The sequence below is a fragment of the Camellia sinensis genome, chromosome 6 (assembly GCF_055761805.1).
Source record: "Camellia sinensis isolate YWXY chromosome 6, ASM5576180v1, whole genome shotgun sequence".
NCBI lineage: Eukaryota > Viridiplantae > Streptophyta > Magnoliopsida > Ericales > Theaceae > Camellia > Camellia sinensis.
The window spans coordinates 157,506,197-157,578,285 of NC_138966.1; the positions used below are offsets into that span (position 1 = coordinate 157,506,197).

General features: G+C 34.6%; 3 protein-coding genes across 8 annotated transcripts; 2 read left to right on the forward strand and 1 right to left on the reverse strand.

Annotated features, from left to right (window-relative positions):
- Nucleotides 1–28,918: 28,918 nt before the first annotated feature.
- On the reverse strand, nt 28,919–36,157 carry LOC145792982 (uncharacterized). 6 transcript variants are annotated; one of them, XM_082875133.1, is made up of 9 exons: nt 35,632–36,157; nt 35,062–35,076; nt 34,869–34,951; nt 34,650–34,777; nt 34,476–34,566; nt 33,658–33,715; nt 32,551–32,633; nt 32,296–32,430; nt 28,919–29,303 (listed from the first exon to the last, which is right to left on the reverse strand). In XM_082875133.1, the coding sequence occupies exons 1-4, from the start codon at nt 35,853–35,855 to the stop codon at nt 34,695–34,697; spliced, it is 405 nt and encodes a 134-aa protein (XP_082731259.1). In that variant the 5' UTR covers nt 35,856–36,157; the 3' UTR covers nt 28,919–29,303; nt 32,296–32,430; nt 32,551–32,633; nt 33,658–33,715; nt 34,476–34,566; nt 34,650–34,694. The 6 variants fall into 6 exon arrangements, 4 of the variants coding, with proteins under 4 accessions (XP_082731259.1, XP_082731261.1, XP_082731258.1 ...); XM_082875135.1 differs by having other exon boundaries at nt 28,919–31,404; nt 34,713–34,777; nt 35,632–36,154; XR_014333376.1 differs by having other exon boundaries at nt 28,919–32,430; nt 32,989–33,715; nt 34,713–34,777; nt 34,869–35,076.
- On the forward strand, nt 29,515–31,222 carry LOC114303325 (protein CLAVATA3 INSENSITIVE RECEPTOR KINASE 3). Its single transcript, XM_028248467.2, has 6 exons — nt 29,515–29,655; nt 29,807–29,866; nt 29,989–30,089; nt 30,617–30,755; nt 30,806–31,095; nt 31,149–31,222. The coding sequence occupies exons 1-6, from the start codon at nt 29,576–29,578 to the stop codon at nt 31,220–31,222; spliced, it is 744 nt and encodes a 247-aa protein (XP_028104268.1). The 5' UTR covers nt 29,515–29,575.
- A 16,822-nt stretch (nt 36,158–52,979) lies between the features above and the next one.
- On the forward strand, nt 52,980–59,531 carry LOC145792438 (UPF0481 protein At3g47200-like). The gene is made up of 2 exons (XM_082873139.1): nt 52,980–53,085; nt 58,069–59,531. Exon 2 carries the CDS (start codon nt 58,134–58,136, stop codon nt 59,385–59,387), a length of 1,254 nt encoding a protein of 417 aa, XP_082729265.1. The 5' UTR covers nt 52,980–53,085; nt 58,069–58,133; the 3' UTR covers nt 59,388–59,531.
- Nucleotides 59,532–72,089: the final 12,558 nt, after the last annotated feature.

The window sequence follows — 72,089 nt, forward strand, 5'->3', positions numbered from 1 at the left end:
GATAGAAATTTAACAAGTAAAAACACGATATGTACATGTGTTGATGGCATGTATAAGGCTGTTACCATCCAAACCTATTAGAATTTGTTTTACATGTGAATGATTGAGGGTCTGAGTATATTCATCTAATTATCATTTTAGATGTCAGTGTTCTTTCTCTATATTTAGTTTTGGATGTCATGTTTATAATTCCATTTACAGATTTATTTATATTCCTCATGAGGAGAATGAAAATTATAGGATTGCAATTGAATTCCTTTAGATTGTGTTTAGATTTTGCCGTTGTTGTTAATTTTTTTATTCACTTGAGTGTTTCTATTTGTCTTGATTATTGCCTTACAATTGAATTTGGTTGTTGTTTAGGGATGATTTGCAAATCCCTTCTTCTCCATACTTCCCAGCCTATGACTATGCCTATGCGCAAGGACATGGACAAGGACCGCCCCCAATGGTGCAAGAGCGTTTTCAGTGTGTTATCAGTCAGCTTTTTCAGCACGTAAGGGACTATTTTTTTGGTTTTCTGTTCAACTCTGCTGTTGGTTTGTTTGTTTTCTCTTCTAGTATATAACACTGCCTTGCCTTGGCGTTTTAATTGGACTCCCAAGAGGATAATACATTGCGGTGGAGCTGTGAATCATGAATTGTAAATGGCTATTTGGGATCTCATGTCAGTTCAGCTGATCCTCTCATTTTTTGCATTTTTTGGATGGGAATTAATTTTTGTTTTTCTACATTTGTAGGTAATCATCAATTTATCAGCCATTTGTATTGTTCTACATATGAAAGTAGCTTAAAATTAATAAATAGCTGTGTATGAAGTGCTAAATGTTTCTTTATGCTCAACTCCGACATTAGTGTTAAACATTATGTTGTCATTTTGCTGAAAAAAGGTCTGGGTTTGGGGACAGATTAAATTTTATTTTGTGACTTTTACTCTAGTAAAGAAAAACTGCAAGCATCAGTCTTGCAGATGTCATCCAAAACATTGTTGTCATGTGGCACTGATTCTGGCTTAGTTTGATTTGCAGATATGACGGGTTCGGATACATCCATTTGGTTGATCATATCTTTCCACAGGGTTACCTTATACGATTTATATTCTGACCAATCATTTTTCAAAATCTAATACTAATATATTGACACGGTTTTTGAGCTACGTGTTTCACTTTTAGTAGATTCTCATGTACCTGTTTTGAGTCATATTAGTGATTCTGTGAGCATCGCCAACTAGTGAAGCCTTTTGCAGGAGCTGTCTACAGAACTTTTTCAGATTTGCAGGGCAAGGGCTCTGCCTCCTACGCAATATGATGTTGTAACTTTCGAAATCATTTAGTTATTATGCTCTTGTTTGTCTAATGGTCCCATTTTTTTTCTTTCATATTAACAGATCCATCTAACAGTAAAGTTATTAGAATGTTGGATTTATAATCCCCAAATGTTCTACTATGTAATCTGTTAGCGATTGGTACTTTAGACATTCGCACAAGCAAATATTTGAAATGTGAAGGTTGTATTGTACATGATCATCTACAATGTATTTGCAGATCATTAATGGAGTCTAAGTTGAGAAGTGGAATCACCCTCATTGTGGACCGCTATTCATTTTCTGGGGTAGCTTTTTCATCTACCAAAGGTCTTGACTTTGAATGGTGTAAGGTGTGAAGACATGCTTCAATTTAAAATTCCAATCTACATATCAGGTTATTTTTCATTTCTGGTAATAAAAGAATACTAAAGATGTGAGGTATAGAATTTCTCTATTCTGATAACCTTTTGTATCACTTGCCCATTATTGATGTATAGGAAATGAGATAATTTTATAATAATCTAACCAATAATTACATGCGCCACAACTAATTACTATTATTAATTTTTTATAATAATCTTTTGTTTAGAATTTGTTAGTGTATGTATGTCCTATAGTGGGTAATTTTAATATATACAGGGACCTCTTTGTAGAAAACCTGAGAAAAGAGGGTTGTGTGTGCCTGTAAGCTAGCAAACTAAAAAAAATAGAGATGGTAGTTCTTCTGTGCACTCCTGTGCTGGCAACCCTACTTGGATACATAGATGCATCCAAGGTACTTTTAAATGTTTATTGATATCAATTTCCATCTGAATTATTACCTTTTCGGACTGCTTTATATAATTTGCCAAGATTTATATAATTTTATATAATCTTTAGTGTTTTGACAACTTTGAAATGGTTGCATCAGATTTGCCTTTCTCTTGCCTCTTTTAGATTCAAATCTATCTTTCTATTGGAGCTCTCATGATCTCAAAGGTGCCTTCTTTTCTCTTCTTTTTTCAGTTCTCTTTAATGGGTATTTGATAGTTTTTGTGCTTGTGTTTTGAGTACTTCGAATGTGTTGTTCCCTATATTTTCCAGTTCTTTAGTATTCAAACCCTACATTCTTTTGGCTCTCTCATTTCAAATCTGAGTCTCTCTTTATTGGAACTTCCATGATCTCAAAGGTGCGCTCTTTTCTCTTCTTTCTTCACTTCTCTTTAATGGGTATTTGATAGTTTTTGTGCTGTTGTTTTGGATACTGTGAGTTTTTGTGCTGTTGTTGTTGTATAAAAAAACCCTAGATGTCCAATTGGAACTGAGATTGAAGAATCTACTGTAATTTATAGGTTTTTGACGAGGGGTTGTGGAAATTTTGAATTTTTTATTTGGGTATCATATTGTCTCTGTTCTAGTTTTCTACTGGATTTACTCCTGGAGACTAGCATCTTATAGGTTGTGGATCACCTTGCAAAAATTATACTTTTAAATACAAAATGAAGGAATTTAAAAAATATATATTTAATTATGTTATTACATTTTTTTGACGAGTCTATTTGGTTTCAAAAGATTTAGTAACTTTTTATTTTCAGTTGCCCCCAATAAAATTAACTCATATATTATTTTATTTTCAGAATTTCAATAGTTGGGATTTCACACTTTGAAGAATGGCTTTGTCTCTCTGAATTTATATTGTGTTTAACTACATAGCATTTTATAGTATGAAGGCACCTGGTTGAGTTTGATAAATGTTTTTGCAGATTTTGTTGAGGGAATAGTTGATATGATCGAGCGGGTGATGTTGGGAGCCAAAGATTATGTTGCTCTTTTTTTTTTTTTTAAGACTTGAATTTTTTAGTATAGTGTATTTAAGGATGGTTAATGGATAATGTCTATTATAAATTTAATTAATTTGTTAATTTTTTTATTTTTCATTAACAAAAAATTGTTTGGTGCTTGTAATTAATTTTTTTGTTGTAGCAAACCCGTATATGATTTTTTTTTAAGAAATAATTATTTGCGACAGTAAAACAATGGTCGCTAAAAGTGTTTTTTATTTTTTAATTTTTTTTTTTTTTGCGACGACAAAATAGCTATCACAAAAAGTAGTTTAGGTGGTCGCAAATAATTTGCGACCGTCGCTTTGCCACCGCAAAAAGTATTTGTCACCCCCACATTTGCGTCCCCCATTTGCAGTCACATAGGCCGTCGCAAAAAGTCTTTTTGCGACTGTATTTTTATTATTTGCGACGGCATGTGACGGTCGCAAAAAGTGTTTTTTTTAGTAGTGGTATGAGAGAAAATTAATTGATTAACGTGTAGAATATGAGAGAATAAAATGAGAGAGAGGATAGAGAACAAGTGATTGATTGATTTCTTAATAAATAAATAAATAAAAGGAAAAGGAGAGAGGAGGAAGAAAAAATAATTTTGAAAAAAGTTTTGAAAATTGATAAATCAAACATTTTTTTTTTTTTTGGATCTAAATGTTAATTTAAAAACTAGAGTAAACAATACCATCATTTTCTCCCTCCCACCACCTCCGTGACACATCCAGCCCCTCCCTAATGCACCCCATCCCTTCCCACCTGTTAGCAAAAAATTAGGTTTAGGCCCAATTGATAGTGAATGATCAATAGACTTAAACAGATCTTAAATAGACACAAAAATATCAGACTTTGTGATTAAGTCCTATCCCTTAAACAGATTAAGAACTTCCCTAGAGGTGATTAAATAAAGAAGAAATTGAACAAAACAGAATATGTATTAATTCGAATAAATTGTCACTTGTCACTAGTTGCAAGAACTTAAACAAGGACAAAAAATTAAATAAATATAGCAATTGACAGAAAGAAGAGAATTCGGGAGTTGGAAAGACTACTATTTTAATCTACTCCTAAAAATGGCTACCTTAAACTACTCATAAATACTTCTTCACAAATTGTGAGTAGATTAGATTGATTTATTTCTCTTTATATCTCTCTTGGCCTATTTATAGACTCAGCTATATGAGAGAAAGAGATAACCTAAGCCCATGATTTTTTCTCAGCAAGCCCATGATTTGCTTAACATTATCCATATCTCATGTTTGATAGGAACTACTTTACAGATTTGGTACTTGATTTGATCTTGACTCCTTAATCTCAATAACTAACTTTCAAATTGCTGCAATGGCTAACTTTTTGGTCTTCCATTTAACACGCCATTATGCCACGTCCTTAACACATATATCATACCTTGTTAGCATACCTATAGACAGAAATAATAATAAAAACAAATGTGGTCAAGGTTATTCCTTAAAAATAGTTATGATTTCAATCAATAGACCATAATAGAACTTGACCATAATTAATAGGTCACAATCGACAGAAAAATAAAATGTGATGCAAACAATGCCCCCCTCATTTAAATGGATTGAATAATGAAATCCAGTTAAATGATGTATAAGGTGGTTTATCATAATCTGCAGAAAATATTTTATGGTGCAACAATTCAAATTCTTGAACAGTTCTGTTATATCCATAGTAATTTTTAATCTATTGCAGTCAATTTGTGAACATTCCATTTTTGGCTCTGTCTCTGTCGACTGACATAATAAAGAGTCACATCCCTTATTTTTAAAATAAAACAATTCTATGTTAGCCACATTTTAGCTAATTAAAGAGACGTCACTACATATAGCATTTTTTCAACCATTGTTGTTTTTTAAACCATGTTATGAAAATTATTTTTTAGTGTGATCCACAAATCCAAAGCGGATGTTGGATCCCAAAACTCACATAATTGAATGTTATGAAAAATTTATAAATTTTGACACTTTGAACAATGTCCAAAAATTCACATTTAACAAACGTGGGTTCATAATTTTCTACCATTTTTGGCTTGAAATCATGCCTCCCACGTTCAGAATTTTCAATCATCTTTGACTTAAAATCATGCCCCCCAAATGAATTTTCACCATCATTTTATGATGATTTTTTAATATTTTTTAAGGGATTGTTCTTCTTTTTTAGCCATTAAAGCTTTGTCACTTTTTGCCATGTTTGGCAAAACATTATGTCCCCCAAATGAATCTTTATCGTTAGAATTCTCAATATTTCTTGAGAGAAGGGGTTGTTTTTTTCATTTTAGCCATTAATGGCCAATGAAAATTCTCCAAAGTCATATTATCTTCATGACTTGGTGTGCTAACCCTTTGAGCAACATACTTTGACTCTTCATAAATGATTGGCTCTTCAAAAATATGTATATTAACCATATGAGCCACATTATTTTCATATCTTAATTTTTCATTGGCCGTTATGCCTTCTAATTTTTGCTTCCTACATAAAATTTCTTCATCAATTAGAAAATTTTAGCCTTTAAGTCGATGAATTTTTTCATCATAGTAATTTAAATCTCTTTGCAACAGATAATACGTAGATGATGAAATTATTTGAAATCTTTGCCTATAAAGAGAAATTAATTCTTCTCTTAGGGCTAAAATTTCACTCTCGCACTAATAAATTTCATCCTCACAACGTCAAATCATTCTTTTCACATCGTTTGTCATGCCATTATGTTGGCAATAAATGATAGCACTACTACCATAACATTGACAATTTTCAGAATATGAAGCATTCCATTGATAATCTGTATCCATAGGAACACTGCTACTCCATTAACGGTTTGCATCCATGGGTTCACAAGATGTAAACATGTCGAGGGCATGATTTCATACAAGTTAGTCTGTTTCTTCATTATCGTTACTCCAAGTTAGAATGGTCCTACCAGGAGTGCCAATTTATGTTAGCAAAAATTTAGTGTAGGCCCAATCGATAGTGATTGATCGACGAACTTAAACAGATTTTAAATAAACACAAAAAGATAGGACTTTGAGTCCTATGTCTTAAATAGATTAAGGACTTCCTTTGATGCAATTAAGTAAAGAAGAAATGAAACAAAATAGAATAAGTATGTCATGACCCAAACTCGCCCCTATAGGTTTAGCATCATAATCGGCCAGTAATCCATTATTACCAAAGGCTTTCCTATACAAATCAAATGATCGGGGCTAACGGAAGCTGATATATAAGAAAATAAAACGTCCAACGAGCTGCGAAAGTTTACATGAGACAAAATGAATTGCTATATCTATATATATGCACATGTACATCAAGACATAACAAGTTTGCCAAAAATACAAGCAAAAGAGAGAGTACATTCCCACCATCAACATTTACATAAGCAAAGTGAAACTGTGCATAACATAACAGTAACTGCCAAAAGGGTGATCACCAGGCCACCCAAAAGCCTCGGCAGATGGGAACCTCGCAGTGAGGCACGAAAGTTAGCTTGACAAAACTGAGGCAAGGTCGACACCACTTTGTCCTGGATAACCTACATATATATATATAATATAAAATCATGAGTTAGAGCCTAGTGAATAACAACAGTGTAAAGAGGTTATGAATGTTGTCCTTGACAGTAATAGAAAATCGGAATCACATACTGAACAAATACATATGTCATATTGAAAACATAGCAATTTACGTGGTACATCAAATAGCAGAACAGTACAGACGGTCATGGTGACCAAACAGATGGTCATAAGGATCGAACAGTCATATATAATGGCCATCATTACAGTAAACAGAAGCTCCAAGAATTGGAACTAACAGAGATCTTTGCAACAGTAAACGAATACTAAGGATTCCACGAATATAGTTCATAAAATAAGACATTCATTCATTTAAACAAAAAGCCTCATTTCAGAAAAAGAGTATAGCATAAGTCATAAAATACTCCACCATTCGTTCTAACCGACACATTCTCGCATCAGAAGACTCGGATGTATCTGTAGGTCTTGTGTCCTCCATTGGTCTATATGCAAATAGAACAATAATAAACATAGGACATATAGGCTTCACAGTTACATGTTCATCCCACAAGCACATAAGGAATCCACACACACTCACACATGCAAGTAACATGCCCTAACTTTTTTCTAGGAGATCCTATAGCTCGTTTGGATGCGTGTGTGTGGTATAACCCGTGCTCTGATACCATTCTGATACCACTTTGTCATGACCCAAACCCGCCCCTATAGGTTTAGCATTGTAACCGGCCAGTAATCCGTGATTACCAAAGGCCTTCATGTACAAATCAAATAATTGGGGCTAGTGGAAGCTAATATATAAGAAAATAAAATGTTCAACGAGTTGCGAAAGCTTGCATGAGACAAAATGTAAATGTTGATGGTGGGAATGTACTCCATATTTTACTTGTATTTTTGGCAAACTTGTTATGCCTTGATGTAGATGTGCATATATATAAATATAGCAATTCATTTTGTCTCATGTGATTAACTACAAAATCAAGCATGTAATCACACAATTAAACACACAACCATGCAATTAAATTTATTAAAATAATATAGTATAATAGTTCGGAGGTCGGGGTTGTCACGTCTACGGTCTCGAACATTGCACATGAAGCTTGGATATCTCAGTCTTCTTCACTCTCATCTTGGTAACCATTAGATGTTACCATATTACCTTCAATTGGTATTCTTCTTAACTGACAATCTTTTACATAGTGGCCAATCTTGCCACATTTGAAGCACTTTATGTTGCGTCGTCCAAATCTAGTAGCTCTTCAATCATTTTCATTATGTCAGACTCTCCTTCGTTGATAACTTCGATCATCTTGTGATTGTTTATCTTCTTCTTTCTTTGATTTTTCATATTTTTGCCACTTCAGTCCATCTCTTCTCTTGCTACTGAATAACGCCTCTTCTTCATTTTCATTCTTCAGTGTGACTCTAGCTATTTGCTTTGCTAGAGTTTCTTGATTCGCCAATAGACTTTCGAGCTCGACCAGTGATGGTTGAGTGGACCATCATCTAACAGTGGCTATAAGCCCACTATACTCGAGTCTTAAACCTCGAGTAATAATGCACCTCATTCTTGACTCACTAATTTTTTACTCGGGATCAAGTTGTGAAATTTCATTGCAAGGAGTCTTTGCCTTGAGAAAATATTGGCTCATAGTCATTAATCCTTATGTCACCGTTGTAAGCTCGTTCTCTAGATATTGAAGTCGTGTATCGGTTGTCTTCGAAAATAACGCCGCAAATGTGTCCAAGACTGCTTTTGGAGTAGTAGCCTCTCGAATATACTCCAATAACTCTTTTTGAACAGTTGTTCTTAACACGAACATCACTTTTCCAGCCTTAATTCGCCACTTTTGCAAGGCCTCTGCATTTTCTTCTCCAAGTGATGCAGTTTCCTTACCATCAACAATCTCCCATAGATCATGTCCTTGAAGATATGCCTCGATGCACATTCGCCAATAATCATAATTATAATATTTTAATTTATCTATACCACCGATGAAGTTTCCGAAATCTGCCATAACAACTGTGCTCATTGAATTCAATAATCTCTTGTATCAATCTCAATTGCTTTTCATGTCGATCCCCAAACGACGAAACTCTAATACCAAATTGTTGAGTTTGACACACTGGTGGGCCCAAAAATACAACCTTTATTGATAACACTCTAGTACACAAAACACTTATACACAATCACACACTAATACACTTCACTTATCCACTCTCACATATATTCAAGTACTTACATTTTGTGTCTTCCTCGCACAAGACCTTGAGACACCTCACACTAGATAGTGCTTGACCACTCACTTTGAACTCTTCTTTCACTCAATTGTCCAATTGTCCAATTGCTTAGTACATGCACTTATCTCATATTTATATTAGATAAAGGACTTTCTAGAATACAGTCATACTTTCCCTACACTCTAGAACAATCTAGATTACTCTAGTACATATTAGTGCCTTTTATTCTTCTTTAAAATATTCTAGAACCTTCTAGAACTTTCTAGATTTCTCTAGTTTTCTCCAAACTTCTTTAATGTTCCGAAACCTTCTAGAATCTTCTAGATTTCTCTAGTTCTTTCCAAAATCTTCTAGATCTTTCTGGAGTATTCTAAATTCATGTGGAAATTTCTAGAATATTCTAGAGAGAAGTTTCTAGAGAGTGAGAAAAGTTAGTGATGACTCTCAATATAATTTATTATATTGGAAATTTTATGATACACACCCTCAAAAGGTGTGTACCATATTTAAGTTATGTCATTTGTGAATTTGATTATCACAAATGACATAATTCAATACTATGAGTGTCGTAACTAAAAAAATATAACTAAATATTACATGAGATATAATAAAAAATACTCTTTGTTCATAACTAAAATAATGTCATAATTAAAATCATACTGTGTTATAACTAATATCACCACATGTTATAACTAAATACATACGAGTCGTACCAAAGGTTGCATATGGTATACACCCTATAGCATTACCCTTGTTTTATGTATTTATATATATATATAAACAATGTTAGTTTTGTCTTTTTTACATTGAAATTTAACTTTGATTATTTTTTTTCCTTCCCCACTCTCAAAATAGGCATGTGAAATATATTTTTTGTTAGTTTGAATAAAAAATGTAGCTGTAACATTTTAGTTCAAAATCACATAGGAGGTATGTAATTATTTTTAAAAATCAGGGGTTAATGTGCTATCAAGTCATAATATGACCTAGAGCCCCTCTGGTCCTTAATCCAAGCTGGAGGGTGTTGTTCAAGTCTGTGGAGTTCAACACGAGTCTCATTTCAATAATTTAAACCTTCATTTTGTAAGGTAATTCATGTATATCAATCATAAAAAAAATTAGATCGATCTGATAATCATAACCTATTATATTTGTTGCATTTATCATCAAAAAATGAATGCCAATTGTGTTTTAAAAATAGATCTTTCATTTTTTTTTTAGTGACAAACATTATAAATTAAATAGTTTATAATTATAGGATCGACATAAATTTCTTTTTTTTAATTTATACACACGAATGAAAAAATCGACAAAATCAACAATTCAAATTATTAAAATAAGACATATAACGAACTCTACGAAGCCAAATGGTATCCCCTAATCTAGATTAAGCACGGGGGAATCCACCTCCTTATTTATAATCATAACTTTTGTAATGTGCATCCATACGTATGCATATCTATTTATCTTGTATATTATTTATACTATTATATATGTGAAAATTAGACTTTGGTGTTTATGTTTTATTTTTAGCTTCTTTTTTTTTTTTAAATCTCTAAACTTTTAATTCTTTCAATTTTTTATTTTAGATTTTAAATTAAAAAAATTAGTGAAATATTCCTTTCAAACTTTTGATAGTAAGAAAAGTCTAATATATTTTTTCTTATTAGTTAAAATCTCTCAATAATATTATTAGAGAAATTTCAGCTCGTGACAGAAAAATTTTACACAAATTTCTCTGTGACAAGTTGAAATTTCTCTATGAAGACAAACTTTTTTTGCTAAAATTTCTCTACGTCAAAATTTTTCAATGCTGAAATTATTCAGTGAAAATATTAAGAGACCTTAACTACTATGAAAATATCACATATCTTTTATCTTTTAAAATCTTAATATCATAAATCTTAAATTAAAAATCTTTTTTAAATTCAATTATACAATTTATAATTATATATATTTTTTAAATAAAATGATCATATGTGTCGCATGTACCACTTCCAATATTCCAATCATTACTCTTGACATTGTCTCACTCCAGTAATACTATAGACCTAACCTTATCAATTTATATCCAAAATTTTTATCTTATAATTTAAATTTATTTTATATATAAATCCTATATAAATTTTAGGGATATTTACTAATAAATTCCATCTCACAAACAAGTACTCCAATTAGTTTTAAGTTTTTTCTATTGATCTGTTAAGTCCTATTAGTGGAGAATTTCTTTCCGTGTGGTCCTATTTTTTGTTTTGGTATTGTTTTGGTGGACAGCTATACTCTTTTATTAATGTTACATATATGATGTGATATTTCAATGTGGCAAATATTAATGTGACAATCTAACATTGTGATACTCCAAAAAAATTAAAAATTCCTTGGTATACTTTTCGTAAATGTGATAATATGGCGGGTATGACGTGACATTCTAAAACTTTTACTCCAAAAAAAATAAAAATTATTTAGTGTATTTTTTTCAAATATGATAACGTGGAGAGTATAATGTGACATTTCAAAAAAAATAAAAACTCTTTAGTGTACTTTTCTCAAACGTGACAATGTAGCAGGTATGATGTGACACTCTTCAAAAAATTAAAAACTTCTTAGTGCATTTTTCTTAAACGTGACATGTGACACTCAAACGTGACGGATATGATATGACACTCAAAAAAAATTAAAAACTTTTTAGTATATTTTTATCAAATGTAACACTTTAACATGACGGGTATGATATGACATTAAAAAAACTCTTTAGTGTACTTTTTTTTCAAATGTGACACTATAATGTGGCCGACAAATTAATTATTATACTTTTAAAAGGACTAAATAAATTACAAGAAAAAATATAAAATTATATGAATTACAAGTCTAAAATATAAAACTTTTTGATCAATCTCTCTAAATTTTATACTATATAAATTAATATCCATTAGACAATCACCAACCCAAAACATTCCAGGTGAGTAAGTCTGGATCGGCAGATTTATCCCTCTCTCTCCCGTTTTCTCTTTCCTTTTCTGTGTCCTTTCCGTTTGTCGTTATAACCCAAATTTATATCTCGTACAATTTGTGACGTGGTCCAAGCAAGACAATCTGAGTGCTGAACCTTGGAATCATTTATGGATCTAACATTTTCGAGAAAATTATAAAACAAAACTCGTAGGATATCTTTGGTAACGTTTACGTTTTTAGTTTATATTTATAAAAAATTTATAAATTAATTTTTGTTTTTTTTTTGTTTATATTTAGAAAAACATAAATTACAAACGCGTTTGGTAATTGACAAAATATTTTAAAAAATTTAAAAATATAAAAATGAGTGAGAAATGACAAGTGGTGGCAAGTGGCGGCGGAAGATGATGGTAGAAAGTGGTGAGGGTGGGTGGTGGCGGGTGGGTGGTAGTGGTAGTGGTGGGTGGGTGGGTGACGGTGGCAGGTGGTGGGTGGTAGCAAGTTGGTGGTGGTGGTGATGATTGTAGCGGGTGGTGAGTGGTGGTGGCAGGTGGGTGGCAGATGGCGGATGGCGGATGGTTGTGGGTGGGTGATGGTGGCGGGTGGTGGTAGTAGGTGGGTGGGTGACGGTGGTGGGTGATGAATGGTAGCGAGTGGGTGGTAGTGGCGGGTGGTGGCGGGTGGGTGGTGGTGGTGGTGGTGGGTGGGTGGGTGACGGTGGCGGGTGGTGGGTGGTGGCGGCATGTGGGTGGCGGATGGCGGGTGGTGGTGGTAGTGGTGGGTGATGGTGGTGGTGGGTGGTGGTAGCGGGTGGGTGGTAGGTGGCAGATGGTGGCAGGTGGTGGGTGGTAACGGGTGGATGGCAGGTGGGTGGTGGGTGGTGGGTGGTGGTGGTGGTGGTGGTGGCGAGTAGATAGCAGGTGGGTTGTGGGTGGTGGTTGTGAGTGGTGGGTGGTGGTAGCAGGTGGTGGTGGGGGGTGGGTGGTGGTGGCGGAAGACGGTGGTGGAAAATGGTGATGGGTGGTGGCTAGCGTTGGGTGGTAAAAAAAAAAAATCAAAACTCAAAACGGAAACATATTTTTTGTGTTTTCATTTTTTTGAAAAATTTATAAACTGAGACCACTGATTTATAAATCAAAAATTTTACCAAACAAGTTTTTATTTGAGTTTTTTAATTTTTTGTAAATATAAACAGGAAACTAAAAACGTAAGTGTTATTAAATGGCACCTTAAAGTTTAATTATGACAATATAATAAATTTTAAATTTTATTAATTTTAATTTTAAGAAAAATTATCAGAAAGTCTTATTTACCAATCTATTACTCCATCTGGTCCCACATTCATTCTTTTGGATTAACAAGTCCTGTTTGACATGTTTTGTGGACAGTCAGGTCCCCTTTTAAATTTATGTAATGTGTGTGTGAATGGGTTTGCCCTTTTTTTGTTTTTTCTATAGAGGTGTATATTGGGATTGAATGTAGATTTTGCAAGATACGTTTGCTGATCCACGTTTGGTAATTTGGATCCCATGTTTTGGGGTGTGATACATTGGGGGAGATGTGGGCGGAAGGAGTTTTGTGAGGTAGCAAACTAGGATTTCCTTGTTCAGGTGATGCTGTTGAGAGTTGTTGCATACGTCAACACGGGTCATCGATTGCAGGCATGTAATACATTTATATGTTTCGGGTACGTAATATGACATTTCCCTGTCCCTGACATGTGTCCATGGTCACGTATAGGATTGTTGTGATTTGACAATCACAACTCAATTTTTTGTGGTGTGCATAGGTTCGTTCTGTTTGTCGAGGCCATCAACATAACATTCTTATGGGTGTAATACTTACATGTTTTGATTTCCCCCTCCCCCCCTCAATTTTGGAGGGGAGGGGAGGGGAGATTCATTGTGTTTAATTTCATTATCATTCCGATTATGTTTGTTATGACTTTTGTTGTATTGTGCAACATGTGTTTTTCCAGTGATTGTGCATGTGGTTGCAGGTATTGAGGGGAGTTTGATGTTGCTGTGTGCTTATGGTAATATGAACGCAGCATACAATATGCGGGATCATTGCACGTTTGCAGAATTAGTCGCATTTGTATGTTCAAAAGTTCAGTGGGGTGGAGATTGAGAATTGGAATGAGAAGCGGCGAGATTAGCTGAAGCATCACTCATCGTACACCGCCGGAGCAGGTGATCTGATTCTGCGTGAACCCAACAATAAACAACTTACGTTTGTGGGATTCAGTCACACCACAAGAATCAGCCCAACCAACCCCAACACACCCACACCAAATTGATCTGAAAATTATTTCTAATACAATCCCACAAATCACATTTGTGGGATTCAGTTATAGGTATTTGAATTTCAAAACCTACAGCAACGGCAATCAAATACTAGTTCAGTGTGTCTTATTGCGCGTATTCACATAACGCGTCAAACAACACTTACGGCATAACTCACGTCTCATTTTGCTCGTGTTACAAACCTACTAAATAAAAAAAAGGTACTAGTGCATTTTTGCAATTAACGTGACACACAAACACTCATTCATCTTCCCCCATACAAACCCATGCCAACTGTCAACTAATAATACCAGCAGTGGTAAAACAGTCAACAAACAAATTAAGGGATCACCCAGTCACCAAGGAATTTATGAATTACAAGTCCACAAAATAGAATTTACTTGTCAATTCCCCTTAATTTTAATTTTTTTGATTTTTTTCAATCTAAATCATTAACTCATTTTTGCTAAGTAAACATAACAAAAATATATATATATATATATATATATTTTAACCATTAAACTCTAGGTTCTTTCCCTTTTTGTTACTTTTTGCATTTTTTTGGGGTAGTGCTATATGCACTAATTAGTGTACTAACTAGTGTACCAACACTAGTTATGATATTATTATTGACTCCACTCATTAATCACATTACAAATACCAAAAATCTCTTAAATTATGTCACATTATCTATTAGTATATTAATTGATACATATAGCATTATTCTTTTCTTTTTTTTCATAGAAAATTAGAAAGTCTTTTTCAAACACTTTGTTTTTTCCCCCTTGTATTTTAATTATAAAAAAAAAATCAAAAAATCACTAAAAAAGTAATTTCAGAACAAATCGGAAAGTTACTTGGTATTTTTGAGATACGATCATATGATATTCCAAGAATAATGTTGTGAATGGTGAAAGAGGTGACATTCACAATTTTATGTTGAATTATAAGAAAACAATAGGAAATAAGATGTTTGGTGATTGATGAGAGATATTGCCACATGGTATTCTTAGACCACCAAACAATTTTGAATAAATTACACTATTGGTTTATCTAATTTGAACAAAATTTGATTTTGGTCCTTATAATTTTAATTTAAACATTTTAATTTTATTACAATGTAGTGAATGTTGAATATTGGCTACAGATTCTTGCCGAACCATGGAAAGTGACAGCCAGCTACATGGTGGGGAAGCCATGAGGCCATGAGAAGCCATGTGAAGCATCAATCTGGAAAGCCACCGAAAGCACAACAATGGGCTGGCAGCCAGCTCATTTCAAAGACTTTCTCTTGCATTTGTAATCTCTATATATAGAGAAGCTAAGGAGAGTTGAGATGTACAGCTGAGATAACAGAGGTGTGAGCTTAGAGAGCAAAGAGAGAGAGAATTACAGAGAGTGTTGTAATTCTTACCATTTTATTCAATATAGTGAATCCGCTGCCCGTGGACGTAGGCGACTTGCCGAACCACGTTAAATCTTATGTGTTATTGCTTGTTTGAGTTCCCTGGTGTGCCCCCGATCCGCAACAATTGGTATCAGAGCTCGGGTTGCGAAAAATCGAATTTTTCCCGAAAGTGCCCAGATTTCGAAGTGCTCAAAATCCACTTTTGACCATACCAGGAGGAAGAACTCCCCGAGAGGAGTCCAGAACAGTAAAAACAGAGCCCAGAGGAGCTTCGACGCGCCGTCACGCGGCAGGAGAAGATTGCGCGTGAAACCCACGCGCCCCACGCGCCGCTCAGTGAAGAAGACGACCTAGTCAGCCGACACGTCAGCCACGTGTCAGCCACGTGTCCTACCCAGTCAGCCTGAGCCGCTGACCAAGCCGCGTTGACCAGCCGTCAAGCCGCGTTGACCGCGCCGCCGATCCTCCGTTGACCGCGCCGCCTGCGCCGTTGACCGATCCGTTGACCAGCCGTTGACCAGAGAAATTATCCAGTGCATCTCAGCGCACCAGATTCTGCAGATCTGACCCGTCCAAAGTGTTTTTGCCAGATCGGAGCCATTCGGAGTCCATTTTTGACGATCCAATAGTGCTTCCCAACTATTTGGAGTATTCCGGACACATCTGTACAGTCAGTTTTGTGAATTGAAGTTTCTAAAAAATGGCAGAATCTAGATCAACCGAGTCCGTAAGTAATTCAGCCAGTACAAGCACTTCTAGGCATTGGACCCCGGTGTCCCATGCCAAGTTCGAGGTAGAGAAGTTCGATGGAAGCAGCAACTTCGGCATGTGGAGATGCGAAGTTAAGGATATGCTTGTCCAAATGAACCTGCATTTCACTCTGGGAGACAAACCAGATGACCTGGACGAGATAGAATGGGAGAGGGTGAATCTCCTGGCCTGCAGTTCCATCCGACTTTGCCTTGCAAAAGAGGAGAAGTATGCCTTTACAGAATATGATATTGCGAAGAAGCTTTGGAAGGCGCTGGAAGATAAGTTCATGACAAAGAGCATTGAGAACCGGCTCTACTTGAGGAAGAGGTTGTTTCGTTTCGACTACATTAAAGGTATTTCGATGAACGAACACCTAAATAACTTCAACAAAATTATTACAGATTTGAAGAATTTGGATGATCAAGTTGGTGATGAAGACAAAGCACTGTTATTGTTAAATTCCTTGCCTGACTCATATGATCATCTCACTACTACTTTACTGTACGGTAAAGAGAAGATCAAGTATATTGATGTTGCAAACGCCTTGGTGAACAATGAGTTCAGAAGGAAAGATAAGTCTGCAAACAGGGACTCAACATCCGAGGCATTAACAGTCAGAGGCAGAACAAATAACAGAAGAAATACAGGGCGAGGAAAGTCTCGCTCAAAATCCAGGGGAAAACCTTCAGACAAAAGACGTCTTGCAAAAGACGAGTGTGCAGCTTGTCGCCAGACGGGGCATTGGGCAAAAGATTGTCCAAATAAAGACAAGACAGAAGAGAAGCTGAATATTGCACGAGATGGAGATAATGATGAAGGAGGAGCCTTCACAGTTTCATCATATGGCCAGTCTGATGAATGGATAATAGATTCCGGATGTTCATTCCATATGTGTCCTAACAAGCAGTGGTTCTCGAGCTTACGAGAGTTCGATGGAGGAGTTGTGCTGATGGGCAACGACCAAGCTTGCCAGACAAAAGGGATTGGAACAATTAAACTGAAGATCCATGATGGAACAATCAGAATTCTTGAAGATGTACGGTATGTACCAGATCTAACCAAGAATCTCATCTCAGTGGGAGTTTTAGACTCCAAAGGTTACAGAGTAACCATGGAAGGTGGAGTCCTTAAAGTTGTTTGAGGAGCATTGGTTGCAATGAAGGGTACTCGACAGGGAAATTTATATTTCCTAGATGGCTCTATAGTCACAGGGAGAGTGGCTGTCTCCACCAGTTCCAGCTCAGAAGATGATGCATCAGACACTTCCAAACTTTGGCACATGCGCCTAGGGCATGTCGGTGAGAAGGCTTTACAAGGGTTGGTAAAGCAAGGCCTGTTGAAAGGCGCCAAGACGGGGAAGCTTGAGTTCTGCGAGCATTGTGTATTGGGCAAGCAAACAAGAATCAAGTTTGGTACTGTAATTCACCGTACCAAAGGGATTCTAGCCTACGTCCACACCGACGTATGGGGTCCTTCTAAGATTGCTTCGTTGGGAGGTAAACACTACTTTGTGTTGTTCATTGATGATTTCTCTAGAAGAGTTTGGATTTATACAATGAAACACAAAGATGAAGTCTTAGACATCTTTCTTACGTGGAAGAAGATGATTGAGACCCAGACAGGCAGACTGATCAAGAAGCTCAGATCTGACAATGGTGGAGAATATACATCAGATCCCTTCTTTGAGGTTTGCCAGAATGCAGGGATAGTGAGACATTTCACAGTTCTTAGAACACCGCAGCAGAATGGAGTTGCAGAACGCATGAACCGCACTTTGGTGGAGAAAGTCCGGTGTATGCTGTTACAGTCTGGATTGAGCAAGGCATTTTGGGGCGAGGCATTGAACTATACTCGTCATCTTGTCAACAGACTACCTACTGCAGCATTAGATGGGAAGACTCCCATGGAGGTATGGTCAGGAGTCCCAGTTACTAATTATGATCAGTTACGTATCTTTGGATGTCCAGCATATTTTCATGTTACAGAATCTAAGTTGGATCCAAGAGCCAAGAAAGCCATCTTCTTGGGCTTCGGTGACGGTGTCAAGGGATACAGACTGTGGTGCCCTGAATCAAAGAAAGTTCTCATCAGAAGAGACGTTACCTTTGATGAGTCTGCAATGCTGAAGCAACCAGATCCTCAACAGAATAAGGAAGCATTGAAGAAGTCAGTGCCGGTGGAGTTTGAGACTCCAGCAAAGACTAGTCAGCCAATCAACCATCCTGAAGAAGTCTCAGAGGATAGCTCTGAAGAGAGTTCAGATGAAAATGAAGATCCAGAGGCTCCGCAACAATCAGAACCCATTGCAATCAGGAAAGGAAAAAGGGTTACTAAGCAACCCAGTTGGATGACCGATATGGTAGCCTATGCACTTCCAATCATTGAAGACAATGTTCCTTGCACTTTCAAAGAAGCCGTGCATAATGCAGAAAGTGTCAAATGGAAGGAGGCTATGGATGAAGAGATCGGGTCACTTCACAAGATCGGGTCACTTCACAAGAACCAGACTTGGGAGTTGGTGTAACTTCCAAAAGGCAAGAAAGCAATTGGGTGTAAGTGGGTTTACACCAAGAAGGAAGGCATTCCAGGCAGAGACAACATCAGATTCAAAGCTTGATTGGTAGCTAAAGGCTATGCTCAGAAGGAAGGAATAGACTACAATGAGGTATTCTCACCTGTTGTGAAGCACACGTCTATTCGCATCTTGTTAGCTTTGGTTGCACAGTTTGATCTCTAGCTCGCCCAACTCGACGTCAAAACTGCCTTCTTACATGGAGATCTTGAAGAGGAGATATACATGTCCCAGCCAGATGGTTTCAAAATTGCTGGAAAAGAGAATTGGGCCTGTAAGCTGAACAAATCGTTGTACGGATTGAAGCAATCCCCGAGACAGTGGTACAAGCGATTTGATTGGTTCATGATGGAGACAGAATACACAAGAAGTCAATTTGATCATTGTGTATATTTCCGTAAGCTTCCCGACGGCTCCTTCATCTATTTGCTCTTATATGTAGATGATATGCTGGTTGCATCTACGAGCAAGGTGGAGATTGACAAACTCAAGGCACAGTTAGCAAGGGAGTTTGAAATGAAGGATTTGGGAGAAGCAAAGAAAGTTCTTGGCATGGAGATCAAGAGAGACAGGAAGAAGGGCACGGTTTGTCTGACACAAACCCAGTATCTGAAAAAGGTGTTAGACAGATTTGGCATCAATGGGAAAACCAAAGCTGTAAGTACACCATTGGCCCCTCATTTCAAGCTTAGTGCTTCGTTGTCTCCACGCACAGAAGAAGAACGGAAGCATATGGCACAGGTTCCATATGCAAATGCAGTTGGTGCATTAATGTATACTATGGTTTGTACACGGCCTAACATCTCGCATGTTGTGAGTATGGTAAGCAGGTATATGCATGATCCAGGAAAAGATCACTAGCAGGCAGTGAAATGGATCCTAAGGTACATACATGGCACGGTCAATCTGGGATTGAAGTTCGAGAGAGATAACCGACTCAGGCAGAATTTGGAAGGATATATGGACTCAGATTATGCTGGTGACTTAGACAAACGCCGGTCAACAACAGGATATTTATTTACGCTTGCTAAAGGGCCGGCAAGTTGGAGGTCAACGCTTCAGTCAACGGTGGCTTTGTCTACTACAGAGGCAGAGTACATGGCAGTGACGGAAGCCTTTAAGGAAGCTATTTGGCTACATGGGTTGATTGAAGACTTGGGAATTGTTCAGAAGCACGTTGAGGTGTTTTGTGACAGTCAGAGTGCCATTTGTTTGGCAAAGAACCAGGTTCATCATGCCCGCACCAAGCACATTGATGTCCGTTTCTATTTTATCCGAGAAATTGTGAATGAAGGAGGTATTCTGCTTCAAAAGATTGGTACTGCAGATAATCCGGCCGATATGCTCACAAAGGTAGTTTCTGGGATCAAGTTCCAACATTGTTTGGACTTGGTCAACATCTCTCGGAACTGAGCACCTTCGGGTGCATGGCAGTGTTGATCGATCACTATGTTGGATAAGAGAATCCTCGCCAAGGTGGAGATTTGTTGAATATTGGCTACAGATTCTTGCCGAACCATGGAAAGTGGCAGCCAGCTACATGGTGGGGAAGCCATGAGGCCATGTGAGTTGGCCATGAGGCCATGAGAAGCCATGTGAAGCATCAATCTGGAAAGCCACCGAAAGCACAACAATGGGCTGGCAGCCAGCTCATTTCAAAAACTTTCTCTTGCATTTGTAATCTCTATATATAGAGAAGCTAAGGAGAGTTGAGATGTACAGCTGAGATAACAGAGTTGTGAGCTTAGAGAGCAAAGAGAGAGAGAATTACAGAGAGTGTTGTAATTCTTACCATTTTATTCAATATAGTGAATCCGCTGCCCGTGGACGTAGGCGACTTGCCGAACCACGTTAAATCTTGTGTGTTATTGCTTGTTTGAGTTCCCTGGTGTGCCCCCGATCCACAACAGTGAATGAACCAAATTATTCAAATTACAATTTTAAATTACAGAACTAATGGTTTAATTAACTGAATAATTTTTAAACAAAACCCTTGGTGACAAGAATCTCAGAGGTTCTTACAGTCAAACAAGAGACGTCCCATTCTCACATGGTAGTGGATTGTCTCAGGATTATTTTGTGGATTAGACAGTATTATTGGATTAGCAGGATTTGTTATCAATTCTGTTTCGATAATTTAAATGGTTGAATGTGTAAAATTGATTAAGTACTTTTATTCTTGTAAAAAATTACATTGATCAAATATCGATAACTATTTAATCGAATCAAATTTTTATTAATAATTTATTTTGAAAATTATATTTACCATTGACAGAAATTTAATCTGATCTAGTAACTATCGATATTCGATCAACTTAATTTTTTTGTAAGAATAAAATAGTCGATGAGATGTAATATTAAACAATTTAAATTATCAAAAAAAAACCTATATTAGGCCCTCACGGATCCAATAACACTCTCCAACTGAAAAGAAGTCAGACTGTTCTCACGTAATGTATTTTTGTACTATTAACTTAGATCTTAACTTACCATTAGATGCACCTAACGAAAATTGCGTACGACCTTAAATACCACAAAAAAAAAAAAAAGAAGGTAAATTTGTAATTTACCTTTAAGTTTAAAAAATATATAAATAGTTATTTTTATATAATTACGCTAACTTTTCTTTGTGTAAAGTTAAAATAAGTATGAATGGTGCATAAATACTAAAACAAACAAAGATAATATATATTTTAATAAAAAAGAATAAAAATATTATTTTTTTTATTTATACAACTAACAAATTATTAATTAAAAAGGACCTCACTTGAAATTAATATAATTATGCCAAAAATACAGAACAAAATACTATTATTTTTATTTTTTTTTTTAAAAAGTGTATGTAATTTACTCAAAATAAAATAAAATAAAATAAAAATAATAACAAATAGTTAAATTTAAAAAAAAAAGAAAAGGAAAATCACTTTAAAAAAAAAAAAACTATATAGACACGGAGGGTGCAACTAAAACTGTGCGGGTTTGCACCAGCGTTCCATATTTGTGTATTTTTTTTTTTTTTTTGACATAAATTATATTTTGCCTCATTTATGTTTAATCACTTTCTCACTTTAACTCTTTATGTTTGAAATTTTTTCTAATTTACTCATAAAGTTTATTTCTGTTCAATATTAGATAGAAATTATCATTATAACTGTCACGTAATATAAAAAAAATATTATTATATTAAAATTTAAATTTATGTTAAATGCATAAGTTATATATAACAAAATATTTTTATTTTATGTAATTATTAATGTGTCATTTTTATCTAATTTTTAACAGAAATTAATTTTAAAAATAAATTTTTAAAAAAAATTAAAATATAAAGAACTAAATAAATAAAAAAATATATACTTCAAAATCAAAATAAAAAAAATATCAAATATAAAGAACGCAAAATATAATTTGCTTTTTTCACTATCCAAACTGCTAAATTCTCTCTAAAAAAATCGCATGCGACCCACTCCAGATCGTTTTTTCGCGGGATCGTTTTTTCTCGGGATTTAGAAAGATTTAAATGCAATGACGTTGAATAAATTTAAACGGCTTGAATTGAAACTAAGATTAAGTTTGGGAAGTTTGAAATAATTCATTTTTTTTTTTATCTTTTTTTTATTACAGCACTTTTTTATTTTTTTACATATTTTTTATAAAAAGATAAAAAAAAATACTTATTTAGATCATCCTAAATAACTCCTAAAATTCAATTAAAGGGGTAAGCCCAAATTTAAATATCATTCAAGTTATGATGGGTCCGAGTAAGACAATCATGTGCTAAACCTAGGAATCATTTACGGATCTACATTTTGGCGCTGTTTGTAACATGAGTTTCAAGTTATTATAGCCTAATTTTGAAAATTAGTCCAAAAATTTACATTGTAGCAATTTTTTTTTTGATTTTTCAAAAATAAATAAATAAATAAATAGGCTGAGCGCTGGATGCCTACACTGTCACAGTCAGAAATGGTTATATCAGCAGCTCAATTACCATTTTGCCCCTCAGCTGGAAATTAAAAAAAATATAATTATAGGGACAAAATAGTCATTTTAATTACAAACATCTTTTCAATACATTTTTTAATACACCAACTCAAATAAAAATTTAACCCAACTTTTCAAACACAAAACTAAAATAACTTATTAAAATAGTCAAAAAATCAAATAACCTACTAAAATAGTCACTTTCCAAACGATGCCTTTGTTTTATATGAAATCAATTCAGTCGGTCAAAAAAATAAAATGCAGTCAATGTCAATAACATATGCTAAACCCAAAATCGAGGGAAAAAAAGGTGGTAACCTACGGACCTAGGTGCGTGTGCCTATATAAGACACAACATGATGTTATGCGGTTCACTGCACCTTTATCTAAAATTTATTTGGTAATTACACTTGGTTCTATTAAAGTTTCATCTATTTTTTATTTTAGTATTTTTTTATTTTGGTCTTTTATATTTAGAGGAATGAGTGGGAGTATTAATTAGTACCATCATTAATGATGTGGTAGTGGGTCACAGTGTTGTTGTATCTATTTTTTTTTTTTTTTTAAATGTGGATGCCACATCATTAGTAGTTGTTTTAGAACACCACTTTTAGTGGTGTCTATCATTACCCTTTTTCTATTTTGGCCATTTATGTTTGTAATCATTCCCACTTTAGCCATTCATAATTGCAATCCTTCACATTTTACTCCTAAACTAACTTCCATAAAAAAAAAATAACAGAATTTCACATCACTAACACATCAGCTCCATATGTAATGAAAAAAATTCATTAAAGAGGGAAAAAATAAAAATAAAAAACAAAAAAATTAGAATTTTTTTTTAGTCTTTAGTGAACTTTTTTTTTTCAAATTTATTCATAAATATTATTACATTATAGATGCATCTAGATTAGATGTAACTAAAAAATAAAAACAAATTTAACTAAAAAAATAAAAAAGTTCACTAATGATGAAAAAAAAAGATAATAAATTTTTCATTTCAGAATTGACAAAACATGCGTTTGAGTCAATATATTTTTTTTTTTACGTCTTTAGTAAAAAAAAATTTCTTTTTTTAGTTAAATTTGTTTTATTTTTTTAGTTGCATCTAATCTAGATGCATCTATAATGTAATAATGTTTATGAATAAATTTGAAAAAAAATTCACTAAAGACGAAATTTTTTTTCTAATTTTGTTGTTTTTTCTATTTTTTATTTTTTGCATTTTAGTCAATTTTTTACATCATACATAGAGTTGATGTGTTAGTGATGTGGTAGATTATGTTAGGCTCTGCTTGGTTGTGATTTGTAAACGTGTTTCTACACGTGCGTTTGAATATGATGTGTGGTTGTTGTTTTGGAATCAATTTTCACAAGCTCTGCAGAGAGCTCTGTGCATCAGCCGCTACTTTTGTGAAAATTTTGCACAGGGGAAGACCGCCCGGATGTCCTCCGGGTCATCCACCCGGATGTCCTCCGCTGTACAGATTTTTTTTTTTTTTTGCAATTGATTTATATAATTGGAAAAAATATTTTCTGAAATTTTTTTAATTTTTAATGTGCTTTAAAATAATTTTGAGTTGTATGTTTAGTTATGAGTTGTAAATTTTTGTATCACATATCAAATATCACATTAACAATTCCCCACTCAAATCAAACCTCTTTTCCAAAACTATTTTCAAAACTCTTTACCAAATAAATTTTCTACACTCAAATCATAATTCTACAACACACAAACTCAAAATACAACTCATACTCTCAAATCACATTTACAAAACACTACCAAACGCAGGCTTAGTTTTTTGGATGGAAATTAGTCTAGAAATAAAGTGGAAATGATTGCAAATATAAAGGGTAAAAGTGGGTGGATTGCAAACATGAAGGGCCAAAGTGGGCAAAATTAAACTTAAAGGGCCAAAGTGGGAAGGATTGCAAACATGAAGGGCCAAAATGAGAAAAATTAAGCTTAAAGGGTCAAAGTGGGAAATGGGCGAAACTTTAGGGAGGCAAAGTGTAACTTACCCAATTTATTTTGATAATTTAAATTATTCATAAAATATATTACTGATGTAAAAAATTAAGGTTATCAAACATGTATAACTCTGACCAAGTCCTAACTACATTAAATTAAATTATCAAAATTATGTTAACGGTTTATTTTAAAAAAAATAAATATAGTCTTATTTTAAGGTTACAAATAACTAATTATTTATTTATTTATTTTTTTATAGATAATCTACTCAATAAAACTTACAATATGAACAGTTCGGATCAATCAGGAGTTCGGGACAAGTGCTCAATGGGCTGCACATAAGAATGTAAATTCAGCCAACTTGGGCGCGGCCCGGTGCAACCCAGCCCGTATAGGCCCAAGCCCAACCCGTGACTCTAAGCCTGGGCCGTATGTTTTGAGGCCCGTCTTACAGACCCGCTCAAAGCCCATTTCAAGTCCAACCCGCCCAACTCGAGATCTAATGTCATTTTCAAGCTATTTTGGTGATTTTTTTTTAAAAAATAGTTTGGCCCAACCCAGGCACATCACAAGATTCCTGCCCCAGCTTGTGGCCCGATTTTGAGCAGGCTTAGGCCTAGGCCTAGGTCAAGATTTTTCCCAAGTGGATTGGCCCGAAAATTGGCGAGAGCCCGCAAAGCCCAACCATAGCCCGCCCCCGCCTGAGCCAAATTTACACCCCTAGCCACACATCACCGTACTATGCCTTATAGGCATAACACACTCCCTAATTCCCTCTCAAATCCGTGATTTAGATTATGATAGGTCTTGTTTCAATAATTTAAATTATGTACTGTGTTGGACACTTTGTATATATTATTGATAAAAATAAAAAATAAAATAATCCGATAATCATAATCCATTGAATTTATAGCATTTGTTTTAAAAAAAATGAACAAAAAATTGTTTTTAAAAATACACTCAATTTAATTTAATTTTTTTTTGGGGAGGGGGGTAGACAAAAACAATAAACTGAATAGTTTGCGAATATGAGATCAACTTAATTTTTTTAATGAATGATATAAATGAAGGGTCCGATAAAATGAACGGTTCAGATCATAGACTGAAGGGGACCTCATGAACCAGAACAACACTCTCACGTTCAGATCATGGACAGGAGGGGATCCAAAAGTCTTTTTGGAAAAATTACAAATAAAATCCAGGATTTAAATCTCATAACAAATTAAATCCCGAATTTTTAATTTTGTCAATTAAAAATTCTAATATTTTGTTTTGCTTTCAATTTAAATTATTTATCTATTTTTATATCTAAAATACAGTTAGACATTAAGGAGTGACCCAATGGTCTAATAGCCACCCATTAGGGTGTGGTGAGTGGGAGATCAGGTGTTCGAGTTGATGGAGCATAACATAGTTTTTAACCAAAAAAAAAAAAATTATAAAATACACTTTTCCAATTGAATTGAATATAATGATTAATATACTTTTTTTTTTGTGTGTGTGTGTGTCAATTTTACTTAATGAAAATAAACAAAATAATTTAAATTAAAATCAAATCAAAATATTATTAGAATTTGAATTGATAAAATTAAAAGTTAAAAAATTATTTTGTTATAAAACTCAAGCCTTATAAATTTTTTTTTATTACTTTTTTCTAATTATTTTTAATTATTGAGGGACAAAACCTTTTGGATTCACTTTTCAAAATTTTCTTGTTTTGGGCTGGCTAGTAGCCTGCCTCTATATTGGTTTGTGTTTGATTTATAAATTTGAATAGAAATTTAAAGAGAAAAAAATGTAAAATATAAACAAAATAATTATATTTTTTTTTTTCTCGTTCAAATCTGTTATCTAAATTCATGAATCAAAATATAACTTTAGCTAATGGGTTATGGCCTGCATCATGGATTGTGGAGATTAAGACGGGAAGCTAATTTTTTTTAAAGTTAAAATTCATAAAAAAAAAAACAAAAAAAAAACAGAGATTAAAATAGTCAATAAAATAAAATATTACATCAAATTTATAATTATTTTACTTTTTTCTTGTAAACATTACATCTCATTATAAAAAAATCTAACATCTTTTTTAATACAAATATTTTAACCTATTAAAATAACCTATTAAAATTGTCAACTTTCCAAATGAAACCTAAATTGCATGTAGGAAACATTTTCAAACTTTGGCCATTTGATATAAACTAATGATTCATTAAGACAATTTACTCCGAATGCATAGAAAGAATACTCTTATCGATCAGATAGTGTGACCGAACTGTTAGGTTTTTATTCTTGGCAATCTCATTTAACAAAACTCTTTTCAGTTGTACTTTTATTTATTTTTTTATTTCAATGAGGTTATGAGTACTTAGATGCGAATCCAGCCTGAATTGTACCTTACAGAAAAGTTTCATAAGATAATTCTTTCATGTTTGCCACTTCGCTGACTATGACAAGGATCAAGCTGCCCGGTCAACTCGCGGGAGTCAAGGGGGAAGCGCCCCTTGGCGGGTCCGGGGCAGCGCCCCCGAAGCAAAATGCAAAAATGCATTCAGAGTTGCTTGTCTGCTCTAGTGCGAATTCCTACACTCGAGCGGAGAATGTTGGGTTCTAACAGTTTGACCTGTCTGCAAATATATTGTGAGGTATGTTTTTACGAGCGTCCATTTCTCCGCTCAAGTGTACATCCTGGTTTGGAACACGCGATATAGAGTCTCCTCTCGAGCGTCCATTCCCACGCTCAAGCGGACCTCGTGATCTCAATTTTTATAAAATCTCAAGTTGCTCCAAATCTAGGGTTACACTTCCAGATCTTCTTCTTGGATATTAGGGATTGTATCTAGGGCTATTTTGCTAGTTTTCTTTGATGTTTGATTGAGTTTTAACTCATGGTTTGAAAAGTATACATCAAAAGATTGTTTGTTTATTCAATACAAAAGAGAGAGTTGTTCTTCGGTGAATTTTGGAGAATTCGAGTCTGAAACTTTAGTGGATTTTGGAGTGGCTCATCGTCGTGGATTCTACATCGACATTGTGGATTCAATATTGGACAAGACAATTCCAAGGTGAAGACCGTGGTGAAAGAGACGTATAGGGGTCGATTCAATTCGGGCGTGAATTCACTAGATAATTGAGAGTACACTTGTGTAATTCCTTTTGTCTTCTTAGTGGATTGTTTTGTGGCTTCTGCCCGTGATTTTTTTAACGAGGCACTCCAATTATGATTTTTTCACGTTAAAATCGTTGTGTTGATTTATCTTAATTGTTTGATTGAGATTATTTTTCACTGTTTAAAAGTAATACATAGTCACAAATCAATATTTAGAAAATTTCTAAATTTTTCACGAACAAATTGTGTGAATGTATGGTGCTGTTTGGTTTATCTAAGCTTTATAGACAAACCATGAAAAAAAGGATATTATGATCTGAACTTTTCAAACTTTTTAGGACAAATTTCACTTTTGTACCTCTGGACTTCACATGCTGTCTCACTTTATCATTCATCTCTTGCTATAATTAATTACCCGTTTTTTAAATAATATTTTATAAAATTAAGTTAAATTAATTATTGAAAAAATTATAAAAGCTCTCCAGCGAGATGACGGTGGTGAGCTGAACCAATGAAGCCAGCAAGGAGATGACAGAATAAAGTCGGCGCTGGAGTCCTTTCAGCCGGCTAGATCTGATCAACACTGCTGGAAAAATGACTTTTAGCGGCGTTTTAAAAACGCCGCTATATGTACGAAAAACGCCGCTAATTCCTTTAGTGACGCTTATCACCAAACGTCGAGGACGCGGCCGTCGCTATAAGTTTATGACGCTTTAAAAACGTCGTAAAATTAGTATAGGCGGCGTTTTTAAAAACGCCGCTAAATGCGATAAATAATGATAAAATGACATCATCCAATATTTAGCGACGTTTTTAAAACGCCGTGATAGATTTTTTTATTTTAAAAAAATGTCTGTTGGCACTGTAGTGGCGTTTTGAAAAAACGCCGTTATAGCTCTTTTTTTTAAAAAAAAAATTGTGCTGAATCCGTTATATTTAACTAAAAAACATACCTTTAATAAAGTTAAAAAATAACAATAATATGAATAAAATTTTACAGCTACTTCAATATATTGACTAAATAAACATTACATGATTGTGTCTGAACCAAAATCAAACAACAAACACAATCAAAAAATAAAAAGAAAAAATAGGTTAAGTCATTTGCTTGCACATGCAGATGCAATGGAATAGTCAAGCATATTACACATCATTGCACGGCAGAATAGGGATTCGTATTCAATTACCAAAAATCAAACATTTAACACAACAATAATTGTCAAGTTACTTCACAGATCAAAGTAAATGTGTTAACTTAATGTGCCTGTTTCTCATGAAACCTCTGTCAGATTTGTCCTGGGATGCAAATTAATTTGCCTGCCTTCCAGATTTCTTGCAACCACTGCTCTCATTTCATCATCAAAACCTCTACATTAAATGATTGCAAAGGAAGCAGTATCAAGAACACAAATGCATTAATCAACAAAAATAAAAACTGGTATTGACCAAGAAAGTCCTGGCTATAGCAGTTTTCAAAAGTAGTAAAATGGATTATCATGATATAATTGGGAAGCAAAGTTATCTATATCATAGCAAACTGATCTGTAACTTACATTCTATTATACTTGCTCTATTTCTTCTCTGATCTTTTTGTTGTCTTTTTTGACTGTTGTTTTTGTCATGTAATGTAATGTAATGTAATGAGTAGGAGATTGAACAACAATAGCTTGACTGGAGCTATTCCTTTGTCTTTAGCCAAAGTCCCTCAGCTTGCTTTCTTGTGAGTATTGGCTTTGTTTGTTTCAGTGTCTTGAAAATTGGAACTACCTGAAATGTTTCTCTGTGCTTTTCTGAATCATAATAATAAGTTTTGTTTCAAAATGTGAATAAATGGTGTGTGGTGTTTGTCAAAACACTTTTTGATTGTTCAGGGACTTGTCTTATAACAATCTCCATGGACCCGTGCCCAAATTTCCTGCCAGAACATTCAAGTATGGCTCTCTCTCTCTCTCTCTCTCTCTCTCTCTCTCTCTCTCTCTCTCATTTCTATGTACATGATGTTGGCATGTTTGTATTTCTGTGTCTGATTATTCTCCTCTCTCATTGTTCATAGTGTTGTGGGTAACCCTCTCATTTGTGGAAGCCACTCCACTGAAGGTTGCTCCGGATCGGCCATCCCTATCCCTCTTTCTTCAACTCTGAATTCATGGACTGGTACATCTCTTCCTCTCTTGGTTGAATTGTTGACAATCAACCCATCTAAAAAAAGGTTTTATTTATATCCACAACTCAAGCCTCTTGCTTGTGGAGTAACTTTATTATTTATGTTCTTCATATGCTCCCCACCACCTCACAAGTGTGGCCAGATTGTTATAAGCAAGTCAAACATGTGCAAATATCAGAAAGGCAAACTATATTCCTAGAGAAAATTCATATAAAAAACATCACAAGAATAATGTGACAATGACATTTTTGTAATAGAAGCCAACTTGTGAGTGTTTTGTTTTAAAGTAAAAGGTTCCCATGGGGCCACATCCACATCATTATATTATAAGTATTGGGTAAGTTGTGAGATTTGAACGCTAAATATATTGTCTATTTTGATACAATGTTGAATTGTTGATTACTAACTCATCTCAATACCTATGTTGTTAGAGAGGAGTAAATTTGCTATTTATTATTTGTGTGTCCCTGGCAATCAATTTTACCCATATTAAACTTTTCCTCCTACAATTTTATAGGAACAAGTAGCTCCAAGAAACTGGGTATTGCACTTGGGGTGAGCTTGAGCTTTACCTTTCTCATCCTCACAGCGGTTGCTCTCTTCTTTTGGAGGAAAAATAAAAAGAAAAAGCAAAGCATTCTCAACATCACTGGTCAGTAATTCAGAATTCAACCTCAATGATACATATATATCAAATCACATTTAGAGAACTCCAAGTTGTCACAGACAATTTTAGCTCCAAGAACATACTTGGTGCTGGGGGTTTTGGGAATGTGTACAAGGGAAAGTTGGGGGATGGAACAATGGTGGCGGTGAAACGACTAAAGGACGTTGTTGGAACTGCCGGTGAATCACAATTTAGGACTGAATTGGAGATGATTAGCCTTGCGGTCCATCGGAATTTGCTGCGGTTGATGGGATATTGTGCCACACCAAATGAGAGGTTGCTGGTGTATCCTTACATGTCTAATGGCAGTGTGGCCTCAAGGCTTAGAGGTTGGTATCTAATCTTTTATCTTACTTCCCTGCAACTATTGTCACTTTTATAGTCACTATTGTTGCCAACTTGCCAGTTCTCGCAATCACAATGGTCTTGATTCCTCTAAAGTTCTTATTAGATTAGGGCATGAACTATAAATCATTGTAAGTAATTATTTTTGAGCTTGCTATGGTCCACCATATATTAGGGGGCCTAGAGACAAATGGGATTGTCAACTCCCGGCATCCAGTTGTGCACTAAGAAACTTTTCTGAGTTTTTTACCAAATCGATGTTGAAACCAAGGTTCTGAAAAGCAGTAAACACCCTGCAAACAGCATTGAAATTGAGAAGAAAACCAAAACAAACTGAATGGTGTAACAACTTGCAAAGGCATCAACCATTACTAATGCTATCTACTCTAGGGTATGGAGGATGTAGCATCAACGCTTTATCATGTCTGTACATATACTAGCAAGTACAAGCAGATGGAGGTGTAGTTGAACTTTATTGTTTTGAATTGAAATGCTAGCTAACAGTTTGCTAACCAGCACTAACATCTCACTAGATTAAATGTTTTTAGCTTGTCCTTTTGGCAATAAAGTTTGAAATTGAGGGACTTATTACCAAAAACCCCTATAGATAGAAAAATTTAAAAAGTTCAATATAGTTAACAAAAATCTTTAGTTGCATGGTTTTCTTGAATAAATCTAGAATTGTTCACAAATTATGTTATTAACACCAACAAAGATTTTCTCAGTAGTGCATATTCTTTTACTAGACTTACAGTTTAATGCTAGACTGAAAATATAATTGCAGATTTGCAAAAAATCTAATTAACAAGGGGTAGATGATATGTCATGATTATTTTGTAAATGAATTTAAAAGGGGACAACTTGTGATATGGCCCCTAGTAATTTTAAAGTTATTCACAACGCAAATTAAAGGATATGGTTTATGCATGTTCCGTGAAACTGCATTCAGACTAAATTAAACTACCATCAACAAACACTTGCAAAGTTCTAGTCATAACTGCGAAAATGTGTACACATGAAGCCCATTATCAATGTGAAGGGTGAACACAATTCAAATTTGAAGCAGAAGAGTAGGAAATAAGCTAAAATTTTCATTTGCCCATAAGCAAATTCCTTTCCTAGGGGATCAAGAAACATTGCATTATGTTGTCAAAGGAGCGAGAAAGGGAAAAGCAATTGCTGACCTGAAATGCAGTGAATTTTAAAGGATGGAATTCCTCAGCATCCCAAAAGTATGCAATCCTTCCCATGGCATAAGCCACGTAGTTTACGCCATCTCCTTTCTTTATTTTGGAGCCATCAGGTAGGATATTTCCATCCTGCATTCACAGTTGTAAAGATTAAGCAAATTCTGGTTTCTGAACTTTCTTTCCTACCAAAAACTTTCACATAAAAACACACTTAATATCTGAAAATGTAACAGTTTTTCATTTCATTACCTCTTTCCATGAATGAAATGAACACCGAGCTTCCATTCGCTGAAGATTAGGAAGTGCAAAACTATGTTCATCACCAAGTAAGCCTGAATCATGAAGAACGTGGATTTTGAATTCCGTACAGAAATAACAACTTTGTATGCTAGTTTCATATCAAAGCCATGGGGCTACTGCCACCACCATAACAAGTTATAAAAAGAGAAAGAGAAACACAAGTGATAACAAGTTCGTCACATCAAAGACTGCATCCAGAAAGAAAGTGAAATTAATAGTTTATAAAAAGAATGTTAGCAATTACTTATTAATTATGAGTGAATATGGTTTGATTCATTAGAGGTGGACTTCCACAATCAAATAGAACAGAAGAGTTGATATTTAAGTTGCACGTTTGTGACCATAGTAAATGTTGATATTTAAGTTGCAGTCTTCCTTTGGACTTACCAATGTAAGATTAGAGAAGAGAGTAGAAGACTTCCCTATGCTTCTGCAGGAATTCTCTTCTAATTAAAGTCAACAGAAGGGACTGTCTTGACGAGGGAAGAAATGAAAAGTCGAGGGAAAAGTATTTGGTTAGCTTTCTCATCTAAGCAGTGAGCAAACTAGGGATATCTTCAATATACAGCTCAATTGCAGTAACACAAGAATTCTTTGCTACTAGAATCTAGTACACACTAGTATGAAAGTGGCATTCTTGCACCATTTCCCAATTCTAAGAGAAGCAGCATTTTTCTGGATAACAAAATCAAAAAGTGAGCAAATGTCTCAGCACTTACAGTTATTTGTACCAAAGGCCCTGGAAAAGTAGCAAGTCAACAACATCAAAATAATTCAAATAAGGTAACATTTGAATGGTATGCACAAAAGAGGAATGTCTTTCAGTTATTTGTGAATGTTCCAAAAATCCCTGGAAAGAACCCCACTGATTCAACAAAATACAAAGTCCAAGCATCTGTTCTAGAATGAGAATAAATTCACTCAAGTTCTAGATATCCATTGCATAAGTCTTCCAAAGTTTGATTGCCTGTGTAGGCAGATTAGAAATCAACTAAATAATGCAAGCCAAATTTAACCTACGAAGAACTAATAACAAATGCAGAAGATGAAACTCACTGCTCGTTTTGGCAGACCAACAGCCCAATTATGATGTAAATTGATGAGAATTTGATCTCTGCATTGTAAGCATAAGGTTTGAAAAAAAATAAAAAGGAAAGTTTAGCATCTTAATAGGTCAATTACACAACAAAGTTGAGTAGCAAAGCACATTGGTTTTATCAAAAGGTGGAAATAAACACCAAAATGTTTATGAAAACCCTCAAACTGAGGCCAAGAATTTCAATTAGCAAAGTGCACGTTATGCGTCCACTATTGCAGAGATATAAAATGGATTAAAAAATGATAAGCATGTACAATGCAATGTTTGCAAGTTTGTGCCATTCAACTCAACAAAATCTTGGTCCCAATTGTTTTAAATCAGGATAATTTAAAACTGGTGTATTTTCATGAATGGACAACCAATTCAAAACTGGTGTATTTAGGATAATTCAATTTTCAGTATTTATAATTAGTTGTCCATACTGAAAATATTTTTAGTATTATTTTCATGAATGGACAACCAATTTTCAGTATTTAGGATAATTTTCAGTATTCAACCAATTCATGAATGGACCACCAATTCAAGTATTTTCAGTATTAAAATAATTCCATTATACTGATATTTAGGATAATAGTATAATGCCTGCTGAAAATACTTGACTGGATAATTTAAAACTGAAAATACTTGACAATAAAACATGTTTGTTTTTATATAATTCATAACTAATCTTCATTCATTAAGCAAAATTACAGGGCAAACTTACACATTTTAGCTAACGAGAGTCAATATTGATTAAATATGAAAAAAAAAATCAAGTTATAAAAATTCATCCTACCTGTTCTGTAACTTTGCTCTTGCAAGGCCTATATAAAGCTGAGACCATCTTACAAGATTCATATAAAGCTGAGACCATCTTACCTCTCTTTCTGTAAAAGTCAAAGAAATATATATAAAGAGAAGAACTTGAAATCATGTGTGAGAAGAGGGAAGGTAATTGAAAAGAACGCACATGAGAGAAACAGAGAGTGAGTTCCCAGCTTGTGAGATATCTCCCCTAAAAAGGACACAATACCTCAAAGATGGGCTCTATGGCAAGGTATGAATTTGGGTCTTGGAATGCATCCTTAAATCTCGGTCCTGCTCAATAGTCATAACAAAATTCAGTTTAAAATCAAGGGATCTATAAATGTAGAGCTGCAGCAGGTTGTGCTATCTACATGACGCATACCAAGAACAATAGGACTATCTTTCGACCATGGAAAACTAAATATATTTTCCATTCTATTTCCCTTTTGTAGTGTTGGAACTCTCCTTGCAAAACAATACATAGCACAATTAAGCCACTAGTTATTAAGCGGAAGGCATTTGTTTCAAATGAGGACCAGTGATCAGCTACTCCAGGAAATGCACAAGCAAGATACCTAAGAATTGCAGGACTGCAAAGCATATCAAATGCATAAGCTAGTCAATATAAGCTTAAAAACAGAATGTATAATTTAGAACCTTAAAAGAACAAAAAGATTGAAGAGATCATCCCAAAAATTTGTAGATGCAGCAGTGACCAACAGTCTACAATTCATATATGAAATAGAACACTAACACTAGGGGAATGTGCATAACAGTGCCTTTAATACCTAGAGTCCAAGTACTACGAAAACTACGCAAAGAACACTTGAACTAACCCGAAGCCATGGAGGGATAAGCAAACTAAACTTTGCATTTTGAACCAGATACATATCTTATGGCTTTGTAAGATATGAAACTCCTAGAATTTCATCATTCAATTACAGGAATGACACAGAAACAAGGGCCAACTATCTAGGAATGACATCAAATTTGCTAAAAACAACATATTAAGGAAGAATGACAAAGCAAGCAAAAGAAGAAATTGAACAGGTTTCCAAGCAAATAAATACCAAATTGAGAAATTGAGAGAGACAGGAAGGAAGGGCTTGAGAGAGAGAGAGAGAGAGAGAGAGAGAAATCGATACCTCGCTGGAGCTTCGAAATCGCTATGAGATGAAATCACTGAGACCGATCTGAATCTCTGAATCTCAAAGATGAAGAGAGATCTAGAGAGAGAGAGAGAGAGACACCGCTCTGGAGCTTCGAAATCGAAATCGCTCGCCGATGGTGGTCGCTGCGTCGCCAGTGGTGGCTGTGGAGCTTCGAAATCAAAATCGCTCTGAAAGATGACACCGTTCTGGAGCAACATCGTGAGAATGATAAGGGTTTAGAGAGCGTTGAGAGAGAGGCGAGATTTGAAGGCGTGAGGATTCCATATAAGGGTTTACAAAGGCTTTAACAAATATTCTGAGATTCAAAATAAGCTTCGAAATTGAGAACGAATCACCCAAACATAGATTTCGAAATCGAAATCGAGAGAGACAGAACTTCGATTAGGGCTACAGCGAGAGATGAAGGAGAGCGAGAGAGTGAACGAGAGGGTGAGGGACTGAGAGATTAGGGCTATTATATTTGATATTCACCCGCTCGCCGAGGGAGAGATATAGGACATTCGAAGGCGTTTTTAAACGCCTTTGGTTAATGAAACGGTGCCGTTTTGATTTAAACAAAAAGCGACGTTTAAAAAACGTCGTTAAATGTTATAAAATGTGGCGTTTAATAAAACGTCGTTAAATAAACGTCGTTAAAAATTATATTTCCTGTAGTGCAAAGAAGACGAAGATGGAGCGGCAGTAGAGGTGGTTGGAGCAGCAGCGGTGGAGGAGGGAGATTGAAGACGATACGGTGACAATGGAGAAATGACGGCGATAGAGGCGAGGAGAGAGAGAGAGAGAGAGAGAGAGAGTGAAATGTTTTGACTTGGTTTGGTTAGTGTTTGGAACAATATATATATATAGAGTTTGGTCATTTGGTAGAAATCTATACTATATATTAAGTAAAATGGGGTTTTTAATTCTCAAGGCCTGTGGGAGCTTCAATATACCAATCCTAATTTTCTAATTTTTTGTTTTTTTTAAAAAAAAAATTAATCTCAGCATTTATTAACTTCTCTCAACCCACAAGACTTTTTGATTTCTCTCATAATTACTGCAGTACCTTTTCCAAAACAAATAATTTGTATATTAAAAAAAAATTAAAACAAATATAAATATCTATATCTATATCTATATCTATCTATTTATTTATATCTATCTCTAACCCACAAATTTTGTGGGAGTTCCAATATCTGAACCTTAATTTCTTAATTTTTTTGATTTTTTTTTGAAAAAAAAAACTTAGCGCTTATTAAATTCTTTCAAGTCTTTTTAACTTCTCCACAACACACACTCTTTTTAATTTTTTACATACCAATTGCAAACAGTGAGTCTCCTTTTTGTTTTCTCCTTCTTGACTTCTTACTTCTACACTTTCAACTTCAGTGACCACGTATGCAAACAGTAAGTCTTCTTTTTGTTTTCTCCTTCTTGACTTTTCCTTTTGTTTACTATTTTAATATTGTAGTTAGATAACGTATAAAAATATTTATGATTTGTTTAGCGAATAAAAAATTATAATTTGGTTTTTTAATATGATTGAAGTTAGATAAATATAAACCCTCACAAAGAGAAAAATGTGATTATAATTAGTTGAATGATTCTTTTTTTTTTTTTTAATGTGATTGTAGTTAGTTTAATAATTCTTTTTTTTCATTTATTTATTTTATTATGGGAAAAATGTGATATGATTGTAGTTTGTTCAATGACTCTTTTTTTTAATATGATTGTTGTAGTTGGTTCAATGGTTTTTTTTTTTAATGTTATTTAATCTTTTTATTTACTATTTTAATTTTATTTTTAATATGATTGAAGTTAGATAAACATAAACACTCACAAAGAAAAAAATGTGATTGTAGTTAGTTCAATGGTTCTTTTTTTTTTAAAATGTGATTGTAGTTAGTCAATGGTTCTTTTTTTCATTTATTTTTTTTATTATGGAAAAAATGTGATGTGATTGTAGTTTGTTAAATGGTTCTTTTTTTAATGTGATTTAATCTTTTATTTACTGTTTTAATGGTTTTTCTTTACAATTATTTATGAAAAAATACGATTGTAGTTAGATAATATAAAAATATTTGTGATTTGATTTGATTTTTTTTTCTGATTTGATTTTTAAAGTACCAATTATTGATAATGATTAGATTGTATTTTGAAAAAAAAATTGTAATTGATTTTTTTAACCCACTGTGTTTTTTGAAAAAAAATTATTATGTTTTTTTAACTATCAATTCACTTAATTTGTGATTTGATTTTTAACTCATTGTGTTTTCTGAAAAACAAAATGGATTGTACTTATTAGGGTCACATAATGTACCAATTATTGATGATGATTAGATTGTATTGTGACAAAAAAAATATATAATTGATCTTTTTAACTCACTATGTTTTTTGAAAATAAATTATTGTGTTTTTTAATTATCAATTGACTTAATTTGTGATTGATTTTTTTAATTATCTATACTATAAATTAAGCAAAAGGGGGGTTTTTAACCCCCAATGCTTGTGGGAGCTCTAATATCTCAATTTGAATTTTCTAAATTTTTTATTTAAAGAAAAAAAACTCAACATTTATTGATTTGGTCAAAATTCTCTGATCAACATTTATTAACTTTTTTCAATCCACATGTCTTTTCACATGCCTGCATTTATTGATTTGGTCAAAATCCCTTGATCAGCATTTAAAATCCCCACATACAAATAATTATAGATACAACCTGTGTATAGTTAGTGCAGTACCCTTTTCAGCTTCTTCCATACACTATGGTTAATGATAAAAATTGCTAAATTATTTTTATAAAAAATCTTTAAAAACATAATTTTTATATTAAAAAAAATCTAATACAAATATAAATATCTATAGTTATCCCGTGCAGAGCACGGGTGATAGGCTAGTTTGTCTTTATGGAAAAACTATTTTAGAGTGTGAATGTTTGGATGACAAAAATTTAAAATTGGATTTATGAATCGAGGGCTTTTATTTGTATATGTTTATATATAAATTATTTTTAAAAATATGTTATATGTATGTATTATAAAATAATAATATTAATTTTACATAATATAAAATATAAAATAAATATTATACCCAAAAAAAAAAAAGGAAATCGCTATTCACACTCCATTTTGTTCAAAATACATTTCTTTTTTTGTCTTTATTATACATTGGAGGCGGTGTATTCGGACTAAAGTAGAGTAAAAATAGTAACTATATATAATAAGAACAACGAAATAAATATATTTGAAATCAAGTGGAGTGATAATAACGACTTATATATATATATATATATATATATATAAATATAATAATTTTAGTTGAATTATTTATGTATATATATGTGTATATATGTCTAAAACTATTTAAAAAATATATTACCAAATATGCAGTACAATTTTTGTTATGTTGAACTATGAAAATGTATTTTAAATAAATAAATAAAAATTGGATACTTTTGTACTAAATTATAATATAATAAAATAAATATTTATTTTAATATTAAAATTAATTATTAAATTGGAGAAAAAAAAGTCATTTGAAATTAAAGAATGATTCTAATTATTTATTTTGATAATTTTAACCTTATCATTCTATAAAAGTGTTACTTAAATATATATATATATAATAATAATAATTTTATTTCAATAATTTATGTGTATATTAATAAGGGAGCTTTTTTAATAAATCCATTTTCTAAGAGCTTTATTCCATCCAACCCATATTCTTTTTGACTATTCCATTAGGTCCAATTTGAGATAAGAAGACCAAAATACCGTTCTCATCTACTTATGTTCCATTTAGTTCACATTATTTTCTTATGTTTCGATAAGTCCTATGGGTGACATAATTACCAAAATACCCTTAATGTGAATGTTCACACTGTCAATATAAATGTTTATATCGTCAATGTGTAGGAGCCCGGCTCATGTCGATCCTCGTGGGTGCCCAAAAAAATTCGAGTCGGGCCAAGCCGGCCCACAAGCCAAAAAAAAGGCCCGACCCGGCCCGTTGATAATATGAATATTCGCATTGACAAGTTAACATTCACATTGATAGGAGTGTAAAATTGGTCTGCGGCCCGTGGGCGGCCCGAAACCAGCCCGTCACCCGGGGCGGGCCTGGGCCGGCCTGTTCATAATATGAATATTCACATTGACATATTAACATTAACATTAACATTAACATTAACATTGACAATAGTGTAAAATTAGCCCATGACCCATGGGCAGCCCGAAGCCCGGGCCCGTGTCGGGGCGGGCCCGGCCCGGCCCGTTGACAATGTGAATATTCACATTGACATGTTAACATTCACATTGATAGGAGTGTAAAATTAGCCCGCGGCCTATAACCGGCCCGAAACCCGCCTGCGGCTCGTGGGCTGCCCTGGGCGGGCCCGGCCCGACCCGTTGATAATGCAAATATTCACATTGATATCTTAACATTCACATTGATAAGAGTACAAAATTAGCCCGCGCCCCGTGGCTGCCCGAAACTAGCCTACGGCCCGTGGGCGGCTCGGGGCGGGCCCGACTCGGCCTGTTGACAATGTGAATATTCACATTGACATATTAACATTCACATTGATAAGAGTGTAAAATTGACTCGCGTTCCATGGGCGGCCCGGGGCGAGCCCGGTCCGGCCCGTTGACAATGTGAATATTCACATTGACATATTAACAATCACATTGATAGGAGTGTAAAATTGACCCGTGGCCCGTGGGCAGCCCAAAGCCCGCCCGCTGCCCAGGGCGGGCTCGGCCCGGCTCGTTGACAATGTGAATATTCACATTGACATATTAACATTAACATTGATAAGAGTGTAAAATTAGCCCGTGACCCGTGGGCAGCTCGAAGCCCGGCCTTGGGCAGACGCGGGCCCGGCCCGTTGACAGCGCGAATTTTCACATTGACATGTTAACATTCACATTGATAAGAGTGTAACATTAGCCCGTGCCCCGTGGCGGCCCGAAACACGCCCACGGCCCGTGGGCGGCTCGAGGCGGGCCCGGCCCGGCCTGTTGACAATGTGAATATTAACATTGACATGTTAACATTCACATTGATAAGAGTGTAAAATTGACTCGCGTCCCATGGGCGGCCCGGGGTGGCCCGGGTTTGGGTCGGGGCCTATCCCGGGTCGCGGGCGAGCTTCGGGCAGCGGACAAGTTTTGCACTCCTATCAACGTTAATGTTAACATGTCAATGTGAATATTCACATTGTCACGGGTCGGCCCAAGCACGCATTGGGCTACGATCGGGCTTCGGGCCGCCCACGGGCTGCAGGCCAATTTTACACTCCTATCAATGTGAATGTTAACATGTCAATGTGAATATTCACATTGCCAACGGGCCGGGCCCGTCCTGGCCCGAGGTCGGGCTTCGAGCTGCCCACGGGTCACGGGCCAATTGTACACTCTTATCAATGTGAATGTTAACATGTCAATGTGAATATTCACATTGTCAACAGGCCGGGCCGGGCCCGCCCCGGGCCGCCCACGGGCCGTGGACGGGTTTCGGGCAGCCACGGGACGCGGGCTAATTTTATACTCCTATCAATGTGCATGTTAACATGTCAATGTGAATATTCACATTGTCACGGGTCGGGCCAAGCCCGCCTCGGGCTGCGGTCGGGTTTCGGGCCGCCCATGGGCTGCGGGCCAATTTTACACTCTTATCAATGTGAATGTTAACATGTCAATGTGAATATTCACATTGTCAACGGGCCGGCCGCAGGCCCGCCCCGGGCAGCGGGCGGGCTTTTGGCAGTCCATGGGCCGCGGGCCAATTTTATACTCTTATCAATGTGAATGTTAACATGTCAATGTGAATATTCACATTGTCAACGGGCCGGACCGGGCCCGCCGCGGGCCGCCCATGGGCCGCGGGCGGGTTTCGCTCCGCCACGGAACGGGGGCCAATTTTACACTCATATTAATGTAAATGTTAACATGTCAATGTGAATATTCACATTGTCAACGGGTCGGGCCGGGCCGAGTCGGGCCTGCCCTAGGCTGCTGTCTAGTTTTATACTCTTATCAATGTCAATGTTAACATGTCAATGTGAACATTTACATTGTCAACAGGCCGGGCCGGGCCCGCGCCACGGGCCGTGGGCGGGTTTTGGGCAGCTACGAGGCGCGGGATAATTTTACACTCCTATCAATATGAATGTTAACATGTCAATGTGAATATTCACATTATCAACGGGCTGGGCCGGGCCGGGCCCACCCCGGGCTGAGGGCGGGCTTTTGGGCGCCCATGGGCCGCAGCCCAATTTTATACTCTTATCAATGTGAATGTTAGCATGTCAATGTGAATATTCACATTGTCAACGGGCCGGACCGGGCCCGCCCCAGGCCATCCATGGGCCCAGGGCGGGTTTCGCGCCACCACGGGACGAGGGCCAATTTTACACTCCTATTAATGTGAATTTTAACATGTCAATGTAAATATTCACATTGTCAACGGGCCGGGCTCGCCCTGGCTCGCGGGCCGGTTTCGGGCCGCCCACGGGCCAATTTACATTCCTACAAATGTGAATTTTAAAATATGAATGTTCACATCATTAAATTGCTAATCGTTGAAAAAATATTTATAAGGGTATCAAAATTAAATATAAGGGCATAAGTATCCAAGAAAATAGTGTAAATCAAGAAAATGGACTTTATGGAATAAAACTATACATACATGGGACTAAATGGGTTAAAAAATTCCTTCATGGACTTCTTGAGTTAAAACACTTCTAAATTGGACTTATCAATAAAAATCCCTTAATAGGCCCATCGTGCTATAAAAGTGTAATTGAAATGAATTAATATAATGATAATTATAACATAATAAAATAAACACTTAATTTGACATTAATAATAATAATTAAATTTGAAAGAAAATTAATAACATAAAATTAAAAGTGGTTTTAATTATTTAATTTTTTTATTCATTTGGGAATAAAAATATGTAGGAATGGAAGTTCTGCAAATTTATTTTTAAAAATTAAACATAAGTATGCTATGGTTGGATTAAGAAAAAAAAAGATGGAATAATTATGGTTTTTTTTTTTTTGGCTAGCAAATTAAATATGTTGAGTATTGATTTTTTGTTAATAGGTATATATAATTGTATTAAGTTTTTATGAACTACAATAGAAATATATTTTAGTAGCATTATACTAGTGGCATGTTTTTAGAAAATGTCACAAAAATAATATTTGGTAGCACATTTTAGAAAAGCGTCACATAACCACAAACATAAGACTCTAGTGACATTTCAATAAAGATAGGCCACATATTACAACAAAATTATGATTTAGTGGTATCATTCTAGTGTCATTTTTAAAAAAATTGCCACGAAAATATTAATTAGTGGCATGTTACACTTTACTGATAGCATACTTAGCATTTTATTAAAGATTGCTACGAGAATAATCTAACACTTTCTCAAAAGGAAACCTTTTTTCCCAAATTGTTTGACCTCCATCCAAAACCCTCACTTTCACCCACCCTTCTCTCAATTTTCATTTTACGTAGTCCTCTTCCACATTCGCAAACTTCATTCCCGATCGAAACAAAATGTTGATTTAACGATATCTCTCAATCACAATCCAATTTGACTTGGTCTGCCGTAGATTCAAACAAAATTTTTGATTCTCCCTTGTTGGAAAGCAAGATTCCGTTGCCGTTGAGACGGTTGCCTTGACCCTCTGAATTGGAAACATTAAGTTCACCTTTCATAGTTTAGTTGAGTTAATTCTCATGAAAAGCATGCTCACCTTCCTTTGTTTGCAACACAATTTTGCCCATTGCCAATCCTTTTGCTATGTTTTGCCACCAAATAGAGCAAGTTTTTTCTAAGTTGACCCAACCTAGCTTATTGGAGATCCCAAGATCTAGGTTCAAAGGGACAACCTAATTGCGTATAACGGGTAAGTCACTGAAGAGGTAAATCCTTTTGGTCATTTCTTTATACAATGATATCCTATGGGGTAGAAGGTTAAGCTAATGCTTTTAATGACCTAAGTGCTATGAATAATTAACTGTGGTATAACAAGATACCTTATGTAGGTCACCTATGCAAGTGCGAAGTGGGGCCACTTCTTTAAGAATTGATGAGGCTAAATTCTTTAAAAACACTCTCTGAACCAGGCTAGTGTTCCATGGCTAAACTGGGCACGCCAGTGAGAACAAGAACAATGGTTGAAGTAATTCCTGTGTGAGGTCTATTGTCTCGGTTTACACAAACGGTAGAACAGTTTATGACATCATGTTCACTAGTTAGCCAGTAAATTCGATAGGCTTTCACTACGAAAGGTTTAAGGCCAACAACTACCTTTTCTGATGTAGGGTTATTCTGTGTGCTCTCTCTTAGAGTCTTTGTTGTTAAGTGTTCTCCGTTTTTCTTTATTCGGCCAATTTTGATTCATGTGGGGGATTGTTGGAAAATAATGGATTTTCGGCAACTTTAATTCGAAATTAAAGTGGGATCTAACCGCTGATTAAGGTGGGTCTGAGCGGTTTTGTATTCTCTTAAATGAGAAGATTGCAATACAAAAATAATAAGCCGAAACCATTGAGTTGTGAATGAGAATTGTCTCATAAAGTGGGCAGCAATAAAGTTGGATTTAGATTTCGACTTAGTCTTGGTTTGGACTGGGCCTAGACTTCTACTTGTGCATGTGTTGGGTTTGGTTTTGGACTTAGACTTGGACCTAGTCTTGAGCTTTGGGCTAAACTGTGCTGGACTTAGTTTGTGCATGTGTTTGAGATTGGGTTTGGATCGGGTTGTGACCTAACACCCGTATCCATTTTGCAGCCCATCTAGTTTGATTCTCAAAATTTATACATTATATACACATTATGATTTATATAATGGTTTTGGAGTTTTGAACCTTTGTAACTCTAGCCCTAATGGCTAGAGTTGATGACATTTGATGACCCCATTGATGTTAGCCTTCATGGCTAAGGCTCTCCCCTACTAGTATAAATAGAGGTCTTTCTTCTCCAACTTAGAAGGTTGTTTTTTTAGAAAGGTTTTGTGATGAAAAATGAGATAGTGTTTTGAAATAAAAAGTTGGAGATGATTTTTTACACCAAAGAAAATTTTTCCTATCTTCTTTTGTTAACCTCTTCTTTGGTTCTTGTTAGAGAGAGTGCAACCATTGTCAAGTTCGCCGAAGTTATTCAGAAGGTATTTCTGCATTAGCTGGTTTCGACCATCGTATCTTGGGAGGCAGACGCCAGCATATCTCTAGCACTCATCGAGAGGCAGTGAATCTGTTTTAAGGAAACTGTGGTATCACACAGGCTTCGGTTTGCTTCTTTTCTTATTATTTGTTCTTTAATTTTTCAGAAGTTAGTTTACCTCAATGAGTTCTAATCTTTAATTATCCATGTTAATAATTTGTTCTTTTAGTAATGTAATCTAATTTATTTCTGTATTTAGTTGTGTCGTTTATTTTGTATTTCATCCTTTAATAAAAAAAAATTATTTTGTCATTTCTATTTAATTTATTTTATATATTTTTCTTATATTATTATGGAAAAATACCAACATATGGCACCTGTTGTGATTAAGATTCAATTTCATATGTTGTAAAAATACCAACAAGTGCCATATGTTAATGGAAATGACAAAATAATTATGGAAAAATAATTATGAACATAAATAAAATGTTCATAATTAAGAAAAATATATAAAATAATTATGGAAAAATAATTATGAACATATACAAAATAATTATGAACATACCAACATATATTATGGAAAAATACCAACATATGACTCGAACCCGCCCCTATAGATTAAGATCATAACCGGCTAGTAATCATGAGATTACCTACGGCCTCAAACCAAAACAAACGTATAGTAACAGAGTGAAGGGGCCAAAACGGAAGTAAACTTAAAAATTTTGTCCAATGAGCTATGCTTACATGGCATGTTAAAACATTTCATATATACTTAATAATAACTCACACCACATATCAGTAGTTAACATCTTGTATACCCAGGATCATTCAAACACATAGTCAGCCATGCCAAAAGCTTATATACATAAATGGTCCTTTGTCATGACCAATAGAAGTAGCAAAAGAAATACAAAAGATCATAAACAAAGCCTCTTGCGTGAGGTACTTGGGTTGACTTCACAAAACTCGGGTTCCTTTTTTAAATTTCACTAAGGCTGGGGTTGAACGTCCCTTTGCTCACCTACATACATATAAATGAGAGTGAGCTAATGCCCAGTGAATAATATCAAAATAAAGAGGTTAATGAATGAGATTAGTTCATAAACGAATCATACTCAAAATGTACATATTTGAACCACTATTCTCATTCACACCAGATTTACAAATCTCAACAAAGCAAAACGACCTTAGGTCCAACACATCATGTCCATATGCAAAATGACCTTAGGTCCAATTCTTATATAAAACAATACGACCTCGGGTCCATCTATACGAAACGACCTTTGGTCCAACCAACTCTCTATTCAAAATGACCTTTGGTCCATTTCGAACACATCAAACGGCCTCAGGCGTATCAAACGGCCTCGGGCCCATTCTCTTTATATACATATCCATGCGTATTTCATATTCATGATCATGATCCTTTTCATTCAAACGACCTTTGGCCCAACACGGTATTCAAACATATCAAATGATATATTCAAACGGCCTTTGGCCTGTCTTTGCGTTAATGTCTAACGGCCTTTGGCCCAATCGTTTATATCCGATGGCCTTTGTCCCAATCATTCATATCCGACGGTCTTTGGCCCAATCATTCATGTCCAATGGCCTTTGGCCCAATCGTTCATGTCCGACGGCCTTTGGCCCAATCATTCATGTCCAACGGCCTTTGGCCCAATCGTTCATGTCCGACGGCCTTTGGCCCAATCATTCATGTCCAACGGCCTTTGGCCCAATCGTTCATGTCCGACGGCCTTTGCCCCAATCATTCATATCTGACGGCCTTTGGCCCAATCATTCATGTCAATCGGCCTTTGGCCTAATCGTTCATGTCCGACGGCCTTTGGCCCAATCATTCATGTCAAACGGCCTTAGGCCCAATTCAGATATATCAAACATGTCAACGGCAACGGCAAACGGCCTTATACAAAATTAGGCATGCAGAATACTCATTCATATTTCAAATCAACAAATCCATGAAGCTTATACAGAAGTAGCATTCAGAAAGTAACATACTTGAAAATATCTTTACTAAGATATTACTCACAGTGTTTCGCCGATGGATTTGCCCTTCAGCTCGACCCTGCACATTACATAACACATATGGGTCACAAACTATTCAATCCGTTTTTAATTCATACATTCCTCTTAGGCTCCTTTCTTATCATTTTAACTCATTCACAATGCTCAATGCATGCCTAAGAGTGCTTAGAAATGAAAGAGAATGGATAACAAATCACAAAACCACTTTTCAAGATATCTGAAACAGGGATTCCCGCTCGAGCGCAGCTTTCGTCGCTTGAGCGGACCCCTTTAGTCTGCAAAAGTACTGGTTACTTCATTTTTACGCTCGAGCGTGACTTCGGACGCTCGAGTTGAGAGTCAAACTACATGGCTCCCCGCTCGAGCGTGAATCTCTCCGCTCGAGCGGACGTCCATGTCTGCAAAAGTTCTGAGAACTAGCATTTCACACTCGAGCAGCGCTTTCCACGCTCGAACGGACATGCCAAATTCTGGAATTTCCAGCATCCAGTTTGAGCTTCAAACTTGCATTCAAATTAACATAGCTTGCATTTTATAACCCATAACTCTCAGGTACAACTACTAACATGCTACAAACACCAATTTACTACATTATGAAACTCAAATCTTATGAATCAATCACATGCAAACCCAAATTATACCAAACTTACTTCCAATACATTAAATTCATGCATTCAAACTTCATATCTTCATCAATCATGCATGCATGTCAATTCTTGACTCCATTTCTATTTCAAATGGTACAAATGGTGCTTATAACCATGAAACTCAACAAAACCATGCTTGCATGTATGATTCAATGCCCAATCTTTCATAATTAACATATTACATGCTAGCTTATGCAAATTCATGGTAATTCTAAACATGCATGCATTCATTGACTCCAAATTCATCAATTACAACTTAATTCTTGCTCTTGGTTACATATTCTCTTTGAATTCACAAAATTACAAACTTAACTTATGAATTTATGCTCAAATACTTACCTAGGAGCTTCAATCTTCACAAATTCTAGCTAGATCTTTGAGTTTAGCTTCCAATCCCCAAGCTTTGAGCCAACATTCATAACTTGAGTCCCTCTCTCTCTAGAGCCGTCTCTCTCTGTCTCTCTCTGTCTCTCTCTCTCTCTAGAGCACATTTCAGATTTTGAGTTCACAAAATGAGGGACTTCAGTGTATATTGGCCTATTTATAGGCTTGCTTAATCACATTGATTAAGTTTAAGTAATGGCATTCTAATTAACCATTCTGAATCTAATTATTTTGCTCCGAATAAATTTTCAATTAAATTTCACTATAGGTTCTAAAAATTACGCTAATCACAATGGCGTAGTCAATTTCATTTTTTGTAGCCGAGAAGGCCTTCAATTTTCAGTTCAAAGCACAGATTCTAACAGATTTTCCTACGGTGAACAGATACAAAGCCAAAATCACATATAATCATGTAATTAACACCTAAATTCTAATTAAGCACATAATTACAAACATAAGCATGATCAATTAACATAGCACAGGACAGGGTTATCACATGACATGCTTACAAAGGTGGTCTCGAGAGATAAACTCGAAATTTGCAGAGACATTGCCGGGATGGACTTCAAGTAAGAAGTTAATTATGCATGTGGGTATGGAGTGGGAGAATTGTTAGTTCCAACTCACATACATGCAAATGAGAGATTCAAGAAAGGATGATATATGCGGACTTCCACCACAAGTGAAGGAAGTCTGAGCTGGGTATCTCTCCATTCTCTTCACATTCTTGCCATTGTTGACTCTCACCAACAGAAGGTAGAAATTTTGGTGGGTTTATCTCCCCCTCTCTCCCTTATCTTTGTGTATAAATAGAGACGAGAGAGAGAGAGGGTGAATTGTATCAGAAAATTAAGAGAAAAATATGTGAGTTGAGTTAGAGTTTTATCTCCTCCTCTGTTTTTGTATTTTGCTTAATTTTAGTGAAATTCTCTTTTCTACTCTGTGGACGTAGACATTGGGCTGAACCACATAAAGTTTGTGTTCTTTGTGTGTGTGTGATTACACATGCACGCAAAGGAGAGAGTCAAGGAAGGATGACGTACGAGGACTTCCATTACAAGTGACGGAAGTCTGAGCTGGGCATCTCTCCCATCTCTTCACGTTCTTGCCATTGTTGACTCTCACCAACATAAGGTAGAAATTTTAGTGGGTTTGTCTCCTTCCTCTCTCTCTCTCTCTCTCTCTCTCATCTTTGTGTATAAGTAGAGTCGAGAGGGAGAGGGTGAATTGTATCAGAAAATTGAGAGAAAAATCTGGGAGTTGAGTGAGAGTTTTATCTCTTCCTCTATTTTTTGTATTTTGCTCAATTTTGGTGAAATTCTCTTTTCTGCTCTGTGGACGTAGGCATTGGGCTAAACCATGTAAAGTTTGTGTTCTTTGTGTGTGTGTGATTACACATGCATGCAAAGGAGAGAGTCAAGGAAGGATGATGTACGAGGACTTCCACCACAAGTGAAGGAAGTCTGAGCTGGGCATCTCTCCATTCTCTTCACGTTCTTGCCATTGTTGACTCTCACCAACAGAAGGTAGAAATTTTGGTGGGTTTGTCTCTCTCTCTCTCTCTCTCTCTCTCATCTTTGTGTATAAATAGAGACGAGAGAAAGAGAGGGTGAATTGTATCAGAAAATTGAGAGAGAAATCTGTGAGTTGAGTGAGAGTTTTATCTCCTCCTCTATTTTTGTATTTTGCTCAATTTTAGTGAAATTCTCTTTTCTGCTTCGTGGACATAGACATTGGGCCGAACCACGTAAAGTTTGTGTTCTCTGTGTGTGTGTGATTATTTTCTAGGTGTATTTAATCCTAACATATAGTTATAAATATATTATAATGGGATAACGAAAGTAAAATCTGAGTTCAAAAAAGGAAAGTAAAATTTGTCCCTCCTTACTTTTTCAACTGAGGGAAAAATCCAAATGAGAGGGACTAGAAATGTGAAGGCGGAGCAGGACGGAAGAAAATAACCTCCAAATTGACAGGTAAGAGCACTCGCATCAGTCTTAGTAAATTTTGAATTAAATTATAATTCAAAATTTACTTTTGTATTTTAGCTGACTTCTTTTTTATGTACACACTTTATCAAACTCTCTATTCTAAAATTTTATTTCATCAAAATATTATTTTTTATTCTTTTATCTTTTTCAATTTAAATATATTTTTTTCAGTGCACCATAGCAGCAAGAGAGCAGCAACCGAAGGAGGCAAACCCACTGGTCGACTGGTCGACCGATTAGGCCAAAATTCAGCAAAACTTCCTTGTCTGTAGGGACATCCCGGTGGACATCCGAGAGGACGTCTGGTGGATGAAAAAATATAATAAAAAATAGATTAATTTATCTCAAAAAAAAAAAAATTTATTCAATAACTAATGAATAGTACCTCAACAAATTTGTTAATATATTGTAGCAAATTCAATCAAAAACTAGTTTAGAAATAATTTATTGAGACTGATGAAATAAGAATTTGATAATTTGCTAATTATATTTAACCAAAAATTATATTTGGTGAAGCTAATGTTAATGCCCTAAGGGAGCTGCTGCCCTAGAAAATTTTAAGAAGTATGCAAAATGAACTTGATAGAGCGGATTAAAGTAATGACAGCCAACTTGTCAGGTAATCTCGCGTAATTAATGTCAATTGGCGTCCAACAACAAGAACGAACATCGATGAAGAAATTCTTTTTTTGAAGAGGGTAGCTTGGTTTTGGAGAATATTCCCCCGAGAAAACATGATCTGTCAGGATTGACCACATGCATCTTAAGATTCTTTTGATATGCGTATATATTTTGGAAAGAGCCCAATTTTCTCCTGACCGAGATTGGATTGGAGTATATTATTAAATTTGTGAAGGTTTATTGTGAGTTTTATTTTGTTAGTTTGAATCGTTTAATATGTAGAACTCGTCAAATATTTTATTCTTATAAAAAATTACGTTAGTCGGATATTGATAGCTATTTGGTTGGATCAAGTTTCTGTCAATAGTAAATATAATTTTCAAAATAAATTGTTGATAAAAATTTGATCTGATCAATGTAATTTTTTTTATAGAGATAACGTACTCGACGAATTTTACATATTGAACGATTCAGATTATCAAAACAGGATTCATGGTGAGTTCCACTAAAGGCAAGCGAAGCCCTTTTAAAAAATTATACAATAGTTCTGTAATATTACGTAATTGTACTTTCTTAATAATCACTATTTATATTGTGTGATTTTATATTTTTCAATTACTTAATACAAATAATCAATATTTTACTTTTTTTTACCAATCATATTATTATGGAGCACTACACGGCCGTATATATTTTTGGATAAACTACTTTTGTAGTTAACATTAGATCTCATCTTGCTTATTATATATGAAACTGTGACAATTAATCTTTTACACTTTTGATCAAGTGTTAAATATTTTATTTATTTATTTTTTCTTTTTTGATAACTGAATATCCAGACCAACTTATGCCTACCTCAACTAATCTCGGAACACCAATTTTATCCCCCATTTACAGAAGGGGGAATTGGCACTTAGCCAGAAGTGCATGAAATTAACTGTCATAATTTCATATGTAAAGACCAAAGCGGAGTGTAATGCAAAACGTATTTTGCTCTATATTTTTTTCACAACATTACACTTTCAAAAGTCTAATTGATACATAAATTTTGTAATGTTGCCTTTTATTATTTAATACTTTTGTTTTCACTGTTTTTTTCTTGCATTTAAAACTTATTATATTCACAGTGTTTGTTATATAATGGTATTATGCTATTTATGTGCTCTTAAGAAATGTTATAATTTTATTAATTTTTTTGAAAGGTACAAATTATAACTGATTAATAAGATATGTGACTACAATAATATAAGATAAATGTTTATTATAAAATTTTTATCGTGAGGTGAAAGGTGAATGAAGACAAGGTAGAGGATGACTGAAAATAATGATATAAGATGTGAAATAATATTAAACACTAATAACTCAAATGTATAGGGAAAATGCCAAGGAAATAATATGTTAGTCGAAATTCATTTTATATTTTAATCCTCACTATATAGGAATTAAATCTAAATTTTATATATTAATTAATTTTTTTTTTGTTTTTGTTTTGTGTCTAAATTCTTTTTTAATTATATCCCATTAGAAAGAGCAGTTGAAACATATTGACATAAATAAAAAATTAAGAGATTTCAAAAGACAAATATATATATATATATATATATATTATTTGAGTATTGCTATTCGATATATATATTATTTGAGTATTGCTATTCAGTCTCACAAGTTAGATTAATTTTTTAGTCTTAGTGATGTATTAAGAAAATGATTAATTAATATTAAATATTCTTTAATTATTAACTAATCATCTTCTTAACTCATCACTCAAAATAAAAAGTTAATTTGGTTTGGAAAGTGGGTTAACTTTTTGATTTTTTGATTTTTTTAAATTATTTTAGCCTGAATCTAAAAAATTTAATTTGAGAAGAATTTTTGATTTTTTTAACTTATTTATTTTTTTTGTGAGAAAAAAAATTTAATAATTATAAATTAGATCTGATATTTTATCTTATTAAACTAAAAAATCTATCTTATTTTTTTTTAAAACTTCCAAAAACCCCACTTCCCAAACAATGGCTTTGTGAGGGAATCAAATCAAAGTTTAGTGGGTCTTCGTCTCTGGTGCAGTCACACAGTTTTGTTTGAATCAGGAGTCTCTCCTTGCAAGCTTGTGCTTGCGTCCGTCCTTGCAGGCCTTCAGGTCTACTTTTAGGCCTAATTTTGATAATTCGAACCGTTTATATTTTATGATTTATTCAGTATATCATATCTGTAAAAAATCAAGTTGATCGGATATCAGAAAGTATGTGTTTGAAAAATTGAACTAAACACTATTTTTTAAAGAATTTAATAAACAGTTTTTCGAACATATACTTTCTGATATCCGATCAACTTGATTTTTTACAGGTATGATATACTGAATAAATTATAAAATATGAACGGTTCGAATTATCAAAATTGGGCCTAAAAGTAGACCCGAAGGCCTACAAAGACGGACGCAAGCACCGAAGCTGTAAGGAGAGGATCCTCACTCGTTTTGTTTATCTTCCCATCTCTTTCCTCCTATCGAAGGAAGGCTGGTCTCTATTCTCTGCTTGCAATGACTTAAACTGGCGCTCGTTCGCTCAAAGAAAGGCCAGGTTAGTACTCTATCATTCATTCTACTTTCGTTTCTGCTGAGATCGTAAACTGTCCTCTATCTACTCAAGTTGATATGTACAAACTGATTCACTGTGTTTGGTTAATGAATTTAAGAAATGATTTAAAAGAAAAAATAGATGAAACATAAATAAAATAAAATTATATTGTGTTTACATATTACTTGTCTCTCTGATTTTTCTTTTTAAATTTCTACCCAAATAAGATTAAGATGGATGTATGTATAAGTTTCTGACTCAATCTTTAACTTTGTTCTGTCAGTTAGGCATCAAATTTGTGAACTTACTTTCCAATCATTTGATATATCAACAATATTGTTAAATTCTACATTGATAAACTGCAATAGAGGAGGAAAGTATAAGTTGTGGTTGGTTTGGTAAAGTAAAATGTGGGATGTATAAAAAGATATCTATAGTCAGCCCACTCTCGGATATCTGCTGTCCTCGATCTCGAATCTGTTGGATCTCAAATCTTTAAAAATCAACTTGAACTTTAAAAATCAACAATGAATCGCCGCCGCCGCCGTGAAGCTTCTCAGCGATCTCTCACTGGGAAGTAGGCCTTTAGGGCACGTCCTTTTGTTAATTTAGCAAAAGTAATAAATTAAATAATTCGCACAAATATTATAAATTTAAGTGGTTCTACACGCACTGATTAGTGTAATAATTTAGTGTACCAATACTAGTTATGATATTATTATTGATCCCACTCATTATACAAATTACAAATATCAAAAACATCTTAAATTATGTCACATCATCAATTAGTACACTAGTTAATACTAATTGGTGCATATAACATTAGTCTATAAATTGTGTAAAAATATTAAACATTTTATTTTTATTAGAAGTGAAGAATTGTTTGAGATTTTTAGTAAAAAGTTTATTATAATATAATTTTATAATTATTATAATTATTATGAGCGTTTAATAACAAAGTTTTATTACATATTTATATTCTACATAAATATTATTCATTATATGATTTAAGTATATAACCGCTTTATATTTATAATAATTAATTCTATTGGTTATATAATTTCTATATAAACTCATCATCTACACCTATATTTCACAATCTATCTCGGAGAATATTTTGTAGAGAAGCGAAGAGAAGAAAGATCATTTGAAAGATGAAAGATTTTTGAGATATATTTTCATATGCATTGTTTATGTTTTGAGCAATTTTAATTGGTGATTTGGTTCAAGTTTTCTGGTGATTGTAAACATTAGATAACAAACTCTTTGAATAACTTCAATTTTATTTTGGAACTATTTCATTCCAACTGTACCTTCACGAACAAAAAAAAAAAGTAGTTTTAGGATAGCAATATCGCGACTCCAAAATCTCAAAATTATTTTTCCTCTATTGTTGTTTTTGTCTATATATATTATTTATTATTATAAATATTTGTGCTAAGTATCTTGTTCATTATTCTGCTCAGGCTAACAATCTAAAATTGTTTTTTACTGTCTAAAATATTTGTAGAGGGAAATTAAATTCTATGAAGTTACTGTCATATGCACTTTTAGTTAAGATGTATGTGTCTTTGATTATAACCTATTGTTTTGTTAATTATGATACATTGTGATATTGATTATGATATTATTTTAATTATGATTTAAAAATTATTCAGTTGTACCACAACATCCCCTACCCCATATTAAATATGTTCTATTTATATTGTTTTCAAAAATAGAGTTTTGAAATTGTGAGAATATATTATAAATTTTCTATTAATATTAAACAATTTTACATTTTATTAAAATGTTTATTAACATTAGGATATTTTAATAAAAATAATAATATTATTTATTATCATTATTTTGATCATATTATTTTGTTAGAGTAACAGCTTTTGGGGGTGGGGGGAGGGAGGCTGTGGACGGGAAAGGGTTAAGAGGCGGCCAGCTGGAGAGGGAGGGAGGGTGAAAGAAGGGCATTAGGGCTTTGTTAATTGGTGAGGATTCAGAGTGATGGGTGAATCTCTTGTGACCAAGCCCATGGGAGTGTTTAAGAAATATATAGGTCAGATTTATTGAATTTCTTATAAGGAAAATGACAGTAGTAATTTGGTGTGTTAATTTTAAAATTACAACTAATATTTAAATTGTAATAAGAAATAATAGTGTCGCGTCAATTTCAAAAAATTTCTTATATTAGAATAATAAGCATTATCAATTCAAAATATTAAAATTTAAATTGCATAAATTTAAAATTAAAATTAAAATTTTAATTCAAATCATGAGATTTTATTATTATTTTTTAAAGTTTATATAGATTTTATTACGAAGTACGTAATTTAGTAGAAATAAATATTCTACAATTATTAGTTTCCTTACTTTTTAGATCACTTGTTTTTCAATAATTAAACCAATTAATTGTTTCTTAATTTTAAATTTGAGTAATGCTATTCAAATAAAAATACGGTAAATTACCAATAGGTCATAATAATTGAATTTAATTCTTATCAAGTCTTATTGAAAATAAGTTATATTAAAATCGTCGTTAAAAATTTCAGTGTGTTTGGTTTGAGTTTTTTGGATTAAGTTTTTTGAAAACTGATTTTTTTGGTTTTCGTATTTTTTTTGTTTTTAGTGAATATTTTTAAAAATTTAAACATTTTTTTACTTTTTTAGATGCACCTTAGTTAGATGTATCTAAAAAGTAAAAAATTTGTGAAAAAATATTTTAAAAAATTAATAAATACATAAAAATATAAAAAATGTACTGAATTCTTGTATTTTTTTTGTATTTTTGGTATTTAGTGAATTTTTAAAAGGTTTTTTTTCACAAATTTTTACTTTTTAGGTATATTTATGTTAGGTATGTCTAAAAATTAAAAATATTACTTAAAATATTAAAAAAATTCAGTAAAAATAAAAAAATACAAAAAATAAGAAAGTAGAATTTTTTAAAAAGTATTTTTGAAAAATGATAACCAAGAAAAGTGATTATTTTGGACTTTTTTGCATACATCACTAAAAATTGACAATTAGTGATTTTTTTATCACGGTTTTTATGAACAATCTCTAAAACTTACAATTAATGATTTTTTCTGTGATGAATTCTTTAAACTGTCACTGAAAGTTAAAAATTAGTGATATTTTTTTGTGACAATTTTTTAAATTATCGTTAAAACTTATAATTAGTGATATTTCTTGTGACAAAATTTTTAAACTGTCGCTGAAAATTAACAATTAATAACGTTTTTTAATAGTATTTAATGAAAAAATGCCATTAATTCTCACAGGACTATTGGATAACAAATTTACCTATTAAAATTTACACATAAACCCTCCATAAAAAATTAAACCTACTTTTCGAACTCAATTTAAAGTTTTATTTTTCTTTTAGATTTGACAACCTTTCACCTAGTAGAACTATTAAGATAATTTTATTTAGGGAGAATTATTGTCCAGTAGAGAGTAGAAAAAAAATTATAGATACATTACAGTACAAATGATTCTAGGTGGAGTGTAAGTAAAAATGTATAGAGATACAAATCTCACTTGCACCGTTTTATATTTCTGTAATTTTTTTTTTCGTTCTGCCTCATTAGGCAGTAATTCCCCCACTTTATTTACGGAAGTATATTGAAGGCTTCGGGAGATGGAACTTGGGTGGCTGCTGTATAGTTGATTGGGGAAAAATTATATAGTAGTCTCGGAATAATACGTAGTTGGATTTTTTCATCAATCATCATTTATTGTATATTTTTATATTTTTCAATTACTCAATATAAATAATTCATATTTCGTCTTCTTCACCAATTTTATTACCATAGAGTATTATGTGACTGTACTCTCGGATTACCGACCTATTTTGATTATTTGAGTCATTTATTTTTAAGTTTTATCGAGTTGTACATCCTATAAAAAGTCAAATAGATTGGATATCAATATTTTTAAAATCATATTTACATTCATTTTTTTAAATACAAATATAATTCGATGAAAGAATATTAATATCCGATGAACTTAATTTTTTATACATATATACTACTCAATATTTCCTAAAAAATGAATGGTATAAAGGAATCAACTGCACAACAATTACTATTGTATTTCCTCTGTGTGCGTAATTCCCCCTCTGCATAGGTGTGTTTATGTCAATCTTTATTATTGGGTTTGGTTGGAGGATTTGAAAAAGAAAAGTGAAATGCACACTTCACATATTTTTTTGGGTAAATTACAAATACATCTTTTGAGATTTGCTTAAAATATGAATTGTCCTATGTAATTTGGAAAATTACAAATGCTTTCCTGTCAGAATTTATCATTTAATAGAATTAATTGAAAAAGTAAAATTTCTAACTATTCACCTATATAATAATAAAATTATCTGAATTATTAATTGAAATAAATTTTAACATTATTAAAAATTATTAATTAATTAAATGATTTATTAATAAAAGGACCTATTTGTTATGAAATTAGAAACCTTAGGAGACATAATGCAATTTCTAAAACCATAAAGATAATTTGTAATTTAAGTAAAGCTCAGGAGGTGTGTTTGTAATTTACTCTATCTTTTTTCTTTTCCTTTTTAAATCTCTTTTTAAATCTCTCAACTAAATATAGCATAAGAGTGTTCCTAGAACTTTAAAATTACTTAAACATATACTACCAAAAAAAACAAAAAATTAAATATAGATTATTATTTTCATTATCTAAGTGAAAAATAAAATATCATGACAATCGTATCTGGTGCTAGTATTATCTGAGTAGGGTGCAAGTGAGATTTTTTATTGAAAAATTCCATAATATTTGTTAAATTTTTTAATATTTATAAGAAGCACCTAATCTAAAAAATAAAATATTTGTGATTTTATAAAAAAAAAAAAATCAATAAATAAATAAAATGTATTTTATTTTTTGGATTTAATGATTTATTAAAAAAAAATTGACAAATATTTTAATTATTAAATGTGTGTAGACTAAGCAGAATGATTTCTCATACAGTGTGGGAGGTTTTTAAAAATTTTGGAGGTCTGGGTCCTTAGAGGCGAACCCCTCATTCCGCTCCAATGGAACGCAATGGTTGGGCAGATTTTGTTGCAGTTAGTATTCGTGAAAAGCTTGCTAAGCTCTCTGTTCTACAGTCAGAGTGTTGTATATATAGAGTACGTAAACAACTACGTGAGGTAAACGAGAAGGCCTATGAACCAGAGATTGTTGCAATAGGTCCTTATCACCGTGATAAACCTAGCCTAAAGATGATGGAGGAGCATAAGTTGCGCTATTTCCAATTAATTCTTCAACAAAATAATGATGCTAGTGTTGAAAGATTTGTCATTGCTGTTAGATCACTAGAACAAGAAGCACGTAGATGTTATGCTGAACCAATAACCCTTAGTCCAGATGAAATGATCGAGATGATGATACTGGATGGTTGCTTCATCATTGAATTGTTGCGCAAGTTTGAGACGCCATACCTGAGAGCAAATGATCCTATTTTTGATATGGACTGGATCGTTAATAGCTTGCAGCGCGATTTAATGTTATTTGAAAACCAACTGCCGTTCTCTATACTCTGCAAGTTATTTGACATAATCGAGTTTCCAAAAAACCATAACAGGCTCATTCATCTAGTCATGCGTTTTTTTAATGATCTTTTACCAGACCAAGGTTGTTCAAACATTGGTAATTCAAGCTGTAGGCATTTACTCGGGTTGATACACAATAATTGGCTCCCTTTCAAGCCGAATGACTCAAAGACAGAAGAGTCTTGGTGTTTCATTCCTAGTGCCACAGAGCTTCGAGAAGCTGGAGTCAAACTAAAGAAGGATGAGAGAGGTAAGTTGTTGGATATCGAGTTCAAAAGTGGGGTAATGCATATTCCTCCTATAACCATTGAAGACAGGACACAGTCATTTTTCAGAAACCTCATTGCATACGAGGAATATTGTCCTGATAATGGACTCAGTTATGTCACTGATTATGTGAAATTTATGGATTGCCTCATTAAATCTCCAAAAGATGTTGAAATACTTTGCCGTTATGGAATCATTGATAATTGGCAAGGTAATTATGGAGTGGTTGCCAGGTTGTTTAACAAGATTAGTGACACGGTCATGGGGCCAGGCAAACGTTTCCGATACGCTGATACGTTCAACAAGGTGAACATACATGGCAGCAAATGCCGGAATCGTTGGATGGCAATCTTAAATCGGACCTATTTGAATAGCCCTTGGGCATTAATTTCAATTCTGGCTGCCTTGGTATTACTTCTTCTCACTTTGACACAAACTGTATTTACTGTTTTTCCTATCAAACTTTAATTGTGGCAACAACATATAAACAGTCTCTTCTTCTTACAATGTGCACTCTTAGAAAGGTAACCATTTTTTGTGGTGGAAGATCTGAATGGTTGTCTTGTGTTTTATTATACTTTATGATAAAAGACCATTTTTTGTGGTGGAAGATATGAATGGTTGTCTTGTGTTTTATTATGCTTTATGATAAAAGTTACGAATAAAAAAGTTATGATGTACACCTTACAAATAACAAAGTCATGCCACCAATTTATCTCATAATTAACCAACACCACAATGGCCATGTTTGATAACTGATATAGGTTGAGTAAAATTATAATTTATGTTAGGATTAACTGATAGGATTATTATTATGATGGTATCAAATTGGAGATATAATATTAACTATGGATTTATCTTAAGTTTATCCGTTTCAATAATCTGAACCATTTATCTCGTAAGATATTCTATATATATCTCTAAAAAAAAATTGATAATCTATTTTCAAAAAGGAGGACAATCCTCTCCAGTCCTAGATTGAAGGGCATTGTTTGGGTCCGTGAGGCTCATCATGGACCCCGTTTCAATGATCCGAAAGTTCATTTTGTTGGGTACTTCATGTATTTCATTTATAAAAAAAATTAGGTCGTTCCGATAATTGTAACTTGTTTAATTTTTCACTAAAAAAATAGACAATAATTGTATTCTTAAAAATGAATCCTACATTTTTTTAGTAACAAATGTAATAAATTGAACAAGTTACAATTATTGGATTAACCTAATTTTGTTTTGTAAATGAAATAGACGAAGTGTCTAACAAAATGAACAGTTCGGATCATCGAAACGGGACCCGTGGTGAGCCCCACGGACCCAAATAGTGCTCTCCAATCCAAAATCTAGACTAGAGGGGAACCTAATCCTTTCAAAAACATAGAAAGTAAGATTGAGTATAAATTATGAACTACAATTTGCAAAGTGTAATTTTCCCAATTAATTAAGAAATTTGGTTCCCTGCATCAATCTGACGAGAAGCACATATAAACCATTTTCTTAGCCAAGAGGCTCTAGCTTAATTGGTTAGTCATTTGACTACCAAGTCTCTCTCTTAAGGGGGAGGGCTTGAGTTCCACTTTTAAGACTAGAATGGGAAGGTAAGATTTTCTTATAAGGTGTATGGGTGCAAGTTTTAACTCTTCTGATTTCTAATGTAACAACTAAATATTGGCATTCGCCGATAAATATGTACATATATATATATATATATAAACCATTTTCTTATTTTTAAGAAGTAAAACATCATGTGCACTGCAAATGCATAAATGAATGGCTAACCATGTCCATCATCACCACAACCTTAGAATTATTATTATTATTATTATTTTAAAGTAATACAATTTTTTTCCCTATAACTACTCTAAAATTTAAATTTGAATTATTCTTTTTAAATGGTTAGTGTCCAAATCATTTCGATTTCAAATTCATAAGTTCAATGCAACTGTGTTATTGGCGTCCAATTCTCAGAAAATCTGGTTAAGTTTCTCACCATTTTCCTTCCTAGGAAAAAGCATACTCTTTTCCACTTACCAATATCAAGGAAAATGCCTTCCTTTTACTGTCCCACATTTCTTTTGAATGGGTCAACTGTTGGAATTGCTAATTCTTTAAAACTTTGCTGAAGTTTCTCCCTCTTTACTTTCCAAGGAAAAAAACTCAAATCTTTCCCACCCACACTTCTTTTCAATGGGCCAAGTGTGTTTTTTAGTCTCCAGTTCCTAGAAACTTTGGCGAAGTTTCTTGCTATTTTCTTTCCCAAGAAAAAGCACTCTTTTTCCCAACTAGAAATACCAATGGAAAATGGATCATCTTCCCCCCATTCTGCTGTAAACCTATTGATTTTGGAGGACAGGAAAGGAAAGCATGGATGTCAACAATAAGGTCGGTGAAGATCCTTCACAGGTTTTAAGATTTCTAATTTTTTTTTTTATGGTGGTAAATTATACTTTTCACTCGGTAAATTTTACTTTAATCTATATTATTTTGATTTGAATAATTTGATCCTTACACCTTTAAATCCTATTTTAATTTGATCATTCTGTTTAAATTTTTGTTAATGTTTCTACTTGTACACATTAGGAAAGTGATAGGTGTCTTAAAATTATTAAATCTAACTTTCAACTTAGACGGAAGGATCCCTATCTAAATTTTTTTTTTAAAAAAATACCTTAAACGGAAGGATCAAATTACAACTAGACTTAAAGTTTAGTGACAAATTGTTCAATTTGAAACAATAAGAAATAAAACAAAACTTGGATCAAATTATATGAGTTAAAAGTGTGTAATTTATCCTTTTATTTTTTTTCTAATTTCAAAACAAATAAAAAAATTTAGAGAGTTGCTATGCTTACTCCGTTTTGTTTCAAATACACTCATTTTTTTGTCTTTATTATACATAGTTATTGTTCTCACTCCACTTTACTCCAAATGTATCCCCTTTATGTATAATAAAAACAAAGAAAAAAAAATACATATTTAAAGCAAAGTGTGGTGAAAATAATGACTCCCTAATATATATAAATCATTGCAAGATTGATGATGGTGAAGGAGTATGTGAAGTAGAAGAAGCTCAATCACCAATACCTACTAGGTCAATGGCATCAATCGGCCTTTCATTTTTCAGTACAACTAGACAGAGGACATTTGATAAAATGATTAAATTCTATCTAAGTTGCAATCTTTTTCTTTTAATATTATTGATGTGGTTAGAAGTCCAATATGTGTATGGTGCTTGTAAGAGTCCGGATCATCGACCGCACTATACTGTAGCCATTCCTGCGGCGCTTCAAAATGCTGTCGTTTTGAATGATTAAAATTTCTCATATTAAGATTTTATAAGACAAAAAATATATAATATTTTTATAATAATTGGAATCTCTCAACATTTTCTCAAACAAATTTTAGCACAAATAAATTTCTCTAATAATATTACGGATCTTTACTAATAAGAAAAATATATTAGACCTCTCCTGCCATCAAAAGTTGGAGAGGGATGTTTCACTAATTTTTTCTTAATTATATTTAACATTCTTATTCTTTTACTTTTTAAGAAATTAGTCCTTTTTTTTTTTTTTTTAATTGTGATAGTCAATTTCATTTAAGTCAAGTTCTAACAACTCAAAATTAAAATGCAACATTTTTCAAGAAAAAAAGAAAAAGAAAAAGAAAAGAAAAGAAAAGAACAGTTTGTTTTGGGGTATGATAGATGGGTGGGGATTAGGATAGAGGTGGGGTTATTTAGTGTTGTGTTTGTTTGTAGAATTGGGGAAGGGATTAGGATGGAGGAAGGGATTAAGATGGAGGTTGGAAAGGGGATTGGGATGGAGGAGGGGATTAGAATTTTTTTTTTATTTTTTACATATTAAGAATTTTTTTTAAAACATTAATATATAATTTTTTATAGATTTTTTTATTATTTTATATAAAAATAATTTAACAATTCCTATACACTAACAACAATCATCAAAACAAACACAATTTTACTTAATCCTCTCACTATCAATCCCCTCACTAACAATTCCCTCACTATCATTCCCCTCTATTCTACTTCTGAAAGCAAACGGAGCCTTAAAGTGTAGGTTGCACTCAAATTTGTGATAACTTCCATTGTGAATGCTTCGTGGTTGTTTGGAAAATTATTAAATAAGCAGCTTATTTGTTATAAGTTGTCACATTATATTTTTATTTTTTTTTATAAATATTTTTTTATAAAAAGTAAAAAAAAAAAATCACTAAATAAGCAAACTCCAAACACTGCTTAGTAAAAAAGAAAAGAAAAGAAAAATGCATGCTTTGTAAAAGAAAAAATATCAAATAAGTTATATTTTTTTAATAAAATTTTCATTGATTCTTATTAACAAGTGATTAGCCATCTATACTTTATACTATATATTAAGTAAAAGGGGGTTTTTAACCCCAAGCCTTGTAGGAGCTCCAATCTTTCAATCTAAATTTCTTGATTTTTTGATTTAAAAAAAAAATAGTATTTATTAACTTATCCCAATCCCCAAGTCTTACTCTCATAATAACACTTTAATGCATTAAGAATAAGCATAAAAAAAATTCTTTGAAATCCAACACATGAATTCCTTGAAAAGTCCCAACACATATGATTATTATCCCTCATAATAACATTTTAATGCATTAAGAACAAGTATAAAAAAAATTTCTTGAAAAGTCCAACACATATGATTATTATCAAAATATTAAACTTTAATATAATATAATGAAAAAAAAGACATTTAATTCCTTGAAAAGTCTAACACATATGATTATTATCAAAATATTAATATAGGGCAAATTACATATACCTCTCTCGAGGTTTAGCTAAATTACAGATACCCCTGAGGTTTCGGAAATTACAAATACCCCCTGAGGTTTATATTTTCATAACAAATTGCCTCATGAGGTTTATATTTTCATAACAATTTGCCCCCTAATTTGTTATGCAAATAGTACCTTCAGGGGGTATCTGTAATTTCTCAAATCTCAGGGGCATATCTGTAATTTTGCTAAACCTGGAGGGGGTATATGTAATTTACCCAATCTTTTTTATATAAAAAAAGAAAACATTTAAAAAAAAAAAGAAGATATTTGATTTTTAAAAAAAAACCTTAGCATTTATTAACTTCTCCCAATCCCCAAGTTTTACCCCCATAATAACACTTTAATGCATTAAGAATAAGTATAAAAAAAATTATTTGAAATCCAACATATAAATTCCTTGAAAAGTCCCAACACATATGATTATTATCCCTCATAATATCATTTTAATGCATTAAGAACAAGCATAAAAAAAATTTCTTGAAAAGTCCAACACATATGATTATTATCAAAATATTAAACTTTAATATAATATAATAAAAAAAACATTTAATTCTTTAAAAAGTCTAACACATATGATTAATATCAAAATATTAAACTTTAATATAATATAAAAAAGAAAAAAAAGAAGACATTTAAAAAGAAAAAAGAAGATATTTAAAAATCACAATTTACATATATAGATAACTGTAAACACAATCCGTGTATAACACAGGTGATATGTTAATTATAAATAGTGTTAATAGCATTCAACGAAGGTTTCATTAGAAAATTAAAACTTACGAAACATTTTCCATTGATAAAACTGACTATACACACATGTCAACATCTAGATGTATATTAAAGAAAAATAAAGTTTTAAGAACAGAAAGTTTTTTGAGCTCCAAAACTTAAAAATTTTAAATTGCCAACAATATCCCAAGGTTTGTGGTTTGTAAAAAGATAGTATCACCACTTTTCCTTTATCCTCTATGAGAGACATAGCTTTAACCTCCAAAAGTTGGTCTAGTGGTGTAGGTTTGGGACTTAAGAATTTCTTCCTCTCAAAACTTCTTAGGTGTTATCAATCTTTACGTTGGGTCAGATCATGCGAAACTCTGCTCTAGCTTTAATTAGACCCTTACTAGTGGATGGTGGAATTGGTCTCATAATAATTAGTTAAAGTGTGCGTAAATTGATTCAGACATCAGAAATATAAAAAAAATGAGAGAATAGCTTTTTTTATTTGTGAACGGTTTTTAAGGTGGCATTTTTTTTTTTTTTTGACATGGGGCATTGTGCTCAATCACATGCACACCCAGTATAGTGTTTCAAGGAAAGATGCTCTCTTCATCATCGACCAAGGATGTGAACACAATAACAACGAGGAGGGAAGAGAAGGAGAAGGAGCAATCCGAGGAGTCTCTAATGCTGTGTTTGGTTGGGAGATTTGGAAAGGGATTTGGAAAGGGAAATGGAAAAAGTAGGTGAAATGTGAATAAAACATGCCTATATTTCACCTAGTTTCACACACCTTTTCCCTTTCCCTTTTCAAATCCCTCCTCAAATCTCCCAAATAAACACAGCATAAGGAAAGTCATGTACTTGCATTGTTGGATTTCCAACTAATCAATCATCAACTCAACAACTTGACTGGCCTGACCATAGGTCGGGTGAGACTTTAGGGCCTGAGACGGTTGGAATGGGGCTATCTCACATCAGATAGTCTTTGGGTGTGTGTAGATGGTTTGTGGGTCCTGAGACTTTAGGGCCTGAGACGCTTAAATGGTACCATGGCTTTCATCTAGTTAACAATTGCTCAGTGTGAATGGTTTGTGGGTCCATTGTTAAAAGCTCAACTACTTGACTCGGGCAAAAAACAAAAGGAAAAAAAAATTCAAACTTTGAATATACCAAAACAGACATTGAAATGTACATATGGAATATAGCGATCCCAGTTGTCCCTTTGCTGTTCTGTTGTATTACGGACTCGGTTCCGTGGAGTTGGTAGTGTATCTATCTTGTTGTCGTCCTTTAATTCCAGTTGTTTGAGTTTTAAGATGTGTTGGGCATTTTTCGAACAGGTGGGTTGAACCTTGGTCTAAAATCTTGTTGCCAGGTTTTTGGTCGTTCCGCTCGAGCGGGCCTTGTTGCGCTCGAGCGGAGATTGTACACTCTCAGTATTTCGTGTCCCTGCAAAACTTCTGCAGGTGTGATTTCTACGCTCGAGCGGGTTTCTTTACGCTCGAGCGGTCGAGCTCGAGCAGGTAATCTGGCGCTTGAGCAGGTAGTACTTTCTGGTATAAGTTCTGGGAGGGGGAAATCTACGCTCGAGCAGACTGGTTTTCGCGCGTGAGCGGGTGTACCTTATTCTTGTGTCTTGGCGCTCGAGCGAGCCTTCTTGCGCTCGAGCGTTCCTAGTTTTTTGTTCTTGACGCTCGAGCGTTGTTGTAGACACCCCATTTTTGACCGTCCTCAAGACTTGGACGTCACCGTTTGAACACTCGGTGATTATCCATGTTTGTGTTCGTTTGGAGTTCCCGGAGGTCTCGGCTCGCGCGCCTTGTCTTAGGATCTCTGAACTCGACCGTTTAGTGTCTGGTTTTGCACCAAACACTTGTGTTTTGCCTTGGAAGGGCAGGGTAGGGCTTGTGGACCATCCCCACCCATCACCGGCAGTGGCTAGAGGCCACCGGCTGGTCTTTTTCTGCCACCGACAATATATATTGCCGGCCGGCACTGTTTGTTGCCGGTCAGCACTTTTTAGTGCCGGCCGGCACTCCTTTTGGCCAAGATGGTATTTTTGGCCGGCCGGTTATTGTGCAGTTGCTTTTTGAGATATTTTTAGGCAGCTGTATTGCAGTGACTTTCCCTCCATACACGTGTATGGAGGGATGGCCCTCTAGTTTGGCTTAACTTGTAAGTTTTACAAGTTTGGTTGGATATATAGAGAGAGGCTCTCTCTTGTTGCAAAGGTTGGAGATTTTGGACATTGGAGGGAGAGAAAAATACAGACCAAGCTCTGGTTTTAGGGTTAGGATTAGATACACATCCTATCTCTCTCTCTTTTCCTTCTTATGTGTGTAAAATAGTGTTTAGTTCATACTATTGCACACAAACACCTAGTGTTTCACCTTCCTTTGGCTCTTGAGGTTCTAAAGGACTGGTTTTGAAGTTTTGGTGTAGGATCCAAGCTAAAGGAGGCCATTGGAGCATCATTTGTGAAGAAGGCTTCAAGGGTGAGAATCTAGTCCCATTTTCCCCCATTTTTGCATTGATTTTATACCTATCTTAGAGCTATTTTTGTGCTTATTGTATAACATAAAAAAGTTCTGTTTTTAGACCCTCTTTGTTGTTTATTAAGAGTGTTTTGTTGTTTGAGGGTAGTTGACCACCCTTAGGCCTTGAAAGGCCTCATTTTGAGCCATTTTGTGTTAGCTCCGGGATTTTGGTGTTGAGATCTCTTCACCACTGAAATCTTGAGGGATTTCAGTGGTGAGGATGATGCTTTGAAGTCCCAAGAAGGAGAGGGCCACCCCCTCTCCTTGTTGTCCTTGAAAAGGGCATATTTTGGCCTCTTGCGAGAGCATTATGCTTGAGTGTGTGTTGAGCTTGTTTGGGCTGTTTTTCATGCTTATATATCCTTGATATAACATGACTTTAAGTTGGTTTTGGTACTCCATGCATGTTTAGCATAGTTGCCTTGTAATGCCTTGTTATGCCTTAACGTGTCTTAGGTTGTTAGCCTTTGTTGGAGCATGTTTTAGGCTTAGTCTTGTGAAGATTATGTGCTTATTTTGCCATGTTCTAGGTCTGTCCTAGGTTGCTTGGGTCGAATTTGGCATGCATCATATAGCTCCTTTGTATTTGGGCTTGTTGGCTTTGAGCATGTGCATGTATAGCATGGCACCTTTGCATTGTTTTAGTGATTTGGGGCCACCCTACATGCTATTTCAGTCCCATTTTCATGCTTTCTTGATTGCCTTGCATGCCTCTTTAATGCTTTGGAAGCTTGTGTAGTAATGCTCCATGTTTTTGTGTTTGTGCATGCTTTTGTTTTTGGGTCATTTAGATGCCATCTAAGTGGTCCTTAGGCCTTGTATTGATGCCCCAAAACTCTGTTTTTGGTTGATAAGCTCATGCCATGTTTGGTCTTATTAAGTGTAGTTCAATGCCCCATTGGTTTGCTTTTAACACTTGGGCTATTTGTTGCATATTTGGCTTGACATATTGCTTGGTTTGGCACCATGTTTTAGCATGATTTCAATGCTTATGTTGCATGTTAATAATCCATGATTGTCCATTTCAAATGTGTTTGAGTGTTGTTCAATTTGTGCCTAAGGTTTGGACCATAACATGTGTATGCGTGCATGTGTGTTTAGCATCCATTTTGGGCATTAATGGCTACTGTTTTAGGCCTATTTGGAGCTGCCTAATTCATGCATAAGTCCATCTTTCCATCTATTTGCATTGCCATATGTATGCTTGTATGCTTGCATAAGCTTGCCCCCATGCCATGTTGCATCCTTAGCTTGTATGCTTAGGTTGCATTGCATTTTGCATGCATTCCTTGTCCCTTGATTTGGTGATAGGGATTAGGACTTTGGTTTGATTTGGTTTGCATGCATTTGAAATCAAAGTTGCATACTTGGTTCTTTGGGCCATCATGCATGGAAATGCGTGATTGGTGGTCCGAGAATCGAGGCACATGCCCCTTTGAGTCATTATCATGATAAGGGACATGGTTGGTGCATATATGCCTTGAATTGTGCTGCCATGCTTTGCCTTGCCCTCTGCTGCTGTGAGTTGCAGGTTCTGCAGGAATTTATTGCCGGCCGGCAGTATTTAGTGCCGACCGGTAGTCAATTGATGGCCGGTGGATCTATTTTGTGCCGGTGACTAAATGCTACTGCCGGTGGAAATTCTGCTCAGCCGATGATATCCCCCAGTGTCCTGAGAGGCATCCCTGAGACTTTGGCAGTTTTCAGAGGAGCAAAGCAGGGAAAACAGAGGCAGCCTATGCATGGCGGCGCGTTTCCCGAGGCGATTTTTCTGTTTTAATTAATTAATTTAATTTATTAAATTAATTAATTTGTAATATTAATTAGCTTGCGTAGTTAATTAATTTGTAATATTTATTTCCCCCTCTCCGAGCGAGGGCGAATCTGTAATAAGTGTGCGTGGGTGGTGTGTATGTCTTCCAATCCCCACTTCTTTCTTCCCTTTTATTTACCTGCTTATGATGGTAGATTAGGGCACATTTATTTTAGCATACCTTATGCTATGCATGTGTGCATCCGTGCATTTGTATTGCATGCATTGGGCTCGGTACATCACGCTAACTGCATTTGTACTTCAATTCAAAAATTGACTATGTGATAGTTGATTGCATTTCACATGCCATGTTTAAGATTAGCCGAGCCCATCTAATTGCATCCTGTATGTGTTGCATTAGACAATTTAGCATGAACTAGGACACGCATGTTTTGCTAACTAGTTTACTGTTTTGGCACGGAGTACGATGTAAGTATTTATGCTTTAGCATCTCGCATGTGTGTGAATGTTAACATGACAGTATGCTTGCCATGCGGCTAAATGCTTATGTGTTAAACTGTTTGAAATGCCTGTGGGTGAAGGTTGGATTGTTTGAGTTGGAAAAACTCATTAAAATCCGTGTTTTAGCCTACTTGCGAGTAGCAAATTCCAAAGCATTTTCCAAAACAAACGGATATGCAATGCTTGTTTCCAAATTAGGCAATCTAGTCTATACTTGTTTGCTGCGCGCATAACATAGTAATTCTAAACTAATAAATGGAATAAGAACACATAAAGTTTTCAAATACGGATATCATGGTTAGTAGAGGCCGGTCTTCGGACCGGGCGATTGGGGTGCTCACGAAGTGACCTTCCCCAATCGTACCCAAGTTTCCGAACCGAGACAACTCCGGTGATGACGGACATGTGGCCTTCGGCACCGAGTCAGGGTTTCCTAAATTTCCCATTTTAAAAATATTTAGGTGGCGACTCTGTATCTGGCAAAGTAGTCCATGTTTGGCACTACTTTTTCAAAGATCTGTTTTTCAAAACGATTTGCCAGATTTGGACTCTTTGGTTCAGATTAAGAACCGTGACACAAATCGAGTCCGAACTGTAGCATGAGGCCCACGGGCGCGTCTACAGTTTTTGGCGACTCTGCTGGGGATTTTTAGAGAGCTTGACTCGAATTCATGATATCCTGTTTTGATCTCATTTATGAGTTTCTTTGCATTGCATGTGCATTGGTGCGCCTAGGAACACAGTGTTTGCCATCTGTCATTCCTGAACGGTTTGCCGGAGGCTTGTCTTGTCAAGGCATGACCATAAGGCTGACCGGTTATGGGCTCTGACAGTATGGGAACACAAACCCCGGTTTTACCGGGGCACCCTTTTTGACCATTCGACCTAGTGCATATTCGGATCCATAGTGACCATTCCAAACTAGGACAGGTTGCTTACCCGTTTATAGGTTGTTTGAAACCGCTGCGTGCGTAGTGAAACCCTAGCTCCTGACGAAATAGGACAGGGAAACCCTACCCCAACATAGGGGTGTTTTTGGCTCTCACTTACTTGTTATGTGCTTTTGGGGTGCGTCTCCATACGAATGCATATATCAGTTTACAGGGTTTGGGCATCAAGCCTGCGGGCACCAGTTCAGTAATTGGGAGTCAGCTTTACCTGTGGGTATCAGACTCAGATTTGGGGCAGAATTTTGGGGCAGAATTCAGTAGGAGGCACAGTCATTCAGCTCTGCTCATATGGGTTATCGTGAAATCGGGCTGAGATGCTGTCTGTTTTCCCTTTCGCTAAGTAGTCTTGGAACCATAGCATCAGAAGGGTCTGATATCCCCCGGGTACTCTGGACCTGTGTTGTTATGTGATCAGGGGATGAACCACCTGTGGGCGGCACTCAGTTTACTCTAGATGTGGCGTTTGGCACGTACTGTTTCGAGCATTTTACGAATGCTAGTTTTTGTGTTTTCTGACTTGGGTATTGGGTCAGTCTTCTCAATTTGTATTGAGTCAGTCTTTTCATACTGAGTCAGTCGGGTCTGTCTTGTTGTATCGAGTCAGTCCTGTTTTGTTAAAGTCGGGTGATTCCGGGGGTGTTACTTCGGATATCACTATTTTGCTTTGTGTTTGTCCTTTTGAGTCTGTTTCTGCCAGGGAGCCAGTTGTGCCAACAGATTTGAATGAACATCAGTGATTTTCACACTCTTGTGTTTGCTTCTGCCGTGTGCCAGTTGTGCCAGAAGTATTGAATGGAATGACAGTGCTCTTCGCCTGCCTTTTCTGTGCCTTGAAATCATTGTATCGACCTAAGTTTTTTTCAAAACTTTTTTTGAACACTGCGGTGAAAACGAAGAGGAAGGAATTCCTCGGGATTTGCAAAATTTTGATCATTTGAGAGAAAGAGAGGCATGCTAAGCCCTTAATGATTGAGATCATGCTTGTTAATGTGAGTACTGGGAAGGACCCTGGCTTGATCCAGATTGGTTCTACACTGTCTTCGGCGCGAGCGATTTGTCGCTTTCTTAAAAAATTTCAAAAAATATTTTGCGCAGTCCTTCGAAGACTTGTGTGGGATCACTCTTGAGATTGTGCAGCTTAGGATCGCTCTCAGCCTCGAGATTCAACCCCTCACTTTCAAACCTTGAACCTGAGTTCAGAACGTTCAATGGTCAACCACAACGTGAGGCCTATGTGGCCATTTTGAAGCAGCCCTCGAACAAAAGGCACCAAAGTCAGATCAAGAAGATCAGATCAAAGAAAGCTTGTAAAGCTAGATCAGAAGCCCCCCCTCAAACTAGGGGAAAAAATGTCAGATATGCTCGAAGAGTCGAAGATGGATCCTTCAGTAAATCAATACAACAGCCACTCTCCTGGATACGGATGGCTTCAAAACCCTAAAACCATTTGGCATGGATTTGTTACACTTTTTACCCTTTGAGAGGCTCGCTGGGTCGAAAACCCGGAAGGGCGGTCCAGGCAAAAGTTAGAGCAAGAGAAAATACAAAAAAGCAAAAAATACAAAAAAGAAAAAAAAATGCAAAGACAAGAACAAAAAAGAAAGAAAAAAAAGAAATAGAAAATGAAAAGAAGCTCGCAAGGTCGAAAACCCGCATTGGGCGCCTTGGCAAAAGTGAGAGCCAAAAAAAGTGAAGGTTAAAATACCCGAGTGTACCTTAGCCGGAACTACGTGAGGCTTGATTCCCATGTTTGGGATACGTAGGCAACTTCATCACGAAGTCCAGCCCCCAACGCTTTCATAGCGTCTCAGTCCATGCAATGGTTTCAATTTCATCCCCAAAGTCCAGTGGCCAACACCCTTCAAGG

Bases quoted from the DNA above. Each gene is read 5' to 3' on its own strand.
- LOC145792438 (XM_082873139.1), top strand. From the start codon at position 58,134: ATGGAACGCAATGGTTGGGCAGATTTTGTTGCAGTTAGTATTCGTGAA.
- LOC145792982 (XM_082875133.1), bottom strand. From the start codon at position 35,855: ATGTTGCTCCAGAACGGTGTCATCTTTCAGAGCGATTTTGATTTCGAA. The intron at 34,778-34,868 runs GTATGCGTCATG...ACTATTGAGCAG, and splicing joins AGATAGTCCTATTGTTCTTG to GACCGAGATTTAAGGATGCA.
- LOC114303325 (XM_028248467.2), top strand. From the start codon at position 29,576: ATGAGTAGGAGATTGAACAACAATAGCTTGACTGGAGCTATTCCTTTG. The intron at 30,756-30,805 runs GTAATTCAGAAT...AATCACATTTAG, and splicing joins ATTCTCAACATCACTGGTCA to AGAACTCCAAGTTGTCACAG. The intron at 31,096-31,148 runs GTTGGTATCTAA...TCACTTTTATAG, and splicing joins TGTGGCCTCAAGGCTTAGAG to TCACTATTGTTGCCAACTTG.